This window comes from Cavia porcellus, unplaced genomic scaffold, assembly GCF_034190915.1.
Source record: "Cavia porcellus strain 051 isolate PalLab524CR breed Dunkin Hartley unplaced genomic scaffold, mCavPor4.1 scaffold_3, whole genome shotgun sequence".
NCBI classification, from domain to species: domain Eukaryota; kingdom Metazoa; phylum Chordata; class Mammalia; order Rodentia; family Caviidae; genus Cavia; species Cavia porcellus.
Window position 1 is genome coordinate 81,410,859 of NW_026947486.1, and position 71,942 is coordinate 81,482,800.

The following is a 71,942-nucleotide window of genomic DNA, read 5'->3' on the forward strand; positions in this document are numbered from 1 at the left end:
AGATGCAGTTTGCTTTCTCAAAGCCTCTGATGGGGGAATTGGTCTGGTGGTTTGCACTTCACTTTGCCTTGCTCTGTAGCTCTTCCCCGTTTAATGACCTACCTGTGTAATGGCTGCTCTGACCTCTGCCTGCCTTTTGTCCACGTTTTTACTTCTTCTGCATAGAGCCTCAATGTCTGTTCTGTGCAGAACACCTTGTTCATATGGTGGTGTAGTTTTTGTTGAGTGTACTGTACAGTGTGATGCTGTAGTTTTATGATCTATTATAGGCTGCAGTACTGAATCTAGGATACAGAGATCAAAGCAAAGTAATCGAATTGAAGTATCCTTAGAGCACTTCGTTGTCTGAATATTGGAACACACATCCTATACCCAGCTCCTGATTTGGAAACCAATTCCGTGAACATCCTGGTCACAGGAACAGAACTCAGTCCTTAAAGCAGGAGTGTCTGTGTGTGGATCTTGGTTTCCGTGACTGCACTCCTCAACTTTGGAGCCCATGAGCTTTCTGGTGCCCAGCTCTGAAGGTCCCATGAGAAATAGGCAGCCAGGATGGAATTACCCCTCCCGTGACCTTGATGAGTTTTGTAGGAATGTTGCTTGATATCAATCCCAGGACATCATGCATTCTGGGCAAGTCCTGTACCATTGAACTACACCCCACTCCTAGTCTTCTCCATTGTGAATAGCAGTGTTCAAAATTTCTTTTGTGCATTATAACCCAATGACTGATCTAGTATTACATAATTTGAGGGAACAACATCCAGATTCAGATGCCATTGACACCTTCCCCTTAACCCAAACATGAAGGATAGTACTTACTTCAGGGAATAATACTTTTACCGCAAGCTTCACTGAGATTCTTCCAGTGTTCCCTTCCATGAAGCCGGAGAAGTAGAGTTCTCCCCAGGAAAGAGAATCCTCCCTCACCAGCATCTTTTTCTTAGCAAACTCACACTGATTTTTCTTTGTGGATTGCACGGATGACTGTTATTGTTTATCCAGTGAGATAAATTTTCATTTATCTTGTAGTACTAGATCAGTGATGGCTGGGAATTTGGTTTGTCATTTCATGTTGCTTTACCAGGCCAAAGCCTTTTTCTTTTGGGAGACATGTGGCTTAAATCAAGATACCACTGTCATCTTTCTGCTGTCTAGCGGAGGTTGAGTAACAGACAGTATTCTGTCTTCTTCTTCTTCTTCTTCTTCTTCTTCTTCTTCTTCTTCTTCTTCTTCTTCTTCTTCTTCTTCTTTTTCTTCTTCTTCTTCTTCTTCTTCTTCTTCTTCTTCTTCTTCTTCTTCTTCTGCTTCTGCTTCTGCTTCTGCTTCTTCTGCTTCTTCTTTTATTCTTCTTCTTCTACTACTATTTCATCTTTTGGAGACAGTTGTTTTTTGGAAACAGTGTCTTGCTGTGTATTACATGTTGGCCTTGAATTCAGTATGTCGAGTTGACTGGCCTGGTACACACAGAAATCCTCCTGCCTCAGGCTCCCATGTGCTGGGATGGTGGCTTATGTTATCACGCCCAGCCTTGTTTCTTTTGACAGATCAGGGAATGTATGTCTAGAGCAGTATGGTGGCTTGGCAGGGAAAATAGAGAATTCATTCAGAAGAAGCCAGTCTCTGAGCGACAGTGTCCTCCCCTGGGCCTTAGATCACTTGCCCTTGGCTGAGTGTACTAGCCGTGTTCAGCTCCTCAGCCCTTTCTCCTCACTCCCCCGCCCCCCATACCACACAGGGCTCTGCTGGAAGGGGCTGCAGTCTCTGACCGCACCCTCAAGCCCCACTTTTGTGTCCCATCATCTCTAGGAAAACAATCAGCCTCCCTAGAAAGCACACAGTATGCAGGGAGCACCACGGCATCACAAGTGTCCAGGACACTGCGAGCCCTCAGAGGGTTCAGCAGGGCCCCCAATTGATCTTTGTTTCTCGGACATTTGGCAGATCCCCTAAAGAATAAGTAGAAGCTTGTGCGAGCCTCAAGAACGAAGGGGCAGAATCTGGGGAGCTGAGGCCATGGGAGGTGAGTTCCAGCACACTGGTCCTGGCCTGGGAAGAGTTTAAGATCATCACTCCCAGCAGTTACGTCCCTACCCAGCTTCCAGACAGAGGGGACTAGGATTAGTAGGTCTCCCAGGCCTAACTGGTCCACCCCCAGTGACCTTCTTTCAACCTGGGGAGCTGAGGTCACACTAGGTGAGTTCCAGCGTACTGCAATGGGCCCAGGGAGAGTTTAAGAACATGGTTCCCAGTGGTTAATTGCCTGTCCAGCTTCTAGATACACTGAACTAGGATCGGGGTTTTTTCCAGGCTGACTAGACCATGCCCAGCGACCTTCATTCAATCAGAGGAGGTGAGGGCGGGCGAGGTAAGTTCCAGTGAGTCAGCACTATTCCCGGGAGAGCTTTGGACCACCACCCACAGTGGTTAGGTCCCACCCAGCTTCCTGGAACACCAGAGGTGGCACGGGAGTTCCTGCGGTCACACGCTGACTGAACGATGCCCAGCAACCTCCATTGAGTCCCAAGAGCCTAGGCCATAGGAGGTGATTTCTAACATGGCCAGGTGAAGCTTTGGAACATTACTTGAAACACGGTAATATAGGAAAAAGACAAGATAAAATACCAAAATCTAATCTCAAACCTGTAACCCATCCCAAGAAAGCCTAGCAGCCATGTACATAGAAGAAAATGTAAGCTACACACCTGAAATACCTGAAATAATAGCAGCTGAAATAAAGAAGCAACTCCAGGAAGCTCTAAAGGAATTGAAGTTAGAAATAATCTCCCAGGTAAAAGAAGAAATGATAAAAATAATGAAAGAAATGCTGAACATATCTAAAGAAGACACATTAAAAAATTAAAGGAATAATGCAAAAAGAATCCCTGGATGAACAATATAAGAAACAAACAATACATGAAGCAAATCCAAAGAGATATACACGAAATCAAAAATTACATTGAAAGTTGCAAAACAACCTCAACAAAAGTGAAGACAGAATTTCAGACTTTAAAGACAAGATTGTAGCTAGTGAACAGAAAAGGAAAGATCTTTTGAAAAATAACAAGGAGTGGCAGAGCAAAGATGGCGGATAGATAACAGCTGGCTACAGAGGCTCCCTGAGATAGTCAATTAGAATTCAACATAATGCAGCATGGGAAGTCCCAATGAGAGGGAGATGAATTCTCTCATCCCAAGAAGAAACTAAGGTGAGAAAAATCAATCAAACATATAGTCCTGGCTTGCTTCACCACTGTGCAGCCCTAAGCACCTCCGGGCCACTGGCGGACAGGCCATCCCTGTGCCACCACGTTCTAGGTGTTGCCTCTGACTCTGTCACACAGCAGGCCCACTGGAGGCTGGAGGAGCAGAGTGACTTGGCACCCAGAAGCTGACACCACGACTGCCACCATCACTGCCACCTCTGCTGCCTCCCTGGATCCAGGCTGTGTCCCAGAGGGTGCAAAAAGGAAGGCACATTGCAGTGTTGTGGACTAGGGACCGGACTTGCTGGGACACATCACCGCCTTTGCCCTTGCCACTCACACAAGGACTCTAGCCCATGGCACCTGTGCTGAGTGGCCCCCCGCCACCAGAGTGCCTCTGAGGTCCCAGGGCAGGTGAGTGCATCTTTGTCACTGCCAGGGCCATGTGACTGGAGCCCCACGGAGCCACCACCTTGAACAGAGCCCAGAGAATCTGCTTCTGAAAACACCTCTTCAGACAATAATCAAAAATACACAACCAGAACTTTCCGATTTCCTGCCATACTCGACCAGCTTCAGGGAATTGGGCCTGCCTGCCTGCACCCTGAACTCTGGACTGGGTGGCCTGATTTGAGTGTCCCTGTACCACCCTGAGCCCTTAGGAGGGAGTTTAAGACACCTCAGATAACAGCAAATTGGGGAGGGCAGCAAAATGCCGAGTCAGCATGCTTCAGAAAGACCCTAAGCAATATGGAGAGGGCCAGAAACCCCCAGGACACACCTGTCTGAGAGAAACCAGAAACACTGCAAGAGAGAGAAATACGAAAAATACCTCCAGCTACTGACCTTGGGAAAATAAGTCCAGGAGAGGTAAATACAGAAGAGAACCAGAGCAATATTAGATACAGCACCAGCAGACATAAAGAAATACCTTCATGACCTCATAGACGAATTTAAAACTGTACTTCTGATCCAAGTGAGGCAAGATATAAAAAGATTAATTAAAGAAATGCTAAGCCCCTCCCAAGAGAGCACAGATGGAAGAATGGAGGAACTCAGAAAAGGAAGAGAAACCTTTGATGAAGAATAGAAATGAAATCTAGAATACATGAAACAGATCCAAAGAGATTACCAGGAAACTAAAAACTCCATTGAAAGCTGGCAAAATGCCTTGACAGAAACTAAAATTAGCCTTTTGAAACTTGAAGAGAGATTTATGGTGTGTGATCATGAAAGAAAAGATCTCTTAAAAATAACAAGGAACCAGGAAGAAACAATTCAAAGGCTAGATGACGACAAGAGAATTTATAACTTAAGAATAAAAAACGTGATCGAAGAAGCAGGAGTAACTACAAAAGAACTACAAAGACTATTCACAGATATAATTAAGGAAAACTTCCCAAGCATAGGAAAAAGAAATGATATCCAGATAAATGAGACATATAAAACTCCAGTCACCTACAACCAAAACAGATCTACACCCAGACATATAATAATCAGGATTCCAGAAATCCACCACAAGAACATAATATTAAAAGGAGCCAGAGAAAAGAAGCAGATTATCTACAATGGAAAAATTATCAAAATAATGACAGATTTATCAACACAAATTCTCAAATTGAGAAGACCCTGGGGGGAAATAGTCCAAGTCCTGAAAGAAAATAACCTCCAACCAAGAGTGATGTATCCAGAAAACTCTCAAAATTAATGGAGAAACAAGATATTTCCAAGACAAGGAGGAACTGTGGGAGTTCATGGCCACGAACCCAGTACAAAAAATACTGATATTTCCAAGACAAGGAGGAACTGTGGAAGTTCATGGCCACGAACCCAGTACAAAAAATACTGAAGGACATACCAGAGAGAGAGAGAGAGGAAAAAATACCAGGATTCCAGCAACAGCGACATAGAGGTCTCAATGAACAGGGAAGACAGTGGAATGAAGGAGTAAAGTGGAAAAATAATGACAGAATAATAAAATAGCAGAAATGAGGCAGAGATGGTAAGCTATAATCTTTAATATAGATAGCCCTGATGCACTAACAAAAAAAGAAACACAGGCAGAGTAGATTAGGAGGCAGGATCCATCGAGATGCTCTGAATAGGAGATACACTCAACCTGAAAGAGGGTTAATAAACTGAGAGTCAAAGATGAGAAAACTATGCTACATGTGACAGGAAACCAGAGAGAAATAGGGACAACTCATCCAGCAGCCACAGATAGATTATAAAACTATGTCAGTTTTGGGCAGTGTAGAACTACACAGCTGGAAAGAAGGAAAACCTTTGTGGTTTTAGTAAGTAAAGGAGTACAGCTCAAGATCAAGCTCAGGGGTAAAAAGGTGTAGCAACACTCAGGTAGATAACAGGTTGGCCCCCTACACTAAAAACTAAAAGAGCTAGTGGGACCCAAAATATACAAAGCACCCTGAGAAAGGGAAAAGGGAGGAATTGTCTAAAAAAGGAAGGCAGAGGACATTGTTAATAGTGTGTCAGGATTTAAAAGTCACAGTAGTCTTATCACTCTGTTTGGTTTGATTATATTTTGTTCTGGTCTGTCTACTCATATGAGATTTGAGGGCACAGACAGCTAACCCAAAAATAGCAGGTTATACCACAGTAACTATCCTTAATTACCTATTAACTTACACTGAAACTCTGTATTACTTACATTGTCTTACTATGACTGATCTTATTTGAAGCTGGTTTGTTAGACTGCTGTCTAGCCTTGACTGATTTTATTCGAATTTGGTATGCTTGATAGGATCAAGTCTCAGAGTAGAAGCAACTACTCTGAAGATAACAAGATATAAAAGATATCCATTCCGGTTTTGATTATTAACCTCTTTTGAGTCCTACAATGTCTTCAAAGTAGTGTTTTAATTAAAATAGTTATGTAATGTTATGTTCAATTATATTATGCCTGATGATGTAGACAATTCTATTGAAAATAACAAGAGAAAGCATAGCAACTACTGTAGATCACCTAATATTGTGGTCCTATACGTCTTTTTCATTTCAGGTTTTTCTAGGAATTTATTTTGTTTTCTTGTTTTGATCTGTTTTCCCCCATAATACAGAAAGGATAGGTATACATGTAGAGAGTCACACATGGGAAGAATTTCTAAACTTTATGGGAACAGATTATATAATACACAATGTAATGAACAGATACTCTGAAGAAGAGACACTAAGAAACCCAATGCTAATTCTGTAGCATTATGATATAAAATCTAGCAATACTATCATTCACTGACCAGAGTGATATTGGTCTAGTCTCATATGTTCAGTTTCAGCATATGTAAACATAAAGACAGCTACTATGAAGAGACTGAGAAACATTATGGTAGTCATTATTGACTTCCCCAAAATCGGGTTTTGAAGACCTAAAAAGCCTTCACCATCCTGTAATGATTTGATCAGTTCTATAATGTTCAGTACATATTCAATGTGTGTGAAGAAGGGGGCAACTATTTGGAAGAAAACTAGAGAAAATAAGATACAGTGAAGATCTCTGGGGGACTGGCTTTGAAATCTATGTTTCTTTAAATTGTTTCCTTATAAACTATTTTTTGTGTTTAATTTTACCCTCTTTAAGAAAAACAAGTGTGTAGGAATGATAAACATATTACTAAGTTCTTGTTGGATTGTTAAGCAGAACTGTTTGCAGTGTCATTATTTGAATATCACTTTGTATGCTTTAATTTTGTAACTCGAGCAACTATTTCTAAGATGACCATATGTAACTTATTGACTGGTGATTTCTTACTGTTAATCTTTCTGAAATTCTGTACTATTTCTACCATTTTTCTGTTTTTTTTCTCTTTAAATAAAAAAATAACAAGGAATCAGGAAACAACAATTCAACAGCTGTAAGAAAAACAACATAAGATTGATAGGGATAAAAGAAAAAGAAGCAGACAACACAAATGATATCAAGAGACTATTTACAGAAGTAAAACTGAAAATTTCCCAAACATGAGAATGGGAACTGACATACAGATAAGTGAAGCATATAGAACTCCAAATAGCCATAACCAAATAAAACTACACCCAGACATATAATAATCACCATCCCAGAAATCCAACATAAGAATAGAATATTAAAAGCTGTTAGAGAGAAAAGACAGATCACCTATACAGGAAAACCTACCAGAATCACAGCAGACTTCTCGACACAAATAATGAAGTCAAGAAGAGCATGGAACAAAGTATTTCAGATCCTAAAGGAAAATGACTTCCAACCTAGACTGATGTACCCTGAAAAACTGTCCTTCAAAATGGATGGAGAAATGAGATACTTCCATGACAAAGAACAGCTGAAGAGCTTCATGATCACCAAACCAACCCTGCAAATACTGAAAGACATTCTTGATACACATAGGAAAAAACCACTAAGAAAGGCAGACAACTAAATGGAATGGAAAGGTAAAGGTTCAACAGCAGAAAGATAACATGTCAACAATAAAACAGTATATAGCCCTTATAACCACTGATATAAATGGCCTCAATTCACCAATTAAAAGAAACAGACTGGCAGAATGAATCAAGAAACAATATCCAACCATATGCTGTCTACAAGAAACATATTTAACCCAAAAGGAAACTCACAGACTGCAAGTCAAAGAATGGAAAACAATACTTCATGTAACAGGAACCCAAAAAAGCAGGGGTAGCTATTCTGTTAGCAGACAATGTGAACTTCAAATCAAGAATGATCTGAAGAGATAAGAAGGTCACTACATACTAGTTAGGGGAAAACTTCAAGAGGAAGAGGTAACAATCTTAAATATATATGCAACAAACTCCAGAGCACCCAGCTATAAAAAGCAAGTATTAACAGAAATGAAAAACCAAATTAGCAGTAACAAAATTATAACAGGAGACCTTAACACCATCGACACCAAAGGACAGACCAACCAGACAGAAAATCAGCAAAGAAATAACAGAAATGAATCACACTTGTGAATAAATGGATTTGATAGATGTATACAGTGTTCCATCCAACAACATCAGAATATACATTCTTCTCAGAAGTACATGGGACATTCTCTAAAATAGGTCACATAGTAGCCCACAGAACATATTTAAATAAATGCAAAAGAATTGAAATTATCTCATGCATGTTATTGGATCATAGCACCATGAAACTAGAAATTGATGATAAAAGAAACTGCAAAAAACCCACAAATGCATGGAAATCATGTACTACACTCAAGCCATCAGTGGGTTAAAAAGGAAATTAAAGATGAAATTAAACAGTACCTACAAGCAAATGAAAATACAAATACAACGTACTGGAATCTGTGGGATGCAATGCAACCTGTCCTCAGATAAAAAGTTATTGCATTGAGTGCCCACATCAAGAAAACAGGACAAACACAAATAAACAACCTGATGCTACACCTCAAACATCTAGAAAAAGAAGAGCATGTCAAGACCAAAGGCAAAAGAAGGGAGGAAATTATAAAAAATCAGAGCAGAAATCAATGCAATAGAGACTAAGAAATCAATCCAAAGAATCAATGAATCAAAGAGTTGATCTTTGAAAGAATAAATAAAATTGATAAGCCTCTAGCCAACCTTATTTTAAAAAGGAAAGAAAAAAGTCAAATCCATACAATAAGAAATGAAAAAGGTGAAATCACTACAGACTCTGTGGAAATACAGAAGATCATCAACATCTATTTCAAAAACCTCTAATCTCATAGGTTCAGTAACAGAAGAAATGGACAGATTCCGAGAAACATATGAACTACCAAAGCTGAGTCAAAATATGTAAAACTGCTGAATAACCCAATTACTATTAATGAAATTGAAAATGTAATTAAGTCCCTACCTACAAATAAGAGCCCAGGCCCATATGGATTCACTGCAGTATTCTACAAGAAATACAAAGAAGACTTAATGCTAACACTCTTCAAACTCTTCAATGAAATCAAAAGGGAAGCAATTCTTCCTAAATAATTCCTGGAGGCAAATATTACTCCAGTACCAAAACCTGAAAAAGACCCAACTAAAAATGAGAACTACAGGCCAATCTCCCTAATGAACATAGATGCAAAAATCCTTAATAAAATATTGGCAAACAGGATGCAGGAAATCATGAAGAAGATTATACACCACAACCAAGTGGGATTCATCCCAGGCATGCAGGGATGTTTGAGCATATATAAGTTAATAAATATAATCCACCATATCAGTAGAGCCAAAAGTAAAAATCACATGATCATTTCTATAGATGCAGAAAAAGCTTTTGATAAGGTCCAGCACTCATTCATAAGAACCTTACAGAAAATTGGAATAGATAGTCTTAACCTAAAGGCCATCTATGACAAACCAACAGCCAGCATCATATTAAATGGCCAAAAATTGGCCATGTTAGAACTTAGGACCTTGGGAAACCAAGCAAGCAGCTCGCTTCCCTGGTAAGTGGCTGCGGTGTGGCAGACTGCGGCCCTTCCAGGGGGAGAACAACCCGTAACTCCTTAGATTCACTCCATGTTGGAACTTAGGAGACTGGGAAACCAAGCAACCAGTCTGCCTCCCTGCTAAGCAATAGTGAACCTACTGGTACACAGCCTAGAGTCAAACATCCCACTTCCCCTACCCCCTTCCTCTGTCCCCCCGTCGGGAAATGGAAACCAGAAATCTGAGCATCTCCTGGGAGGTTGACCATAGCAAATAAGGGGCACTTCCTTCTACCATCTCTTTGAAGGCAAATATTTTTATTACTGTTTTGCTTTATTCTGATTAATGGTACTGCTCTATTTAATATATTGTTTTGCTAAGTTCTATAATGTTCTGTATTTCATTTTATTTTGATATACATGATTGAAAGAACAACTATTGTAAATATAACGAAATATACTGTGATACCTATTACTGTTAAAAAATTTTAAAATGGCCAAAAGTTGAAAGCCTTTACCTTAAAATCAGGCACAAGACAAGGATGTCCCTTATCACCACTCCTATTCAACATAGTACTGGAAATACTAGCCAGAGCAATTAGACAACAGAGAGAAATAGGAGTAAAGATAGGAAAAGTGGAAGTTAAATTATCATTGTTTGCAGATGACATGAAGACCCCAAAACTCCATTGAAAGACTCCTAGATATAATAAATAAATTCAGCAATGTAGCTGGATGCAAAGTCAATACTCAAAATTCAATTGCATTCCTACACTGTAACAACAAAATCACTGAGAGAAAAATAAGAGAAAACACACCCTTTACACTAGTGGGCAAAAAATGAAATACTTAGGAATTAATCTCACAAAAGTAGTAAAAGATCTATACAGGGAAAATTATAATACCCTGAAAAATGAAATTGAAGATGATCTCAGAAAATGGAAAGACATCCCTTGCTCATGGATAGGAAGAATAAATATTGTGAAAAAGGCCATTCACCCAGAACTGTTATACAGCTTCAATGCAATCCCAATGAAAATACCATCAAAATACCTCATAGATCTAGAGAAATCACTCTTAAAATCTATCTGGAACCAGAAGAGACCTAGAATAACAAAGGCAATTCTAAGTAGCAAAGTCAAGGCAGGAGGCATCAGAAACCCTGACTTGAAGTTATACTACAAAGCAACTGTAGTAAAATCAATATGGTACTGGAATAAAAACAGAGCTGAAGATCAGTGGAATAGATTAGAAGATACAACCACAACTACCAACACACTCAACCACCTTATCTTTGATAAAGGGGCCAAACATGTTCACGGGAAGAATGACAGTCTCTTTAATAAATGGTGCTGGAAAAACTGCCTCTCCATAGGCTAAAAACTAAAACTAGACCCATGCCTATCACCATGTACTAAACTAAAATCTAAATGGATCAAAGATTTGAATATTAAAACAAAACACTAAATCTGTTGGAAGACAAGTTAGGTAAAAATCTTGAAGACATAGGGGTAGGTAGAGAATTCATGAACAGGAATCAAGCCACACAGGAAATACTTTCCAGAATCAATAACTTGGATCACGTCTTATTAAAGAGTTTCTGCCTGTCAAAAGGAGTCTTTAGCATACTGAAATGAAAGCAAACAAACTGGGAAAAAATCTTAGTGAACTGTCCCTCAAACAAAGGACTTCTGTCTAAAACATATAAAGAATTTTTAAAATATCAGACCACCAAAATTCAAAGGCCCAATCCAAAAATAGGCATCTGAGATGAATACACAGTTCTTAGATGAAAAAACACATGATAGGCAGATAAATACATGAAAAAATGCTCACCATCATTAGTCATTAGAGAAATGTACATTAAAACCACACTGAGATTCCATCTCACTCCGGAAAGAATGACCGGGATCAAGAAAACTACTAACAACAAATTCTGGAGAGGCTGTGGGGGAAAAGGAACTCTTCTGCACTGTTATTGGGAGTGTAGACTGGTGCAACCACTGTGGAGGTCAGTCTGGAGCTGACCCAGCTATTCCACATCTAGGCATATTCCCAGAACTGAAAGTATCATGCCACAGTGATATATGTGCACCCATCTTTATAGCAGCACAATTTGTAATAGCCAGAGCTTGGAAACAACCTAAGTGTCCATCAACAGATGAATGGATGAATAAGTTGTGGTATTTTTATGCAATGGAGTACTACTGAGCTATAAAAAAGGATCATATTGAGATATTTATAAATAAATGGATGCAGCTTGAGACCATACTCATAAGTTAAATAAATCGAACTCACATGTATAAACACCAAATAGTCTCACTAGTGTAAGAAATGGTAAGAGTACATAAAAGCTCTTGGTAATCATGATTCCCCATTACACTGCTTTGAAGCCTTGTAATGTTTTAATTCATTAGTTGGAATGGCTTTATTCTGTTTTGTTTGGATTTTATTATGTATGCTAGTATTTTTGTGCCTGGATATTTCACTTCACGAATCCTCACAGTGCATCCCTGCTGCCACATGCACCAGAAGTGCCTTCCTTTTCAAAGCTGAGCAGTATTCCCTTGCGTGGACACACCCTTGTTTCTCATTCATCTGTGGAGAGGTTGTTTTTGTGAATACTGCTGTTGTGAACTTCCTTGACAAATAGCTGGTAAATGCAGAGTTCAGTGTTTTGGAAGTATCCTCCAAAAAACAATTGGTGGATCATAGGATGCCGTGTTTCTGCTTTGAGGTCCCAACAGAGAGTTATCAAGAGAGTTTGCAGAAGCTGACCTTCCTTCTCACAGGGACCAAGGCTCCAGTTTCTCCCTGAGCTCAGAACTCTTGGCATTTCCCAGGCTTTCCTAGTGGTCCAGATGATGGGGTGATGGTCATCCCTGTGGTTGGGGTGCACGTTAGAGACTAGTCATTTGGAGCCTGTTTCCTCCAGATTCCTGCTCCTCTCTCTAGCTTCTTTGGTGAAATGTCTCACTGAGTGCTTGCTGATTTCCAAAACTTGCAGTTGTGTTTCGCTTATTGACTTGAAAGCGGTGTTTCTGTGTCTCTATCAGGCCTCTTTTAGAAATACTTATTTTTCCCATAAAGTTGATCCTTTTTCAGGGTCTTGACTTTGTCCATTGACTCACAGAAATGTTTAACTTTGACATGATCCACTTTATTTTTGCTGTATTCCCTGAAGTAGTGTCTGTGTTTGTAAATAAAATTTCTGTGGACTCTGGATCAATAGCACGAGAGTGTCATTCTATAGGCTTCCTATATTTAAAAATTCCACTATTTTTTCAAGTTAGATGATTGCATTTCTTTTCATTTGTCAAAATAATGCCCTAAATTACCTCTGAATTCTCAGTGCCACCATATAATTGGTGAGGAGGTGAACACATTTGTAAAGAGTGATCTTTGATTTTGGGATGGAGAAAGTATACTTGGGTCACAGTGAAGTGTGTTGTGAAACTTTAAAAGCAGTGCAGAGTGTATATATGATGTTTCATTCATGCAGAATGCTGAATATTTAATCCTCCGCACGGACTACAGTATATTTCTGATTTTCTCTCCACAGACTGGAGCTTGCAAGAGAGCTGAGCCTGCCTGAATCCAGAGCGAAGGTCAGTAAATCCCAGAAAAGCCATTAGGCAGGGAAGTCGGTCTCCATCCTGCTTCAGGACATGGCTTTTCCTGGTGTTGTGAATCTGGTGTCTTTGTTTTCCTTTCTTACCATGACAAGCAAGCTTTGTTTCCTAAGAGCATTCACAGGTACAAAACCAAATAGTAAACATAGACATATAGTTTTTTTTTTCAGTACCACAGGGAATAAGGTTTCATAAAGGAAGACAAAAAAACAATATAACAAGCTGCTTCGCCTATTCTAGGTACAAAATTTACTTTTATATATGTGTATATAATACAGAGAGCTATAATTACATAAATCCATAATTCAGAGACTAGCACACTTTATATATATTCACTAAGATAAGTTCACCAGTTTGTAAAGCTGTATCCTCCTAAGGTATATTTCTGTGCACACTCATCTTTGGAGTTAGTGTGACTTTGAATGTATTCAAAAGTGTACATCAAGATGCAAGGTTCGAAAGGGTTTACTTCTCAGTGTGTCCAATCTCTGCAGCATGAAGTTCCCAAGAACCTGGCACATGGTCTCCGCTTTCCTGTGGACAGTGATAGAAACTGGTAGGAAGCCAGGCTCCAGAAACTGACCTGAGGTCAGCTCACCTGCGATAGTGCGCAGTGTATGCCGCTGTTAAGTTGCAGATGTCACCAGTGGACACTTTTGGTCCTCTCCACATCAGCTCTGCTGCTGTGGGCTTCTGGATAGAATGTGTTGATGTCAGTAAGCCCATGTGAGGCTGGGAGAGAAGGCCCTTTGTATCATTAGAGTTTTCATTGTGGGAGCTTCCATAACAGTTAAGTTCTTGGGAATTCTCAAAAACTGGGCATCCACGAGGGAATCTAGAGCCCAGAGTTATGTGACACAGATCTTGGTCTCCCTGCAGAGGAATGGGTAGCACAGGTTTAGAAGGGAGCAGTTGTGTGATTCATTCCACTGGTCACTGCATGGTGGGGGCCCTCTTCCTGGAGAGCTCTTCCCCTTTTGTTTCTTGGGAAGGAGGCCGGGCTGTGGGTGCCCAGGTGGAGCAACAAGAGCAGAGCTGCTGCTGTGCAAATAAAATGGCCGAGGCGTGTGAGGTTCCATGAGGGGCCTTCATTGTGACAGTGACTATTCTGTGCACTAACCCAGTCCCTCTTGTCCCCTGAGTGCAGAATTGGTTCAAGAATCGGAGGGCCAAGCATAGGAAACTTCAGAGTGAAGCCATGCTCAGCGATGCTCCACCTGCTGTCCAGCACCAAGGGGACGTCCAGGACCAGCACCAGGGCTTGCCTGCTCCCCTTCTGTGAGGCCACAGTGCACATGATTTTGTTCTTGGCACTGAGTCTGGGCCGTGTGTTGGTGCCTGAGCCAATTTGAGGTTTTGTTCTCAGCACTTATGTTGTAAATAAAGTATTGAAATTTCAGTAGGTTTCTTTTTCTGGCAACTCTGGGGATAGCAGAATATAAATGTCAGTTGACCTGGGAATGTCATTTCAAATTGATGATGAAGTCGCTTGTCATGAAAGCACTCACTTGTGTCACCATCAAGAGGCCTAGGATAGCAGTATTCTAAGTGCCATAAGTATTTAATGACTTGTATTTTTTGTCTTTTTGAGACAGGGTCTCACTGTGCAGTTCCGGCTGGTCTCGAACTCGCAAAGATCCTCCTGCCTCAGCCTCATGAGTGCTGGGATTACAGGCGTGAGCCACCACGCCTGGCTATGACTCGTATTTTACATTTAATTCCCTGTCGCTGAATCCTGACCATAGCTTCCTCAGCAGTGTGCTGTCATTTAGGGCCCTCCATGTGTGCAAACAGGCCGGGGCAGGTCCCTGGTGAGAAGACACCATGTACAGGCAGGGCTGGGTCTCACCCAGGCTGGAGTTCAATGGCAACCCCGAACTCTGAGAGCAGCTCCCCAAGGGCATGTCTGGGGTTACTGGGAAGGAGGCAGATGCATGGCCATGTCCTGTATACACTCCCAGCCCTACTTGGTGTCCTCTATGTTGGGGATCACTTGGGGTACCAGGGATGGCTGTGGAGCACAGGTCCTGATGCTTGTGGAGAACCACAGAACTCAATCCTTCAGAAGCCAGAGAGGCCACTGCACTTTTGTTTCCCATCCCTGGGCCAGGGGCCCAATCCTCCCAGCTTCCCCAGCTGAGAAGCTGAGTTTCTGTCCTTCCCTTGCCCTGGCTCAGTTGTAACACTCCTGTGAGGTCAGCAGGGGGCACTAAACAATCCCTGAGCAGAGAGGGACGTACCACTCACCTCTGTGTTCACTCTCCTTTCCATTCTTCTTTCACTCAGAACTCAGGAGTGGCAGCTGTTCAACTCACATGACCTTGGAAGGCATTTAGATTTTTTTCTGAAGCCCTTGACATTTAGGGATGGTTTCCTTTACAGAACTGATCATTTTATTTCTAAAGTAGGATGAAGAGAAATTCATTAGTGAACTTCATAAATTCATTAGTTCGTAGTATCCACAGGGATGATATAGTTCTATGCAGATACTTAGAGTAAGATACTGAGAAGTTTTCAGGATGCTAAGATACTCACAGGCAGCATGGAGTGAGTGGTGGGTGCAGTCTCCCAGCATTCCCAGAAGAGATGTGCTGTCAGTGTGAGTTCTCAGCCCCTCCCCTTCACTTCCTAATCAGCTTACAGGGCCACCCAGTTCCTTCCTCACATGCCTCTGGGAGGCATCCAGTGCATTGAGCTAGCTCAGCGGCTAGCTGCATGCTTCTTGTGCACACGTCCAATAACAGTACTTGTTTTTCCATCTCTGGCCCCTTTGCTGGCCCCACCCCTTCTGTTTTTGCTACACTGTGATCCGAAGCATTGAGGCGAGGTGGTAACCAGACAGCCTTTAGCAGACATCACGAGAGCTCGTGCAGACTGAACCCTCCAGGTGGGGTGCAACATTCCTGTAACCAATTGCAACCTCAGGGTCAGCCAGTCCCTTCCTCATATGCCTCTGGGATGCATCCAGTGCAATGAGCTAGCTCAACAGCTAGCTGCATGCTTCTTGTGCACATGTCCAATAACAGTACTTTTGTTCCATCTCTGGGCCCCATTGCTGGCCACACCCTTCAGATTTTGCTACACTATGATGCGAAGCATTGAGGCGGGGTGGTAACTAGACAGCCTTGGGCAGACATCACGAGAGCTCGTGCAGACTGAACCCTCCAGGTGGGGGGGCAACATTCCTGTAACCAATTGCAACCTCAGGCTCCACCCCTTTGCCGTGACGCTGTTGCCAAGAGACTCCGCCTTTAAACGCGGTTGCGGAGTAGGAGGCCTCGTGACTCTCTGGGAATGGCGGCCATGGAAGAGGAGTACCAAGACGGTGTTACCCGCTCCCTCAGCCCAGAGTACTTGAAAATGGAAGTCGAAGTGGATCCTGCACCAGAGGTTCCCGCAGCAGCCGAGGGGGCTGCCTGCAGTGCAGGAGCTGCCGACTTTGCAGCGGATGACCCCCTCAAGGGCCAGCTGGATGACGACGATGAAGATGGCCACATTCTGACCCAAAAGGTCCACATGAGCCAGGGAAGTGACACCAAACACGACACGGATCAGGGTGAAGCTGAGCCCGAGCAACTGCAGCTGGCTGCGCAGCGTCCTGCGGATGCTGGGGCTCGAAAGAGGGGCCGACCAAGGCGGCGACGAAGGCAGTTTAGCTTCACAGACGGGCAGGTGCAGGAGCTGGAAACTGTTTTCCAAGACACGCAGTACCCAGATGGCCTCAGGAGGTGAGCTTCTGTCTTGGGGGTGCACCCAGGCTTTAGGGGGAATGGGCTCTGTTCCAGCTGACTTTCTCTGTCTCTCCTGCTGCCCTCTTTCTGCTCTTGAGCTGAGAGCACCTGGGCTCTTCTCCTGCCTGTGTTTGAGCTTTAGTGGGATGTCGCCTTGTGAACCAAGTTCAGACCCTTCTTATAGTATTGTTGTGATTCCAGGTTGGAAACTGGTTGGTGGAGACTCCACTTTGTTTTGTTTGCATTTTGTGGTATGAGAAGCACACACTAGGACTTTGCTGTGAGAACCACTGTGAAGCATAGACATCAGCAGTGCTGGGTATTTTCATGTCATGGTTTAGTTGTCAGCAGGGTCAGCTATGCTCACATTGCTGTGAAATAGATCTGCAGAACATTGGTCACCTTACAAAAGCAAACTATCCCCCTGAAACGCCTCCCATTGCCCCCACCCCCTCAGTTCCTAACAATCATGATTGTAGATTTTTGGACTGTAAGTTTGAGTTCTCAGAAACTGGATCTAAGTGCAACCACAGCCTGTTAGTGCTTTTGTGCCTGCTTGTTTCAGTTCATGTAACCCCACTGTGTAGTCTCGTTTCAGCATGTGATGGCCATTCCTTTTAAATGGCAAGAAATATTCCCCTGCATATAAACCACCTTGTTGCTCATTTCTTTGGATTGAAGTTGATTTTGTGAATAGTTGATTTTGTGAACTTGTCTGACAAAGAACTGTGAACATCCAGATTTCAGTGTTTTGGAGACATGCTCAGAATTGGAATCATTGAATCATAGAATTGTGTAGTTCTGCATTTAGATCTCATCACACCATTTTCCAGAGATGCTGTGGGAGCTGATATATCTTTTCACAATGGCTGAGGGTTCCAGTTTCTCCCTGAACTCAGCACACTTAGGTTTTCCCAGCCTTTGTTAGTGGTTCACATGATGGGGTGTGGACATCCCTGTGGTTGGGATACACATTATGGGCTAGTCATTTGGAGAGTGATTTCTCCTGCTTCCTTGTCCTTCCTCTAGCCTATTGTGGAGAAATGGCTCACTGAGCCCTTGCTAATGCCCAATCCTGGTTAGTGTGTTTTAGTTATTGACTTTGGGGGATGTTTCTACATCTCTGTATGAAGTGTGTTTTGCAAATATTTTCTCCCTCTTGTGGATTTCTTTTCAATGTCTTGATCTGCTAACTCACAGAAATGGTTATCGTCCACACAGTCAATTTTTTTGTAACTTCCTCCTTGTCCTCTTCCACCTCCTCCTCCTCCTGCTTCTTCTTCTTTTTGTCACTTTTAAGACAGGGTCTTGCCATGTAGTTCACGGTGATCTTGGCCTCACTTTGTAACCCAGGCTGATCTTGAACTTGCAAATATCCTCATGCCTCAGCATCCCAAGTGCTGGAGTTACAGGCATGCACCACCAGGCTTGGCTTTGCGTTTCTTGACTGCATGGCTTCTATTGTAAATCAAATTTCTTCACCGACTGAGTTGGTAGAATAGATACTTTTGTGCTATAGGCTTGCTCCTCACAAGGAGAGAGGAACTAGGATGTGGGAGGGAGAAAGGCAGGAAGAGGAAGAAAACAATACAAGACAGTTCTACGAGGAGTTTGTATTAGTTCACAGAATGAAAGTGTTGTGCCAGTGTCATTTGGAGAATTATTTTTGCCAATGTGTTTTACTCTGTGAAACTAATTTGAAGATAATAATACCCAATTTTTTAACTATTGTTAGTCTATAAGTTTTTTGAACTTTTGTTATAATTTTCCATAACATAAAAATATCTACTCTTTTTTATCATAGATTTTTGCTTTCAGTTTTATTTTCTCAATATAATGCATTAAAATATCCCTAACTTGGTAGCGTTAAGTATTATGACTGGAGAAAGCATTGCTGATGAAAGGCTTTTCCTCGGGGAAAGAGAAAAATGTTCTTGGGGCCCTGGGAGGGTGATTACAGTGTGCAGCCCACCACACAGTGCCTGTGTGATATTCCAGTCATGCAGAACACTGCCTGCCTCATCCAGATCACTGAACGTGGAACATTTGTGGTTTTGTCTCCACAGAATGGAGCTTGCAAGCATCCTGCGTGTGCCTGAATCCAGAGTGAAGGTCAGTAAGTCCAAAAACAGCCCATTGGCAGGGCAGCCAGTCTCCATCGTGTTTCAGGACATGGCTTTTCCTGGCTGCTGTGAAGCTGGTGTCATTTCTTGTTGTATCTTACTGTGCAAGCAAGATTTTGACTTAGGAGGACCTCCTAGAGAGAAAATCAAATGAGTAGACGTGGGCTTGTAGTTCCAGAATTCCCATTACCAGAGGGAACATGCTTTTGTAAAGCAAAAACAAAATACCAACATGCCTCTCTTATCCTGTGTGAAGAGTGAATATATCTGGGCACAGAAAACAGAGTGGTGTAATCAGGCATATCCTTAATACACGGACAAATGTGAAGATACTCCTTATTTAATGGCCTACCTGTTTAATGACTGGATTTAGGCCTGGGGCACCGCACTTGGTGTTATGTCCTGTCAGGTTCTGGTATAGTTTCCTACATTTTCCTTACAGTGTTTCAGTGTTTTCCTCTTGTGAAGTACACCTTTTATATAGTAGACAGTAATATTTGCTGATCGTCCTGTGCGGCATTGTGTTTAGATGTTCTGTTATCCCTTACTGCATGTAAAATTATGAACAGAAAAACAAAGGCCTCAGGTCGCATATTCCTTTGCTCTGAATATTGCAGTGTACATACAATATCAAATTTCCCACTTACAAGTTATTCATTTCACAACCTAATCAAATGCATATATCTTACATGGTAAATGAGGAATGTCTGTATGCCTGAATTCACTAAGCAATATTGTCCTCACTCAGGACTAGTGTGCTTTAATGTGCATTTCTGCATGCAGTCGTGTTGGGGCTCAGTATGACCTTGAAAGTATCCAAATAGGCCCAGAGGGAGGCAAGGTTAACGGAGGGTTCCGTTGTAGTCAACTATTTGAAACTGAATCCTAACAACATAGGTAAGCATGAGTGTGGTAAGAACCATTTGATGGTTTCGTCTTTATGCCCTTTGATTTTCTTTTTGGTGCTGGACGTAGAATCCAGGACGTCACATGTCAGTGCCTAGGGCTCTACCACTGAGCTCTTTCTCTAAAGCTAGCATTGATTAATGCTGGGAAGAGAGACTGAACGCACACAGAAAATGATCTCTAGGCAAGTATCAGAAGTCTAGTTGAGCTGAAGGTGTTAAAGGAAGGTAGTGTGAAAGCTTAGTTGCCTGGTTTCCTTTTCTTTGTAAGTTCTGATAAGGTAAAAGAGAGGAGAAAGTCACAATTTACCCTTCTCTGCCTACAGCGCAATTTCCATGTGAAAACCTTCGTCAAATAGAGGATGACTGAGTAGTGGCTAGGACTGTAGGTTTAGAAATCATGTCAAGAATGCCATAAGGAAAAACAGTGCTATGGTACAAAGTTTGGATAACTGAAGAAAGATGACATGGATAGAGAAGAATTCAAGCAGTCAAAAGATGCCTTAAAATTCACAGTTAAATTCGAAAGTGAAACTCGTTTGAAAATAATTTTAACATGAAGTGGATTGGATTTTCTTTTATGGTGCAATGATTCAGGGAATGGGTTTTGTAGAACAATAGGTGGCAGGGTCCTCATTTCAGGGTTGATTGAAACCAGACATAATTTCAAGGAGCTCGCTCTCCTTGAGACAGTGCTGAGCAGAATAGGTGAAGGTCCTGGGGCACAGGAAACCTATGTGAGACAGAAGAGCCCAGGAGATACAGATAAACAAGAGGGTGTGTGTGAGAAAGTAAGGATGAGCTCATCAGCAGCGCTGTTGCAGTGTGGATGACAGAGATCAATCAGGAAATGGGCTGAGCATGTGTTGAGGAGGCTCCAGGAAACCAGCCCAACACAGTGGGACACTAAGTGCTGACATCCCAATGCACAGGCTGGTACACACAGGCTGTCTCAGCTGGAAGATGCAGGGAGCGGGTGGGGAGCATTTTCTCAGGCTCCCCAGCAAATCCCACAGAGGATCCCGGTGGGAGGGGCTTTCTCCCCACCCTGGCTGTGGGCCTCTCTGACTGGAGTCCTGAGGGAACAGGGGCTGCAGCAAACTACCGAAGGAGGGGAATGTGCTCAGTGTGTGACATTTCTGCCACCTGAAGTTCCCAACAACCTCACGCATGGTCCCCCTCTCCTGTGCGTGGTGATACACTGGTAGGAAGTGAGGCTCTTGAAGACCTGATGTCAGCTCACCCGTGACACTGCACTGTGCATGCTGCTGTGTAGATGCAGAAGCCACCAGGGGACACTTTACCTGCCGTGCACACCAGCCCTACTGCCCTGAGCTTCTTGAGAGGTGTATCCTTGTGGGGAAGCAGGTGTGAGGCAGGGAAAGAAGGCCGTTTGTGTCATTAACATGTGCAGTACGGCAGCTTCACAAATGTTTAAGTCTTTGTGAATTGTGCAGAACCGGGAGTTCAAGAGGGCCACAGAGCACAGTGACATATGGCACAGTTGTTGGTCTGGCTGCAGAGGACTGTGTAGCAGAGGTTTAGAGAGGAGCAGTTCTGTGGCCCCTTCTGCTCCTCGTCACTGCTGGGGACTCCTTTTCCTGGAAGCCCTTTCACTTTTGTGTCTTGGGACCGGGGCCGGGCCGTGCTTGCCCAGGTGGGGCAGTGGGACTGTGGGTGCCAGGCAGGCTGATCCAGGACTTGGAAGGGCTGATGAAATGTTGTGAGCTGACTTTGTCTTAGGGGTGTGGCAGACTGCAGAGAGAAAACAGAATGCTGGTTACGATGACAATTTTCTTCCTTCAAAAACTTGGATGCCAAGCACTTGAGAGTTTTAGTTCACTTGGAATGATGGGTTGTCAACTCGCCCTATTGGACAGGTACAAGTCAAAGCACTGTCCAGGCTCCCTGTCCCACTGACTGCCTTTAGCCGTCAAAGGGCTACATGGGATGGAGGGTCCTGACATTTCCTTGAGTGAAGCCTCTTTCAAAAAGGCCCACATATTCCATCCTGCGGTACTTTCATTCTCACTAAGGTGGGATTGTCAAACCGGGAGCTGTCTCCCTGCTTAGGACTTTACCTACAGATCTCAGGGTTACATGCTAAAGCCCCCACACGTGGTTGAGCTCCTCCTTCCGAGCAGGAGCCAGCTGGCCAGTGTCAGGTCAGCAGTCAAGTTGCTAAGTTGCTTTATCTCTTAGGAGCCCTGGAGTTCTACCCATCACTGGAGCCACTTTTCATTGGGGGCTGTGTCCCACAGCTGGAAGAAACCATTCAGGAAAAGTGAGCTGGGGAGAACAGGGCAGACGTTCTACCCTGTTCCTGAGCAGGGCATGGAGGTGGTGCTCACTAAGTATGTGAAGAAGAGGTGTGATTATGTTTCTACAGTTATTTTTATTGTCCAGAGCTTCAGATGGAGCTCAAGGCCCTGTGTAGACTGGGCCTGTGGTCCCCCTCTGATGTCCACCCTCAGTCCTCTGTGTCACTAGCATAGGAAGGTATGTGATGTGTTTGTATCTTTATGACACTGATTCCTGTGTACTAACCCTGTCAGTTGTCCCCTCTGCCCTCAGGTTTGGTTTAACAATCGGAGAGCCAAATACCGGAAAGCTGTGAGGGAAGCTCTGCTCGGGAGCTCACCCCCTGATTCTCAGGACCACGCTGTCACTGAGGAAGAGTAAGAGCTGCTCTAGGATGCTGTCCTGTTTGAAGAAGCAGATTGTGCTTGGAGTTCTTTTGTTGTTGTTCACAAATCTGTTTCTCTATTCCATAATGCTGTTCATAACACTGGTGTTTGCAATAAAGTTGTGAATTCTTAGCATTTGTGTTTTCCTGTTCTTTATGGGGTTTATTACAGCTGGATAAAATGTGCAGAGCTAAGGTCATTCCAACAGAATGATGATGAGGTCTCCTGTGATGAAATGTCTTCTTGAGTTAACCTCAAGAGGCCTTGGAAATCAGTCTTCTACTTGCTGTGGTGAGTTATGAATGACCAATATTTATTACTTATTTCTCTGTTCCTGGAAAATGCACCATTGCTTCCTCAAGAGTGTGGTGTCATTTGGGAACCTCCCCTGTGTGCAAGAGAGGCCGGCCTGGTCCCTGGTGAGAGGACACCATGTGCACGGCAGACTGGGTCTCATCCACACTAAGGAGTTCAGTGGCAACACAGGTCTGTGACAGTAGCTCTCCAAGAGAGGAGGCCTGGGTGAGTGGCAAGGTGGCAGAAGCACAGCATCTGCTTTGCACCCAAGACTGCTCAGTGTCCTCCTGTCTGGGGAGCACCTAGGGTCCCAGGGGCAGTTGTGGAGCAGAAGTCCTGCTGGTTCTTAGCAAAGTCAGGACTCAATCCTATAGAGGCCAGAGAGGCTGCTGAACCTTTCTGTCCCATCCCCAGCCCTGTGGCCAAATCATCAACCTGGCTTAGATGCTGAGAACCTCTCCTCATCTTGTCCTTGGTCTTTGTGAGCCCTGTTGCGGATCTCCACTTCCTGGTGCCTTCAAGTTGATAGCAGGTCATTTCACCAGAGCCACTGAAAGCCAGAATAAGATTGCAGCTCCATGAGCACAGGTCTGGGGAAAGCAGCCTTTGGAATCAACTGTTGGCTGCAGGAGTTCTCATCCTCTGATTTGGACTACAAGTGTAGAAACAAAATCAGCAGAGGTGTAGGCACAGAACACTGAGTACCACTGTGCTAAAGCATTAAGGTGTTCTGAGATGAACATTTGCTTTGAGTTAATCTTTAGCAGTGTGAGTGTCCTGCAAGGAGTTTTACATTAAAGGTCAAGAAGTGAAAAGCGCAGTCCTAAGGGACAGTGAGTGCAGGGCCACACACAAGGTAAAGTGGGGACTGCAGTTGCCCTCTGCGAGTGGCTGTGTGTTCTGTGAGGCCTTTCCTTTTTGTTCTCAAAGGCCTGTTGGTCCTAAGTCAATCAACAGTCTCTGAATGATTCTCTGGCTTTCAGTTTCTCAGGTACCCCTGTGGGTGACTAACTTGATCCGTGATCCAGTCTCCCAGTGAGCTAAGATTTAAGACAGGTGGGCACTCGATGGTTCTTTTGGGCTGGATGCCTTCCCCCCATGGGGTTAGAGCCTCTCCCAAGATGCCTGGTTCACTGGCCCGGCGGTGGGAGCAGTGCAGAGTACCAGGGAAGATGCAGTTTGCTTTCTCAAAGCCTCTGATGGGGGAATTGGTCTGGTGGTTTGTCCTTCACTTTGCCTTGCTCTGTGGCTCTTCCCCGTGTAATGACCTCCCTGTGCAATGGCTGCTCTGACTTCCGAGTGCCTTTTTTCCACGTTTGTACATCTTCTGCATAGAACCTCAGTGTCTCTTCTGTGAAGCACACCTTGTTTATACGGGGATGTAGTTTTTGCTGAGTGTACCGTACAGTGTGGTACCATAGTTTTATGTTCTATTATATGCTGCAGCACCACACCTAGGTTCCAGACCTCAAAGTCATCGAGTTGGATTTTCTTTTGAGCTTTTCCCTGTACTGAATATTGGAACACACATCCTGAACTCAGCTCCTCATTTGGAAACCAATTCCGTGAACATACTGGTGACTGGAACAGAACTCAGTCCTTAAATCAGGAGTGTCTGTGTGTGGGTCTTGGTTCCCGTGACTGCACCCCTCAGCTTTGGAGCCCAGGAGCTTTCTGGTGACCGGCTCTGAAGGTCCCATGAGAACCAGGCAGCCATGATGAAATTACCCCTCTTATGACCTTGATGTGTTTTGCAGGGATGTTGGTTGAGATCAAACTCAGGGCATCATACATTCTGGGCAAGCCCTCTACCATTGAACTACCCCCCCCCATTCCTAGTCTTCTCCATTGTGAATAGCAGGGTTTAAACTTTCTTTTGTGCCTTGTAACCCCGTACTTGATCTAGTATTACATAATTTGAGGGGACACCATCCAGAATCAGATGCCACTGACACCTTCTCCTTACTCCTCATCTTAAGGATAGTACTTACTTCAGGGAAGAATTACCTTTATTTCAGTGTTCACTGAAATTCTTCCCATGTTCCCTTCCATGTAGCCAGAGCAGTAGGGTTCTCCCCAGGAAAGGGAATCTTTCCCTATCCAGTAACTTTTTCTTAGCACTCTCACCCTCAATTTCCTTTGTGTAATTCACACAAGATCATTATTATTTGGCCAGTGAGATAAACGTTCATGGATCTTGCAGCGATTTCTGGGAAAGAGGTTCATCATTTCATCCTGCTTTTGCAAGCAGAAACCTTTTTCTTTTGGGAGACTCCTGGCTTACATGAAGATGACACTGTCATCATTCTGCACTCTAGGGCGTTTTGAATAACAGCCAGTATGCTGTCATTTTGTTTTCTTTTGGGGGGACTGGCTTTTGCTATGTAGTAGCTGGGCCTTTATTTCACTATGTGGACTTGGCTGACCTGTGACACACAGAGATCCTCCTGCCTCAGCATCCTGAGTGCTGCGATGGCACACTTATGCTATTTTTCCAGGCTTCTCTTGTTTTGGATAGGTGAGGGTATGTAAGTCTCAAACAGTGTGGTGGCTTGGGACGGAAAACAGAGGATCCCTTCAGAAAAATTCAATCTCTTAGTGACCGTGCCTTCCCCTGGGCCTTGGACCACCTGCCTTAGGCTGTATGCACCAGCCGTGTTCATCTCCTCAGGCCTTTCTCCCCACCCCCGTCCATCCCACACAGGGCTCAGCTGGAAGGGGCTGCAGTCTCTGACCTCTCACTCAAGCCCACAGTTGGGTCACATCATCTGTAAGAAAACAACCAACCTCCCTGGAAAGCACTCAGTGTTCCCATGTGTGTGCTTCCAGGTCTAGAGGGGTTCAGCCATTTTCACCGTGTTCCTAAAGCCCAAGTGTTTTCTCTACCAGGTCTTCTGTCCCCCATATCCTTGCAAACCCAATCTTCTGGCCATAGATAAAACACGAGCAAAAGACAACTCTGTCTTTGTTCTGCATTAACCCTTTAGGAAGCAGGCTCGTTGTCCCATCGACATTCACTTACAATTTGGAATCTTATATTTTTCTTAATCAGTGTCACACTCCTGTGTGTTTGTTTGCGTTTTTATGACAGGGTCTTGCTATGCAGTTGACGGTGGTCTCAATCTTACTTTGTAGCCTAGGCTGCTCTGGAACTTGCAGAGATCCACCGGTCTCAGCCACCTCAGTGTTCCACACTCAATCTTGTTAGAGTGTGTGTGTGTGTGTGTGTGTGTGTGTGTGTGTATTTGCCTTTTTGAGACAGGGTCTGCTATGCAGTTGAGGCTGGTCTCAATCTTACTTTGCAAGCCAGGCTGGTCCAAAACTTGCACTGATCCTCCTGACTCAGCCTCCCGAGTGTGCCACAGACATTCTTGCCCATCATTCCAGAACTATGGGCAAGGTTAGAGCTCCGGAGTAGAGCTGTGAGTTCAATGGTCTATATTTTATTTTCAGTAGTACCTCAATGACTTCTGTCTACTGAAATACAAAATTTAAAGAGGAGACTTCCTGTGTTTCCCAAACTGACATGCCAATATTTTACACTGTATGACTGAAAGAGTTCCCACTTGAAAGCATACTGCGGTCTCCCTCAAACAAGAGTTTCACAGGGTTTCACAAACAAGGGACACAAAGTAGTCATGAAGTTGCATTCAGGCCCTGGCAGCATGACTGGTCCACCTGAACCCACACCAATCATAGCTTCCAAACGAAGCCAGAGCCTCTAGGAGAAGGACAGAATGGAAATTAAGTTTTCTCATACTCCAAATCCAAGAATCTTATCTTTATATACTTTTGATTCTTCTCTTCCCCCTCTTTTCATTCTTGTCAGTGTCAAACATGCGCAACACGGTTGCTTATAACACAAGGCACAGAGCCACAAGTAATTTCAACAAGCGTCCAAAACAGAATATTTTTATATGGGAAGTGCAAGAGAAGCCCCAGGGGAAATGAAACCTTGCATCAGAACTGGCCCAGGGATGCTGCAGGGCTGTGGGGAGCTGGGAGGTGAGAGGACAAGTGGGTAGTATTTCTGGGAGGCAGCCAGGGGAGCAGGAGTGGTTTTGGACAGATGAACTTTAAAAAAATCAAAAGAGGCAGGCACCCCAGGAGGCCAGTGGTGTTGCAGGGATGAGGTAGGGGGAAGCAGAAGCAGAAGGGAGGGCAGGCCTGCAGGGAGAGCATCTCTATGTGGTGGCAGTGTGTGGAGCCTGGATGTGCACCTCCTGTGCTCTGGTGCTGCCTGCTCCTATGGTGCTGTGTCCTGTGTGTGAGTTGAGACGGGGTTCCCTAGATAGTTCAGGCTGTCACTGAGCTCACTTTGTATTCCTGATTGGCCTCACAGTTACAGGGACTCCCCTGCCTGAGCCTTCTGGGTACTGGGATTATAGGCGTGGGCCACCATGCCTGGCACCTTAGCTGGTCTTCTGCAAGGGGAAACCTGCCTGCTGCTCATCTTCTCCCGGCTGGCAGCTGCACATCGATTTCCCCTGTCTCTGCCGTGTGGCTGCCAGGATGCTTTTTGTGTGGAGATCCTGAAGGCCATTCCTTCCTCACGAAAGTGTCACGCTGGGCTCTCCACAGAAAGCACACAAAGCATGAGGGTCACAGGTGGACCATGGAAACTGCATGGCCCCATCCAAAGGGGAGAGAGGAGAGAACCAGGACAGACTGTCTGAGGAGGAGTGTGCAGAAGGGAGGCCCTCATCCTGCAGATTGGGCTTCCTGGTTAAGCACCCTTGGCCAGCCAGGGAAGGGATAGAAATGCACAGACCAGAGCAAGGAGGGGCACAGGCCTTCGTCTTGATTCCCACCCACGGTGACTGGGAGTTCCTGGAGTTGAAGGACTCCTTGGGAAGAAATTCAGCCAAGACAGCGGTGCTCAGACAGCCACAGAGGACAGTTGCTCCAGCACAGAGCCTGGGTGTCAGCACTGCCAGGTCTCCAGCAACCAATGGCAAGTGGAGGTTTTTAAGGGTGACCTAGAAGGGCTTTTGCAGGGGCCCAAGCTCAGAGATGGGACTGTCCAGCATGTGTTCCTTGTGGTCTGAGATGCTGCACCTTTGTGCTCAAGACCTCCTGAAGGATGAGTAAAGATGTGACCACCTCGACCTGCTAAAGCCTCTGTGTAGAGCAGAACACACAATCCAAGACCATGGCATCAAGTATAAAATGTACTTTAGTTACTCTGCAGGTAACAGTGGGATTGTTGAACCTAAGCTTTGAAATTAGCAAATCTCAGAGGCAATTATTAAGGTACAAGCAGAGGAATAAAGGTAATTTTTAAAATGATTTTGTACAGGGCACTTAACCCAGAACCTTGCTCCTGCTAGGCAGGTGCTTCTGCTGAGGAGGGATATCCCTGGCATTAGTTGTTGCTTTTTTTCTGTCATTGTTGTTTTGTGTTGAGACAGGCTCTCTCTACCTAGTTGAAAGTGAACCGGAGCTCATTAGAAGCCCAGCTCTCCTCAGACTCATGGTGGTTCTCCTGCCTGAGCCTGTCTGGTTGGGATTAGAGTCATAGGCCTCCAGGCCTGGATGATGAACTTTAAATGGTTTCTTGAACCATTTTTTGCATCAATTCTGGATTTTATTATATACACTAAGTTAAGTTAACTTCTTTGTAGAGCTGTGTCCTGTAGCCTGCACTTCTGTGTGAACTCATGTTGTGGTTTCAAGGAGTTTTTAAATTTTTCTAAATTCTGCATGAAGATGTGAGATTATAAAGCAGTTATTTCTCAGTGTGTGCAATCTCTGCAGCATGAAGTTCCCAAGATCTGGCACGTGGTCTCCCCTCTCCTATGCCAGGTGCTGGGACTGGTAGGAAGTGAGCCTCCAGAAACAGACCTGATGTCAGCTCACCTGCTGCAGTAAGCTATGTATGTTTCTGTTTAGATACAGATGTCTCCATCGACCATTGTTAGTCCTCTGCACATCAGCCCTCTTGCTGTTGGCTTCTGGGTACAGTGTGTTGATGTCAGTAAGCCCATGTGAGGCTGAGAGGGAAGGCCCTTTGTCTCATTACAGTTGCAGTGTGGGAGCTTCACAAATGCTTATGGCCTCTGAAATTGTCCAGAACTGGGCCTCTGGGAGGAATTTCGGAGTACAGAGACATGTGGCACAGACCTTGGTCTCCCTGCAGGGGAATGGGTAGCAGAGGTTTAGAGGGGAGCAGTTGTGTGACTCCTTGCACTGGTCACTGCATGGTGGGGGCCCTCTTCCTGGAGAGCACTTCCCCTTTTGTGTCTTGGGAAGGAGGCCGGGCTGTGGGTGCCCGGGTGGAGCAAGAGCAGAGCTGCTGCTGTGCAAATAAAATGGCAGAGGCGTGTGAGGTTCCATGAGGGGCCTTCATTGTGACAGCGACTCTTCTGTGCACTAACCCAGGGCCTCTTGTCCCCTGAATGCAGAATTGGTTCAAGAATCGGAGGGCCAAGCATAGGAAACTTCAGCTGGAAGCAGTGCTCAGGGAAGCCCAGCCTGCTGTCCAGCACCAGGGGAACATCCAGGACCCGCAGCAGTGCTCACCTGTTCCCCTTCTCTGAGGCCACAGTGAACATGGATTTTGTTCTTGGCACTAAGTCTGGGCCGTGTGTTGCTGCCTATGTCAAGTTGAGGTTTAGTAATCAGCACTTATATTACCAATAAACAATGCTTTTTCAGTAGGTTTCTTTTTCTGGCAACTCTAGGGAGAGTGGAATAGAATATAAACCTCAGTTGACCTGGGAATGTCACTTCATCAGAGTGATGATGAGGTCTCTTATCATGAAGACACTCCCTTGAGTCACCATCAAGAGGCCTTGTAAATCAGCATTTTAAGTGCCATAGTGTCTTACTTACATTTTACTTGTTGTTGAGACAAAATACCTGAAGCCCATTCTTGAGAAAGGAAGGTGTGTTTATTTCTTACAGTTTTTGGAGATTTTAGTCCATACTCATTTGGCTCCAAGGCAGGCTGGCATGGCAGGGACACAGTTCATAGCAGCTGCAAACAGTAAGGTGAAAATCCGCAAAAGAGCAAGACACACCTTCTCCCTGCCATTACATTACATCCTGGCTCCACCCCCAGATGGGTGTAAAACTGACACCATCAATCCAAGCACTAGACAATGAACCATCATAAATGCACAATGCAAACTCATGAGGCCTGGGGGCCACTGACATAAATCATGACACATGGAAAGTCTTTAATGATCTGTATTATACTTAATTCTTTGTCCCCTTTGGCCCTATGACTTTCTCATCAGGGTGCTGTCATTTGAGGATCCCCACTGGGTGCAAGGGAGCCCAGGAAGGACCCTGGTTAGAAGAAACTGTGCACCACAGGCTGGGCCTCACCCAGGCTGAGCATTCTGTGGTAACCCTGGATCTGAGAGCAGCACCCCAAATGCATCTCCTGGGTCAGTCAGTGGGAAGGAGGCAGAGGCACAGCCATGTCCTGTGCTCCTAGTCCTGATTGGTGTCCTCCTAGCTGAGGAGCACATGGGGTGCCGGGGGCACCTGTGGAGCAGAGGTCCTGCTGCTTCTAGAGAACCACAGGACTCAATCCCACAAAAGACAGAGAGGCCATTGTGTCGGTCTGTCCTATTGACAAGCAAAGGGCTCAATCCTCACAGCTTCCCCAGCTGAGAAGCTGAGTCTGTCCTTCCCTTGCCCTGGCTCACTTACAATACTCATGTGAAGTCAGCAGGGGGCTCTAAACAATACCTGAGCAGAGAGGGACAGCCCACTCACCTCTGTGTTCACTCTCCTTTTCATTCTTCCTTCCCTCAGAGCTCAGAAGTGGCAGCTGTTCAAGTCCTGTGAACTTGGAAAGCATGTAGATTTTTGTCTGCAGTCCTTGATGATTAGGGATGATTCAGTTTGCAAAACTAATTCTTTATTTCTAAAGCCGGATCAAGAGAATTTTCTTCACAGACTTCATAAATTCATTAGTTCACACTATCCACAGGGATGATACTGCTGTATCTACTTATTTATGTATTTATTTTGTGTGTCTGAGGCTTGATTTCCCTGCGTAGTTCAAGCTGGCCTTGAACTTTCTTTGTAGCCCAAACAGCCTCAATGTCACAGTGACTTACCTGCCTCAGTCTCCCCTACACTGGGTATACAGCATGCTCCATGTCATATCCAGGCCAGCTTTGACTACATAGTGAGTTCAAGGCCTGCCTAAACTACCTAGTGAGGCCCTATCTCAAGAAAAAACAAAACAACCAAACAAAACAAAAAACACAGAGTGAAAAATTATACAAGAAAATACCAGCATTGAAAGTAGGGCATTTGTATAGTTAAATAGAAAACTTTTGCAGGAAAATATTGTATAGCTTCACACTAATCCAATTGAAAATTTAGATAAAAGTCAGAAATCCTCTAGAAAGTAGCAAATTGATACTAAGAAAAAATGAAAGCCTTTCCATAGTTACGTGTATTAATAAAGTAGCTTTATATTTTACCATGCCTTTTGTGTTAAGAGTCAGTCTGGTGAGATTGATGAGCATTCAAGAGCATAATCTGCTGATGAAGTCTGAATCTAATGGAATGAAACTGGAATGGATCGCACTGCATATGCTTTGATAATACCAAAAGGATTAGATTGAACTGCGGATTTCAGGGGGAAAGTTTCTTTACTAAAGAGGTTAGACCTCTATGAAATTCCTTTTTACTTTTCTAGGATGCCCTGGCTTCTCAGCCTTTTGCTTTACATGGTGAGACATGATGTGTCTTAAGGCTCTCGAGCTGCCTGTTTATCACCAAGAGGAGAAGCAAACTTCCCAGAAAGCAAGTCCAAACCAGCCGGTGTCTGGGCCTGACCTGTTGTTAGGAGGCTTCTCTCTTAGACACGTTGGATGTCTGACTCGTGGTCATGGACTTGGGATGGTGACTAGGTAATAAGAATGAAGCATAAAGTTATCGAAACCCACAGGTAAGATGGAGAACAAAATAAGAATGAGGCTCACAGTGAGGAAAACCTGGGCAGGGTGATGACGTTCTGTGACTTTAGAATTGCTTGCGGTTACATTCTGCTGCTACAGCGGTTGGCAAATTGCCTAAAATTCTCAGGTAGAGGTTTCATATTGGCAGCAGCATTTTGTATCCAGTTCCTGGATCTATTTTGAATGATCACACTTTTTAGTAAAACATGTTTGAAGGGATTCCTCAGGTTTAAAGAATGAAAGGTTTCAAGCTGAGTGTGGTGGCACATGCCAGTCACCCCAGCACTCAGGAGGCTGAGGCAGGAGAATCACTGTGAGTTTGAAGACATCTTGAGTTACATATTGAGTTCAAGGCCAGTCTGAACTGCATAGTGAGACCCTGTCTCATAAGACAAACAAACAAGCAACAACAACAAAAATACCAAACAATCGCAGCAAAAACTAAATGAAAAACAGAAGATTTCATCTAAGTACCTGATTTCCTGAGCATTCTTGGCAATCTGGAAAATCAGCCATGCTGTGGACTCCACCTTCATGCCCAGCAGCTGAGCTGGAGCCGAGGATGGGCAGTTCCCTCTGGGGCAGAGAAATGCGTTCTCAGTTTGCCATAGCCTGTGCTCTGCTAATTTTCCTCATTTGTGTTACCTGTATGACCATCCAGGTTTTCAACCATTCACCTTTTTGGACAAAAGAAAAGCAGGCTATGGAAACCATGCAGTGTACACAAAAGGCACGAGAATAGTAAGGCAAAGTCTCACAGGGCCGTCACTCGTATCAGTGATTATCATTTGTATCACATTTGCATTCTTCAGTAGATATATCAGGTCTCCAATGCCACTACGTTTAACATGGGATTATCTCGAGGCAAATCAAGAGATCACATCATTTCATCTGTGAACGGTTCAGTGTGTATGTTTAAATGATAAACTTTTTATATACGAAGCCACAGCGTCACTTTCACAGCTACAACCCCAGTCTTCATCATTATCAAATAACCGCAGTAATTACGTTTAAAAGTTGTGTCATCGTTATTAACTGCGTCTAATCTCCTTTCTCTGCCTCTGGCCAGAAAGGAAAAGCACTAAGCATAGCTCTGGGACAGCCTAGAGGTGGGGATGGAAGCGTCCAAACTCTAGAAAACAAGGCATGATGTGATTTCTTTATGTTTACACACCATATTGTTTGCTTTAATTCTTTTCTGATCTTTTTCTTGACTTTTTGAGACAGGGTCTCACTGTGCAATTTAGGCTGCCCTTCAGCTCACTTTGTAGCCCAGGCTGGTCTCAAACTTGCAGCAATCTTCCTGCCTCAGCCTCCCGAGTGCTGGAATTAGAGGATCGCACCACCACGCCCTGCTACTTTTCTAGTTTTTTGAAACGTGTGTGGTAATCTCTCACCACTAAGCTTATTCTGCATACATGAACTGAGTATTACTGTCATGACTGCGTAGGTGAGACACAAAGACAGGGTGGATTGGATGTCTTGTTCAAGGTCACTAAGACAATAACAGAGCTGCAGCAAGAACTTGGATGCTCTGAGTCCGATTCAGGTCCCTGCCTATTACGCCACATAGCAAGGGTGGGCACCGAGTTCTAATATGATGATAGGAGACAGTGCGGGACCACAGTAGCGAACAGTTTCTGTGCGCTTACACTGCCTCAGGCTGTGGTGGGAGGCGGTTTCCAAATATTATATCATTTATTCTTCTCATTAACTCCATGGCATAATCTTTTACTTTATAGAGGACAATAAAGCTACAGAGGTTAGGTAGGTGACCCTGTGACGAAAGCTGGGAAGCACCAGGACAGGCACCCGAGGCCTGGTTTGCTCAAACTGTACCATCCCGGTCAGTTCCACCGCATTCAGCTCCACAAAGTGGGGCTCCTGATTCACACTGGCTCAGCTTCCAGTCCTGGGTTTTTATTAGCTTTGAGAATGTGGGCAAGGATTTCATTTTTCACAGGGATACTAGTACTTTACTAGTAGGGTTTGTCTGAATAGCAAATACAATAATCTAAGAAAGTGATCTGCGGGGCATTGTGGCTCATGCCTGCAATCCCAGCACTAGGGAGGCTGAGGCAGGAGGATCACTGTGAGTTCGAGACCAGCCTGGGCTACAAAGTGAGCTCAAGGCCAACCTGAACTACATAGTGAGACCCTGCCTCAAAAAGTCAAAAAATATTGAATTGCTTTCCATAAAATAAAGGATATGATAGATATAAGCTCCCAATTAAAAATGGAGGTAACTGTTATAACCCCGTACTAATTCCACTAATGTGCCTCAGGAAAAGAAAATTATAATCAGTTCCCTGCCTGCCACCTTGAATTTAGTCCTGTCATAAGCTACCTCAACAATATGGCAATATGTAATTTAAGATCACTTTCTGGATTTTGTTTTTGTTTTTGTCTTTTGGAGATAGAGTTTCCCTATGCAGTTCAGGTTGGTCTTGGACTCACTTTGTAGCCCAAGCTGTCTTCGAATTTGTAGCAATCCCCCTGCCTCAGCCTCCTGAGTGCTAGAATTACAGTCATGAGCAGCCATGCCTGGCCTTCTTTAAATGGTTTTTAAGTGAAATTGTATTCCCACTCTAGTTCTATTGGCTTTAATTGTTTAAGGTGAGGCAGAAGGATCACAAATTCAAGCCCATTACTCTGAGCCCAATCTGGACAACATAGTAACTTGAGACCTGGTTTCAAAATACAAACAGATTTGGAATGTAGCTCAGTACAAAGACCTCAGTTTTACTCCCAGGTACTCATAAAGTGCTAGAGTTTTGCTTTAAAATTTCTGAATCCAGTCTTCCAACAGCCAGACAACTTCTCAGGCTTCTATACTAACAACATACTTATGAATATAAAAGCTAATGCCAAAGTATTAAAGGCAATTTTTCCTGGTATACAAGGGAAAATATAGGTCAAAAAGTTTTTTTGATAGTGTAAAAGCTTTACACTATTCTCACCATCACAGAGAGGAAAGAAGGAAATATAATTTCAGTCTTCACTGTTTTTTTTTCATTTCTTTGTCCTTTTTCTGTTCTTTAACAATTTATTTAACTGAAGTAGACTTTCATTTATATAACTGAAATTTTATTTTGATACATTTTTCCCCATGGTGATTTACAGGGTCTTCAAGACAATATAAATATTTCATAACCACTTGGCCATTTGGGCATGCACCTACACAATACTTCAGCAATATTTTTCAGCAAGAAAAACGCTTAAAAGTGGGGGTTCAGGTGGACCAATCATGCTGCAAGTGCCTGAATGCCACTTCTTCAATTGTTTGTGCCCCGTATTTATGAAATCGTGTGAAATACGTCTTTGTGGGAGACAGCAGCATGATTTTAACTGGGGTGTGTTTCAGTTGTACAGTGTAATATATTGGCACGTCAGTTTGGGGAACACAGAAAGTCTCCTCTTTAAGATTTGTATTTCAGTAGACAGAAGTTATTGAGGTACTACTGAAATAAAATATAGACCGTTGGCCTCACAGCTCTGCTCCGGAGCTCTGATCTTGCCCATAGTTCAGGAATGATGCACAAGAATGAGTGTGGCACTCCAGGGAGGCTGAGGAGGAGGCTCAGTGCAAATTTTGGATGAGCATGGGATACAAAGTAAGATTGAGACTATCGTCAACTGCATAGCAAGACTCGGTCATAAAAACACAAACAAACACACAGGAGTGTGACATTGATTAAGTAAAACATAACATTGCAAAAGTGTAAGTGAATATCGATGGGGCATGAGCCTGCTTCCTAAAGGGTTAAGGCGGAACAAAGACAGAGCTGTCTTTTGCTCCTGGCATTAACTATGGTCAGAAGACTGAGGTTGCAAGGATATGGGGGACATGAGACCTAGTAGAGAAAACACACTTGGGCTTTAGGAACAGGGTGAAAATGGCTGAACCCCTCCAGACCTGGAAGCACAGACATGGAACACTGAGTGCTTTCCAGGGAGGCTGGTTGTTTTCCTACAGATGATGTGACCCAACTGTGGGGCTTGAGTGCGAGGGCAGAGACTGCAGCCCCTTCCAGCTGAGCCCTGTGTGGGATGGACAGCGGTGGAGAGAAAGGGCTGAGGAGCTGAACATGGCTGGTGCATACAGCCCAGGACAGATGATCCAAGGCCCAGGGGAAGACACAGTCACTAAGAGATAGAATTTTTCTGAAGGAGTACTCTGTTTTCCCTGCCAGGCCACAACACTGCTTTAGACTTACATACCCTCTGTTATCAAATGAACAGAGGCCTTGCAAAATAATGTAAGACTGCCATCCTGGCACTCAGGAGGCTGAGGCAGGAGGATCTCGGTGAGTCACAGGCCAGCCAACTCTACATAATGAACTGAAGGTCAACATGTCCTACTTAGCAAAACCCAGTTCCCCCAAAAAGAAAACAAAATGACAGCATACTGGCTGTTATTCAACACACCCTGGAGTGCACAAAGCTGATAGTGGTATCTTCATGTAAGACTTCTTCTGAGTCTCTCAAAAGAAAAAGATTTTATGCTTTGAAAATCAGGATGAAGTGATGAACCTCCATCCCAGGAATTGCTGCAACATCCATGAACGTTTATCTCACTGGCCAAATAATAACGATCTTGTATGAATTACACAAAGGAAATTGAGGGTGAGTGTGCTAAGAAAAAGTTGCTGGATAGGGAAAGATTCTCTTTCCTGGGGAGAACCCTACTGCTCTGGCTCTATGGAAGGGAACACTGGAAGAATCTCAGTAAACCCTGAAATAAATGTCATTGTTCCCTAAATTAAGTACTATCCTTAAGATGAGGAGTAAGGAGAAGGCATCAGTGGCATCTGATTCTGGATTATGTCCCCTCAAATTACGTAACACTAGATCAAGTACGGGGCTATAAGACACAAAAGACATTTTAAACACTGCTATTCACAATGGAGAAGACTAGGAATGGGGTGTAGTTCAAGGTAGAGGACTTGCCCAGAATGCATGATGTCCTGGGTCTGACCTCGACCAATGTCCTTGCAAAACTCATCAAGGTCACAGGAGGGGTAATTGCATCGTGGCTGCCTGGTTCTCATGGGACCTTCAGAGCCAGGCACCAGAAAGCTCCTGGGCTCCAAAGGTGAGGGGTGCAGTCACAGGGACCATGATCGACACACAGACACTCCTGTTTTAAGGATTGAGTTCTGTTTCTGTGACCACGGTGTACATGGATTTGGTTTTCAAATGAGCTGAGTACAGGACATGTGTTCCAATATTCAGAGCAAGGAAATGTGCAAAGGAAACTCCAACTCGATGACTTTGCTTTGACCTCTGGATCCTAAATTCGGTACTGCAGCATATAATAGAACATAAAACTACGGTACCGCACTGTACGGTGCACTCAGCAAAAACTACACCACCGTATGAACAAGGTGTGCTGCACAGAAGAGACACTGAGGCTCTATGCAGAAGATGTACAACCGTGGACAAAAGGCACTCGGAGGTCAGAGCAGCCATTACACAGGTAGGCTGTTAAACGGGGAAGAGCCACAGAGCAAGGCAAAGTGAAGTGCAAACCACCAGACCAATTCCCCCATCAGAGGCTTTGAGAAAGCAAACTGCATCTTCCCTGGTACTCTGCACTGTTCCCACCACAAGGCCAGTGAACGCGCCATCTTGGGAGAGGATCTAACCCCATGGGGGAAGGCATCCAGCCCAAAAGAACCATCGAGTGCCCACCTGTCTTAAATCTTAGCTCACTGGGAGACTGGATCATGGGCCAAGATAGTTACACACAGGGGCACTTGAGAAACTGAAAGCCAGAGAATCATTCAGAGATTGTTGATTGACTTAGGACCAACAGGCCTTTGAGAACAAAAAGGAAAGGCTGCACAGAACACAGCCACTCACAGAGGGCAACTGCAGTCACCACTGTACCTTGTGTGTGGCCCTGCACTCACTGTCCCTTAGAACTGAACTTTCCACACTTTGTGACCTTTAACATAAACTCCCTTCAGGACACTCACACTGCCAAAGATTACCTGAAAGGAAAGGTTCATCTCAGAACACCTTAATGCTTTAGCACAGTGGTACTCACCTCTGCCTACACCTCTGCTGATTTTGTCTCTACACTTGTAGTTTTACCGAAACCAGAGGATGAGAACCCCTGCAGCCAACAGTTGATTCCAAAGCCTGCTTTCCCAGGACCTGTGCTCATGGACCTGCATTATCACTCTGGCTCTCAGCGGCTCTGGTGAAATGACCTGCTTTCAATTTGAAGGCACCAGGAAGTGGAGATCCACAACTGGGCTCACAAAGAACAAGATAAGGAGAGGGACTTACCATCAATGCCAGGGTAAAGATTTGGCCACTGGCCTGGTGATGGGACTGAAATTCGCAGCAGCCTCTCTGGCCTCCGTGGGACAGAGTCCTGACTTTTCAAAAAACAGCAGGACTTCTGCTCCACAGCTGCCCCTGGTACCCTGGGTGCTCCCCAGCCAGGAGGACACCGAGCAGGGCTGGGAGCAAAGCAGATGGCTGTGCAAGCTTCTTTCTGCTCTAGAAGTTCATGGACTTTTCAAGGATTTCAAGGGCAATGATTGTATTTTATTAAAATAAGGTGGATTACTTCCGCATCGCTCAACACAATAGCTATCATCTGCAATAGTGCGGATGATATTCACTAACACATTCATGAAGTCACTTAAGGAAATTCTCTTCAACCTGCTTTAGATTTAAAAGATCAGTTCTCAAACTGAATAATTCCTAAAGTCAAGAAATGCAAGAGAAAAAGCTAAGTGCTTTTCAAGGTTACGGGAATAGGCCAGCAGTCACTCCTGAGCTCTGAGAGAAGGAAGAATGAAAAGGAGAGTGAACACAGACATGAGTGGAGAGTCCCTCTCTGCTCAGATATGCTTTAGCGCCCCCTGCTGACCGCACAGGAGTGCTCTTGGTGAGCCAGGGCCAGAGAAAGATGGGGACTCGGCTACTCAACTTGGGAAGTGCTGAGGATTGGGCCCCTGGGCTGGGAATGGGACAGAAAGGTACAGCAGCCTCTCTGGTCTTCGTAAGGTTGAGTTCATGGTTCTCTAGAAGCAGCAGGACCTCAGCTCCACAGCCACCCTTAGCATCCTATGTGCTCCCCAATCAGGGGGACACCAAGCAGGATTGGGAGCATAAGACATGGATGCGTGTCATCTTTCCACTGAAACAGGAGTTAGCTCTTGAGGAGCTTGTCTCAGAGTCTAGTGCTGACGCTGAACACCTTAGGGTAGGTGAGGCCCAGCACTTTGTGCACCTGGAGTTCAAACTCTCACCAGGGACCTTCCCAGCCTCTCCTGCACACAGTGGAAGGGAGAAAATGACAGCAGCTGGGGAAACTGTTGGCGGTCTTTAGAAAATATGGTTCATGCATAATTCACCATGGCACTTAGAAGACGAATTTCCCAGGTCTTTTTTTTTTTTTTATTGGTACCGGGGATTGAACTCACGACTGCCTGCTTTTCAAGGCAGGTTCTTATGCCGCTGAGCTAAATCCCCAGCCCCAAGTCTCTTGATCGTGATTCAAGATGACATTTCATCACAGGAGACCTCATCATCATTCTGTTGAAATGACATTTGCTCAGCACATTTTATCCAGCTGTAACAAACCCTGTAAAGAACAGGAAAACACAAATATTAAGAATTCACAACTTTACTGCAAATATACCTGCTATGGAGGGAACTACAGAACAGACAAAATTTTTGACAACAAAAAACTCCAAGTACAATTCCCTTCTTCAAAAAGGACAGCATCCTAGAGCATCTCTTCCTCCTCGTCAGTGACAGTGGGGTCCTGGGAATCAGGTGGTGCGCCCCTGAGCAGAGCTTCCCTCACAGCTTTCCTGTATTTGGCTCTCCGATTGTTAAACCAAACCTGAGGGCAGAGGGCAAAACTGATAGGGTTAGTACACAGGAATCGTTATCATAAAGGAAAAAACACACCACATACCTTCCTATGCCACTGACACTTAGATTGCAGGAGGCAAGCTCCTTCCTTCAGGCTGGAAAATCTTAGAGGCTGGAGAGTTGACATCAGAGGGCCACCTCAGGCTCAGTCTTCACAGGGCCTTGAGTTTCTGTGAAGCTCAGGAAAATGAAAGTAACAGTAGAAACATAATCATATTTGTTCTTGCACATCCATAGTCAGCAATAACTATGATCCCTGCTCAGGAACAGACCCAGATGGTGTCCCTGTCCTCCCCAGCTCACTACTTGTGAATGCTTTCCTCTGCCTGTGGGATGCAGCCCCAGGTGAAAAGTTGCTCCAGGACATGTTGTGAGCTCCAGGGCTCCTAAGCAGGTGAGGCAACATAGCATCCTGACTGCTGACCTGATGCTGGTCAGCTGATTCCTGTGCTTCCTCACCAGGGGGCGCTCCACCAAGTGTGGGGACGTTGACATGGCTCCCAGTGATCTCTAGATAAAGTCTTAGGCAGAGGGAGAGCTCCCAGTTCCACCTTCAGTGAGAAGTAAACTGTAGAATTCCAGTAGAATGGAATATGTGGGCCTCTTTGAGAGCGGCTGCATTAAAGGAAAGATGAGGGCCCTTTATTCTCTGTAGCCCCTTGACAGCTAAAGGCAGTCACTGGGATAGTGAGCCTGGAGACCACTTTAAACCACCTGCTGTGTAGGACAAGTTGAAAACCCATCATTCCAAGTGAACTAAAACTCCGAAATCCTTACATTCCAAGGCATTAGGGTCAAGACCACCACCATGGGCACCTATGTCCTTTTTGCTCTCTCCAACCTGCCACCTCCCTACAGCAAAGTCAGCTCACTGCATTTCATCAACTCTTCCAGGCCCTGGATCAACCTGCCCGGCACCCAAAGGCCCACTGCCTCAGCTGCCCAACCACAGCCTGGCCCTGGTTCCCTAGGCACAAAGGTGGAGGTGCTTCCAAGAAGAGGGGACCCCCACAGTGAGTGAGGAACAGAAGGGGCCACAGCACAGCTCCTCTCTAAACCTCTGCTACACAGTCCTCTGCAGCCAGACCAACACCTGTGTCATATTTCACCATGCTCTGGCGCCTTCTTGGACTCTCATTTCTGGACAAATCCCAGTGGTTTCGATGGTACGTTTTGTCTTACCTGACTTGGCCACACTCCTAAAAAAGGAGCCTCATGGTGCAAACAGCAGCTTGTGCCAATTATTCAAACCCCTTTTCATTTCCTCTTTCCATCTGGGGATGAGACCAAAGTCTGTGCTCCTCACTGTGGCCTGGAGGCCTTTTCTCTCCCACCCTCTGCTCAGCATACCACCACACTCTTCTTTGTGCCTCTAGCACGCCCTGCCCCAGGACCTTTGCACTTGCTGTTACACCTAAAATGCTTCTCCGGCAGACCTTCTACTAAAATGTCACTTTCCTCAAGGGAGCTGTCTGTCTCCTCCATGCTCCCTCCTCTTCCTCTTTACCCATCAAATGTCTTCCTCTAGCTAAACTTTGCCCCTCTTATTTCTCTTTGGGGCTGAGCTCCGATTCTGCTGGCTGCTTTCCTAGAAACCCCACCATGTCCTCCGCCCATTTCCCCACTGCTCTCTGTCATGCACTCTACAACAGCACTGCACATGAGCTCATCCTGATTTTCTCACCCACGCCCTACTGTTTATGCTTTATCTCCTGTGTTTTTCCATCTCACATAGGTTTCCTCTGACCCCATGACCTATGCTTATGCTGCTCAGCACTGTCACAAAGAAGGCGAGCTCCTTGAAATGATGTCCATCTCAAACCAACTTTGAAAGGAGGACCACGCCACCAATTGTTCTACAAAACCCACTCCTTCACCATTACACCCGAAAAGAAAAAGCACAGCTCTCCAGGAAAAAAATTACTCTCAAAGAAGATTCACTAATGAATTTAATTGTCAATATTAAGGCATCTTTTGAATGTTTGAAATTTTTCTCTATCCATTTTCTTCTGTTATCCAAACTTTGTACCACAGCAGTTTTACCTTATTGCACCCTTTACATTGATTTCTAAAGCCTACAGTCCTGTGCACTGCTCAAGCACATGGTGTCTATTTGGGAAATGGTTCCACATGAGCATTGCTCTGTATGCAGAGAAATTTAAATGGTGAGTTTCCACTCTCTGCTTCCCTTACCAAAAGGTACCAAGAAAAGAAAACCAAAACTTTCATGCTAGCTAGCTGCAACACTTGCACCTCAACTAGACATCTATTTTTTTTTACTCAGAGAATACTTTCTGTGTGTGTTTAGTCTCTCTTCTCAATATTAATCAATGCTAGCTTTAGAGAAAGAACTCGGTGATAGAGCCCTAGGCACTGACAGGTGATGTCCTGGGTTCTACTCCCAACACCAAAAAGAAAATCAATGGAGATAAAGAGGCAGCCATCCAAAGATTCTTAACCCACACTGCTTACCTATATTCTTAGGCTCAGTTTCAAATAGCTTCCTATAACTGAATCCATATTTAACCTTGCTTCTTTACAGAACTCAGTGTTTTCCTCTTGTGCAATCCACCTTCTACATAGCAGACTAATGTTTGCTGACTGTCCTGTGAGGTAATGTTTAGATGTTCTGTTATGCATTACTGCATGTAAAAGTTATGCACATAAAAGCAAAGGCCTGAGAACAGATGTCCTTTATTCTGAATATGGTAGTATACATACTATGTAAAATTCCACACTTAGCCAGTCTCATTCTTGTGTATAAGGGTGAGGGTCCCCTGGGTCTGAAGCCTGACAGTGGCCTATTCCTGTAGTCCTAGCTCTATGGGGTCCTGAGGAGGGAAGAGTGCAAGTGGAGGGCCAAGTTCAGCAATGGAGAGCAGCGCTGTCACACAGGGAAAAAGAAAGTGTGGGGAAGTAGCTGAGTGCAAGACTCCAGGGTCATTTTTCACTTCCTGAAGGAACTGGGTAGTATCCATTGTTCAAATTTGCTTTGAGCTTTCAGCATATTAACTCTTCTCAAAGCATGTACAGAATTCTTCTGGCAGGGAAAACTACAGAGCCTTTAAGCTGTCCTGAAACCCTGTTTGCTATAAAATTGTTTTATTTTTCTATTGCAGATCCAGTGGATGTTTCCAGGGACACAGCGTGGATAAGCATGGAGAACGAGGCACAGAGAGGTGGGAACTCATCCAGGTGCACAGCAGACGCCCAGCACACACAAGCCCTGAGCCTGTGTGGAGGCCCTGCAGCCAGAAGTGCACAGGTGGGGCCCAGCACAGCCTGCTGGAGCCACTGGTGCCTCCACAGCCTGTGCACTGGCAGGATTTCTGGGTGCTCTGAGCAGAGCTCTAGGCTTGCAGTTTGGGATGGAGGGTTCCTTGCTCACAGTCTGCAGTGTTTTTGCTTTGTCAGAAAGCACTCGGGATTTCTTACACTGCATCTGGGCACTCTAAATCCTGGTGGAAACATACAGCCTATGACTTCACTTCCTTAACTCCTGGCAGTGTACAAGAATGTGAGGGTGGGATCACTTCAAGTGTCCAGCCACCTGCCTCTTCAAGGGCTTTCAGCGCTGCTTACTCACCAGTTACTGGTTACCAGTCCTGGAGAACCATTTTAAATCATATGGGCCTACTTTTTCCTACAAAGTGCAGCATAGATTGTGCCTCTAGACAGGTGCCCCATCTGAATGGATTGTGGTCAGCTGTGCTACAATGGAGTCCCTCTTCAGCAGGCCTGCCACAAGTCACCTTCTGCTCAGCCCCAACCCTACTGTGAGAGGCAATGGCTTTGTGCAATTACACCCCAGCATTTTCTGTACCGATCACCTGGATCCTGGACAAAAGAGATCCTGGAATCACAGATTCCTTACTGATGTATTAGGTAGCACAGTCCAAAATCTCCAAAGGCACACAGACTCTAGTGCTGGAACCCGGGCACAGAGCCTCAGCAGAAATGACCTGTTGAACTCTGCAATCCACTGCCTGGGAAAGAGGTGGACCATGAAGAACTCCACCATCAGGGTCAGGACAGCCATGGTGCCCCATGGACCCCAGGACCTCTTGCACCTGGGGCAGCCTTGTCTTCCTCCCTCTGCTGCTCTCAATCTGTGACTCTTGGATTCCTCTGCCAGCCAGCACAAGAAGGTCTCTAGAGTTCGGGTCTCCCTGCCTTTCCTACTTGTAGATTGGGAGCTCGGCCCCCTAAACTTAGTGATCCTATTGGGAGAAGATAAAATATCATCCAAAGTTCAGGAAGGAGCAGCAGCCCCAGCAGGCGATGCTAACGCAGTGGTCCTCGCACTGGGGAACCAGATTGTGGAGCCCAGGCTGTGCTATGCGCTCAGGTGGCCCAGGCACAGGCAGCAGCCCCACCTCACTGCCTTCATCTCCCGCTCCTGCAGCCTGGACAGAGCTTCCTGCAAGGCTGCCACACCGGAGCCCGGCTGCAGGCTGAGTGCCGCCTCCACCTCCAAGGCAGCACGGATCTCAGGGGGCAGGGGCTGCCCAGGCCTCATTCTCTCTCCTAGGGCCTCTGCCCGCCCGCCCTGACCAAAAGGCCACCTAGGGGAAGCCAGGCTGTTGGGTCTGGAGCCCTCGGGCATCAGGGTGGAGACAGGGCCCACAGGACACCCAGAAAGATGTGCTCACAGGATTTCAATGAACACAGTAGGGAATGCTTGCTCTCAGATGGGGTTTGTGACAAGAGAAAGAGGTTGGAAGCAGGTCCTGAGCAGGTGCAGGAGCACAGCACTAGGCTGCAAGTGCAGGGTCAGGTCCTGGCTTTCTGTACACTTTAGATGATTCATACAGAACAATGGGACATTACAATAGTGCCAAAGACTCTGTTCCTGAAGTATGCTTGGTTGTAAGTCCCCTGGTTAGTGAAATGTGGAAAGAAAACCTTTGAAAATGAGAGCCAGAAATTGGCTATCACAGAGTAATATTCAGGGAAATCAACTGACATTGGACATGCATTTGAAAAGCAAGAATGGAGTTGGACAAAGTGATGCATGCCTGAAACCCCAGAACTAAGGAGGCTGAGGCAGGAGAGTCACTGCCAGGTGCAGGCCAGCCTGGGCTACATAGCAGGTTCAAAGCCAGCCTGAACTACATCGTAAGACCCTCTCTCAAAGAACCAAAAAGGAGGCAATAATAACATTAATAGTGCTAAAGATGCTGTTCCTGAGACGTACTTGGTTGTAAAAGCCACTGTGAATGAAGTGTGGAAGGAAAACCTTTAAGAAAGGAAGCCAGAATCTAGGTATTGCAGAATGATATTCAGGGAAACCAGCTAATATTGTTCAGGCATTTGAAAAGCAAGAATGGAGCTGGGTGCCCTGACATACACCTGTAGCCCCAGCACTCAGGAGGCTGAGGCAGGAGGATCGCTGCCAGGTGCAGGCCAGCCTGGGCTACATCACAAGCTCAAAGCCATCCTCAACTACATAGTAAGACCTTGTCTCAAAAAACCAAACAGGGGACAATAATACTAATAACAATTAAAGGGGAGGCTTGCACATGGCACGACTGACTGGGATGGACACTAATATGAAGGTCACAGTGTCTGAAAAGGTCCTGGGGCTGGGTCACTAAACCTACCTTAGAAATCAAACAGCTTTCTCCTAAGTATTCTGAAGTTGGGCTGCTTGTCTTTCCCTTTCTCTGTCTAACAAAGGAGTCTGGATTTTGCAACCTTTATAAATGAAAACGGGGATGAGGGAACAACCCTCATAAACAGAGGGTTCCTGACAGTAAAGAGCAAAAGCTGAGAAAATACTTTCACTCCTCCCTGCATACAGCACATACATAAATGTGCAGTATATAATCTATCTGCAAATGGCCCAGGCCACATCACAGGAATAATCAAGGCACTGTCTACATATCTGTGTGCGTGAGCAGCGGCACATACACATTCCTGCACACCCATGTGAGGGACACTTGTAGGGAATCAGTCTGAAAGGCGAGAATGGAGGCATTACCTGGCCGTGCACAGGACGAGCACACTCAGCAGCACTGCTAAAGTGCCAGGGCTGTGCCCCCAGTCCCTCCATTCGTCCTGCTCACCGTCTGGGCTTCCCTCTGCCCGGCCTCCCTCCTCCTCCCTTTTCCACCTGGCTCTTCCTTCTCCCTGTCTGCCTTCTGGTCTCTGACTTCCCGGCAGGGAGCACCAAGGCGTCACAAGTGTCCAGGACGCCGCGAGCCCTCAGAGGGTTCAGCGGGGCCCCAGATTGATCTTTGTCTCTGGGACACTTGGCAGCTCTCCTCAAGGATAAGTAGAAGATTGGCAAGTCTCAAGGAGGACAGGGACAGGGGGAGAAGAACAGAAACCTTAGAGAAGGGGAACAGGGACATTTTCTTCTTGGTACCATTCAGATATACCAGTGATCTTATTCATCACAGGGAATGTGCTCCTCTATAGATTTTGACTCCTTTTTCCCAATCCCCTGCTCTGCCTTCAACCCCTTCCCCTCCACCATTCACAAAACTTTGTTGCCATTTTATCCTGTTTTATTATTTTTTCCTTTCCCTTCCCTCCTTCCACCCTTCCACATTTTATTTCCTCATCTCTGTATGGAGCTAACATCCCATGAGAACAGCCAGTGATTTCCTTATCTTTAGGAGCCCTTTGCATCTCCAACCTTTTTCCTTCTCCTAAGAACAAATGTAAATGAATGTAGCCCTTTCCTTGTGGTACTGTTTACCCAGCTCAGGGCCTCATCCTGCTCACCAGTGCTCTACTGTTCAGCTGTGTTCCAGCAGCTTCTTCCATTGTTTTTATCATGGTGCAGTGGCACTAGATTCCCCAGGCTGGCCCTGAGCCTGCAATCCCCCTGCCTCAGCCTCCCATGTAGCCAGGATGGCAGGAGTGAGCCACCTCTCTGGCATTCCTCAGGTCTAGCTCTTAAGAGTGTGCACTGTATCCAAGTCTTATTACACTGCCTTCTGGCATCTATCACCCCTTTCTGCTTCAGAGCCCAGTGGACAGAGATGTCCACTGCATGTTTCCCCTGTGCCACCACAAATTTCCTCCTCATGAATTTTAGGAGTGAGCTTCTTTCTGCTCTAGAAGTTCATAGATTGCTCAAGGATTTCCAGGACAATGATTGTATTTTAGTAAAATAACCTGAGTTACTTTCACATAGCTCAACAAAATATCTATCACCTGCAATAGTGTGGATGATATTCACTAATACATTCATGAAATCACTTAAGGAAATTCCCTTCATCCTGCTTTAGACATAAAAGATCAGTTTTCAAACTGAATAATCCTTAAAGTTGAGAACTGCAAGAGAGAAATCTAAATGCTTTCCAGGGTCACAGGACTCGAACAGCTGCCACTGCTGAGCTCTGCAGGAAGGAAGAATGAAAAGGAGAGTGAACACAGAGATGAGGGGGAAGTCCCTCTCTGCTCAGGTATGCTTTAGCGCCCCCTGCTGACCTCACAGGAGTGTTACAGCTGAGCAGGGCAAGGGAAGGACAGAGACTCAGCTTCTCCCAGGCCATTGTATTTGCTCAGCCCCAGCTCTGCTCTTGTTGCATCATCTGAACATGCACAGCCGAGCCCTGGTTCCCAAGGAACAAAGGTGGAAGTGCTTTTCAGGAAGTCGTACCCCTCCATGCAGTGACAGAAAGAATTGTAGAACTACTCCTGTGCAAACCTCTGCTATCTATTCCTCTGCAGGCCAACCAAGATGTGTATCATATATCTCTGTACTCTGCATACTTTCTCAGACTCCCAGTTCTGGACGATTCCCAAGGACTTAACAATTTGTGAAGCTCACACAGTGCAAACTGTGATGACACAAGGGACCTTCTCTCTCCCAGACTCTAGGGTGGTAAATACACCTCTCAAGAAGCCTGATGGCAGCCCAGTTGCTTTCCATATCAAGCAAAGTGTCCAGTGGTGACATCTGCATTACACAAAGCATGCACAGTGCATTGTGTCATATGAGATGACATCAGGTCTGTTCCTGCAGCCTCACTACCAACCGGTCCTATTGCCTGCTGAGTAGAGGGGGGATCACACACGATGTTTATGGGAACTTTATACTGCAGAGATTGGACACACTGGGAACTTTCCCCTCCTTCACTTGTGTGCTGCGGCTCCTGTACCGTCAGGACTCCAGTGAGTGAGGTCTGCAGCCAGGGTGGGCAGAAAGCCCCTCCACACCTGGGATTCCAGCTGAGACAGCCTGTTTAGACCAGGCCTGCGCATTAGGGATGCCTGTGCTCGGTGTCCCGCTGTGCTGGGCTGCTTTCCTGGAGCCCCCTCAACACATGCTCAGCCCATTTCCCCACTCCTCTCTGTCATGCACTCTGCAACAGCGCTGCTGATGAGCTTATCCTGATTTTCTCGCCCACGCCCTGCAGTTTATGATGTATCTCCTGGGCTCTTCCATCTCATATAGGTTTCCTCTGACCATATGACCTAATGTTTAGTTGCTCAGTACTGTTAGAAGTTGTATGAGGTACTTGAAATTAAGTATGTTTCAGACCTACTATACATTGACTGCTACACCTAAACAAAAACCACCTCCACAAGATAGTGCTGTGGAGAAAGAAAACTACACTTTTCTAAGCCAAGAAAAAATACTATACTCACAGTCGACTCCCTTATGAATTCAATTATGAGCATCTCTTTTTTCTTACCCTTTCCATCTTTCTGAGGTTAACCAATAGCAAGTCTATAACTGTTTTTGTATGTTTTATTCCTTGAATCCATTTCCCAAACCTGCAGTCATACTCCCTATTGCAACAAGATTCTGAGTATTTGGGGCAATTGTTTTGTGGGAACCCCTGCAATTGGCCATCATCTTATGTTAATAAGACAACAGACAACTTAATGTTAAGTTTCTATTTAATAGTTAAGTTTCCCTCTCTCCTCACCTAGCCTATAACATGTCTCTGTGGTTCGGCCCTTACAGTGATTATGCTAATTAGCCTGCCTTATGGGCCGGAGTGCAGGAGACTCAAATTACCATGTAATCTCCATTCTCGCTAGAACTTCCCACTGTTGCTAAGTTCCCTGTTAACGTGTCAGAAACCAGCCCCTTCCTGAACATCCTATATATTTGTTACTCTTTCTTTGAATAAATGAGACTTGATCAGAGAACTGTCTTGTCTCTATTCTTCACGTCTCTTGTCTCTTCTCATCCCCACTCCCCCTCTAGGGTCTCTGCGGACTTACCCGTGGGTCGGGACACCTTGAATCCATTTCCAAAACCTGCAGTCATACTCCCTATTGCAACAAGATTATGAATATTTGGGGCAATTGTTTGACATGGATTTTGTGCTGCACGTAGCAAAATGTAAATCACCTTCATTCTCTCCTTTACCTTACTAAATCTTGTAAGGAACGCAAGGCGAGACGACTCTAACATTTTGAGCTAACTTCCTTCATCACTCTCAGCTGATCAGACATCCATGACTTGCTCTGAAGACTGTTTTCTTTGGGAGTCTACTCTCAATTCCCAATATGAGTGTATTTGGGAATGGTGGTGCAGCTCAGTGGTAGAGACCTGGATTTTACATGAGAGGCACTGGGCACCCAGTGCCAAAAAGAAAAAAAAACACACTTGAAGATAAAATTAAGGAAGGAAATATCTGTCAAATTCATGTTTACCAGAATTCTCAGGCTTGCTTCCAATAATATCCTACCAGTGAATCTCTTTTTAGACTTACCTCATCCTGAACCCTTCTGAATACTTTAAAGACCACACTAAGCCTCCACATGCATGCAAACAGACGTTCACCTTACAGGTTACAACTCCACAAATTGGTGATCTTAACTTAGTTGATGTATATCAAAAATGCTGGCCCATGTATTATGGATTTCAAGAATTACAGCTCTCCATAACACATATATATCAAAGGACATACACATATACATCAAATTAATTGTCCTGCATCATTCAACTTTTAGCAAGTTTACAGTAGACATAGACTTTATTAGTCTGTCTGGCTATATAAACCAAAGTTGGACCTATTCCATTGCATCCAGACTTACTGTAAAAAAATAATTCAAGAAACCACTTAAAGTTGATCAGGCAGGCCTGGTGGCCTATGACTCCAATCTCAACTAGACAGGCTCAGGTAGGAGGATTACCATGAATCTGAGGAGAGCTTGGGCTTCTAATAAGTGCAGGTTTATTTTGAGCAATGTAAAGAGACCCTGTCTCAACACAAAACAACAATGACAGAAGAAAAGCAACAACTAATGCCAGGGATATAGTTCCACAGCAGAAGCGCCTGCCTAGCAGGAGGAAGGTCCTGAGTTCAGTGCCCTGGACAAAATCATTTAAACAATTACCTTTATTCCTCTGCTTGTACCTTAATTATTGCCTCTGAGATTTGATAATTTCAAGGGTCATAGAGCCAATAATCTCACTGTTACTGCAGAGTATTTGGGGTATATTTTATACTTGATGCCATGTTCTTGGATTCTGTCCTTTGCTCTGCACACAGGCTTTAGCAGGTCAAGGTGGTCACATTGTGTCTCATCATGCAGGAGGTCTTGAGCACAGGTGTGCAGCATCTCAAGTCTCAGGCTGGACAGCTCCAACTCTGAGCTTGGCCCCCTGCAAAAGCCCTTTAAGATCACCTTTGAAAAATTGCACTTCCCATGGTTCCTAGAGGCCTGGCAGTGTGGACAGCTGGGCTCTGTTTTGGAGCATGTGATCTCTGGCTGTCTGAGAACTACTGCCCTGGCTGAATTTTTTCCGAGGGAGCCCTTGGACTACAGGAGCCCAAGTAACTGTGGGTGAGAAGCAGGAGTCCAGGATGTGCCCCTCCTTGCTCTGGCTCTGTGCATCTCCATCCCTTCCATGACAGGCCAAGGGCACTCAACCAGGAAGGCCAATCTTCAGGGCAAGAGCCTCCCTTCTGCACTCTCCTCATAAGAAAGTCTGTCATGCTTCTCTCCTCTCTTCTGATGTGGCCATGCAGGTGCTAGGGGACCACCTGGGACCCTCGTGCTTTGTGTTCTTTGTGTAGTGTGCCTAGGGTGACACCATTGTCAGGAGCTCATGGCCTAGAGGGGCTCCACACACTGAGCATCCTGGAAGCCACAAGGCAGAGATAGTGGAAGTCAATGTGCAGCTGCCAAGGCAGGGAGAAGATGAGCAGCAGGCAGGTCTCTCCTTGCAGAAGACCCACTAAAGTGCCAGGCAAGATGGAGGCTCAGGCAGGGGAGTCACTATTGCTTTGACGTCAACCTGACTACACAGTGAGTTCAGTAACAGCCTGACCTACTTCGGGGACACCATCTCAATACACACTGAGGACAGAGCACCATAGGAGCCGGCATCACCAGAGCAGTAGATGTGCACAGCCAGGCTCCACACACTGCCACCACATAGAGATGCCCTCCTTGCAGGCCTTCCCTACCTGCTGCTTTTGATTACCCCCCTACACCACCCAAGGCCACCCCAGGCAGAGGGTATCTGCCTCTTTCACTGGGTTTGTAAAGTTCATCTGTCCAAAACCACTCCTGCTCCCCTGGCTGCCTCCCTGAAATACTACCCACTCGTCCTCTCACCACCCAGCTCCCCACAGCCCTGCAGCAAATGCTGCATTTCTTTCACTCTGCATCCTCTTTCCACTTCCACTTTCAAAATATCCTGTCTTTTGGCCCCTTGTAATTAAGTGTATCTTCTTGCCTTGTGTTATAAACAACCGTTTTGTGCATATTTGATACTGATAAGAATGAAAAGAGGGAGAAAAGAGGAATCAAAAGTAGCCAAAGAGAAGATTCTTGGGCTTGGAGTATGAGAAAACTTAATTTCCATTCTGTCCTTCTCCTAGCTCTGGCTTTGTTTGGAAGCTGTGATTCGTAGGGGTCCAGGGGAACCAATCATGCTGCCAGGGCCTGAATGCAACTTCATGGCTACTTTGCGTCCCTTGTTTGTGAAACCCTGTGAAACTCTAGTTTGAAGGAGATAGCACTATGCTTTCAAGTGGGGACTTTTTCAGTGATACAGCGGAAAACATTGGCAGGTCAGTTTGGGGAACACAGAAAGGCTCCTCTTTAAGATTTGTATTTCAGTAGACAGAAGTCACTGAGGTACTACTGAAAATAAAATATAGACCATTGGCCTCACAGCCCTACTCCGGAGCTCTGACCTTGCCCATAGTTCTGGAACGATGGGCAAGAATGAGTGTGGCACGCCAGGGAGGCTGAGGCAGGAGGATCAGTGCAAGTTTGAGACCAGTCTGGATTACAAATTAAGATTGAGACCAGCTTCAACTGCATAGCAAGACCCTGTCTCAGAAAGGCAAACACACACACACACACACACACACACACACACACACACACACAAAGAATGATTGTGACACTGATTAAGAAAAACATAAGATACCAAATTGTTTTCTTTAAATTTTATTTAAAGAGAAAAAAAACAGAAAAAATGATAGAGTAATACAGAATTTCAAAAATAAACAGGAAGAACTCACCAGTTGCTAGATTACATACTGTCATCTTGGAAACAGTTGTTTAAGTTACAGGATTAAAGCATACAAAGTGGACATTCAAGCAGTGAGACTGCAAAGGTTCTGTTCAATGATCCAGCAAAAACTTAGTAATATGGTTATGTATCTTACACACTTAAAAATCTATGCAGTTATATCCTTTAGAGAACTTTCTTTTCCTCTCCTTTTTGCAATAATACACATTTTGTGTTTTATTACTCCTACAGTTCTTATTACTTTTTTGAAGAGAATAAAACCAAATGTGACAAAACAAAATAGAGTCATTCAAAACAAAGGGATGGGCATAGTACATGACATAAAAAAATACAAGGTGATCAACTATGGTTACCATAATGCCTCTTGCTATCTTCAAAATAATTGCCCATATCATGAGATATAATAAAGTTGAACAAAAGAGTACAGAACAAAACCAATAAAATGAAACATTATATACATTACAGAACTTTAAAGAAGATAAAATTCAAACCAGAATGGGTATCATAGTGAATCTTATTGTCTTCAAAGTTGTTGCCTATACTCTCAGACTTGATACTATCAAACAAAACAGACTAGAATAAAGTCAGTCAAGACAAGACAGTGAAAGCAATACAAGGCTTCAAATCAATTTAATTGGAAATCAAAAGTGTTTACCATACTAGCTTTGGAATGACTGTCCATGCTATAAAATCTAATACAAGAAGACATAGTGGAACAAAATAAAACCAAACTAAACAGAATGATGAAAACAATATGGGATTCAAATCATAATAATAGATTAACAATGGTCACTGCCTTCCCTTTTTAGACAATTTCTCCCCTTTCACTTCACAGAGTGCATTATACATTTTGTATCTCACTAACTGCTTTAGTTTTTACATTAGGGAGGCAGCCCACTATTCATCTAAGTAATTCTGAACCCTTTTATGCCTGAACATGGCATCAAGGTGTATCCATTTACCTATAAGAGCCTCAAGGTTTTCTTTCTTTGTAGCTGAGTAGTTTTCCATTGTGTAAAAGTATTAAGGCTTTCAAGCCAATTTGCAGCTGATGGATGAGCTATCCCAACTTTTATCTGGTTCCCTGTCACACAGAGCATTGTTTTCTCATCTTTGACTTTCAGTCTATAAATCCTCTTTCAGGTTAATTGTATTTTTTATACAGAGAATATTTATAGTCCTTATCTCCTGATCCACTCTGCCCGTGTTTCTTTTTATTGGTGAATAGAGGGCACTGATATTAGTGATTATAGCCTACCTTCTCTGCCTCATCTCTGACACGCTATTTTTCTGCCATTGTTTGTCTACTTTCCCCCTTTATTCCACTGTCTGCCCCATTCAGTGAGCCCCCTCTGGCAATGTTCCTGAAACCATGGTTTTTTTCTCTCTCTAGAATATCCTTCAGCATTTTTGGTAGAGTTGGATTGGTGGTCATGAACTCCCCCAGTTCCTCTTTGTCATGGAAGTATTTTGTTCTCCATTAACTTTGAGAGATAGTTTTTCAGGATACATCAGTCTGGGTTGGAGGTTATTTTCTTTCAAGACTTAGAATACTTCACTCCAAGCTCCTCTTGACTTGATGGTTAGTGTCCAGAAGTCTGCCGTGATTCTGATGGGTCTTCCTTTATAGGTGATGTTTCTTTCCTCTGACAGCTTTTAATAATCTGTTCTTGTGTTGAATTTCTGGCATCTTGACTATTATATGTCTAGGTATAGATATATTTTCGTTATAGCTGGCTGGACTTCTGTATGTCACATATATCTGAATATCACTTCCTTTTCCTATGATGGAAAGTTCTCTTTATTTCTGTAAATAGCTTTTGTATTTCATTTGTTTTTATCCCTGCTTCTTCACTCACATTTTTTATTCTTACATTATAGATCTTCTTATCATCTTCTAGGCTTTGGATTGTTACTTCCTGGTTCCTTGTTATTTTTAAGAGATCTTTCCTTTCACAACCACAAGGTGAAAACTTGTCTTCAAGGTTTGATAATCCAACTTTAGTTTCTTTCAAGCAGTCTTGCCAGCTTTCATTGGAGTTTTTTAATTTCCTGGTAATCACTTTGAATGTGCTGCATGTGTTCTAAATTTTTTCATATTCTTCATTGAAGGTTTCCTTCCATTTTCTATGCTCCTCTATTCTTTCATCTGTGTCTTCTTTAGAGGTGCTTAGCAATTCTTTTATTATGTTTCTCATATCTTCTTTTACCTATAATAGTATTAGTTTTAAGTAGTACTGTTTTAAGTTCTTTTATAGCTCATGGATTCTTTATTTCAGTTGCTGTTGCTTCAAAAACCGCAGGTGTGCAACTCCCAGTCTCCTCTGTGTTTACATCTCCTGGAGTTGTACTGCTTGGTTTGGGGGCCAGACACTGCCTTTTGCTTCTTCCTCTTGTCATGTTCCTGGTTTCTTCTGGACAAGTGGGTAGTGGGGTCTCCCACACTTCCTGTCTTGGTTATAATTACTCTGAAGTGTGTTGGCTAGGAGTTTCTGCTGTTTGCTGCTTTCCCCAGTCTGCTGGTGGCTACTGGAATGTAAACAGAGGCAGAGCAGGCTGGCCTCTTCCTTCTGAGCTCGTTAATCACAGGGAGTGTTTACCACCTTAGTGTGTGCCAGGCAGGTGGGGTTTGTTAGGGATGGCTTTAGAGAAACTCAGCAGTGCCTACTGAACCACACAGAGGGGAGGGACTCAGTCCAAGCAATTTCTACCAGTCTGCTCTGAGCTAGGAGTGGCTGGATGAAGACAGCTGCAGTTCCATCTCCAGGCTTATCCTGCCCAATTCCAAAATGGTGCCTGGCCAATCTCCCACTCCTGTGGGAGAACTGAGTCCCACATACTCACCACCAGCCAGTGCAGTTCTCTAAACTACTGCTCCCCTCCACCACTGCGTCTTCCCAACAAGGCCTGGGGCCTGCTAGGCACCAGCTTCACTGTGCCCACATGTCTCCAGGTTCCAAAAGCTCTTCTGGTATAGTGATTCTGGCTCTGGTGAAAGTACCACCAGCTACCAACTTATTCTGTTTAATTTTTCCTTTTTTTTATTTACCCAGTGGGCTTCAATTCTCACTCTGATTTCTGCCTGGATTGAAGGGACCTAATTCTTTCCTTTTTATCACCTCCAGAATGTTATATTACAGCACTTGGACTGTTTCTCATAGAGAGCTATTTACTCTGCTGCGTACTGTCCCTCCATCTTCCCAGACATCTAAAGATAACAAACTGTAAATGAATGTCCATAGTATAATGAGCCTGCTTCCTAAAGGGTTAATGCAGCACAAAGACAGCGCTGGTTTTGCTCCTGGGTTTAACTGTGGGCAAAAGACTGTGTTTTCAAGGATAGTGGGGGACATGGGACCTGTGGTAGAAAATACACACTGGGACTTGTGGAACAGGGTGACAATGGCATGAACTTCTCAAGACCTGAAAGCATACACATGGGAATACTGAGTGCATTCCAAGGAGATTAGTTGAGAAGATGTGACCCAAGTGTGGGGCTTGAGAGATGCCAGAGACCTCAGCTTCTTCCAGCAGAGCCCTGTGTGGGATAGGGGGTGGAGGGGTTGCAGAGAGGGCTGAGGAGCTAAACATAGAAGGAGCACACAGCCCAGGGCAGATGACACAGGGCCCGGGGGAGAGCACGGTCACTAAGACATTGGCTTCTTCTAAATGAATTCTCTGTTTTCCCTGCCAAGCCACTATACTGCTCTAGACTTACATTCCCTCATCTATCAAACAAAGCAAGGCTGGATGTGATGATGTAACACTAGAATTTCAGAACTCAGGAAGCTGAGGCAGGAGGATCTCTGTGAGTCCCAGGCCAGGCAAGTCTACATAATGAATTCAAGGCCAACATATACTACATAGCCAGAAACTGTCTCCACAAAATAAAGACAACATCCTGACTGTTACTCAAAATCACCTCCAGTGTGGAAAGACAATACTGGTATCTTGTATTAACCCAGGTGTCTCCCAAAAGGAAAAGTTTTTCTGCTTGGGAAAGCAGCCCGAAATGACAAACCTCATTCCCAGCATTTGTTGACCTTTTACTGAAAGATTCGTGAGCGTGTATCTCACTGGCCAAATGACAAGGATCTTGTGTGCATTCCACAAAGGAAAATGAGGGTGAGTTTGCTAAGAAAAAGAAGCTGACTGAGGGAAAAATTCACTTTCCTTGGGACAAATCTACTGCTCTGGCTTCTTGGAGGGGAACATTGGCAGAATCTCAGTGAACCCTAAAGTAAAATTAATACCAAGTAATATAAGATGACGAGTAAGGAGAATGTGTCAATGGCATCTGACTCTGGATGATGTCCCCTCAAATTATGTAATAGTACATCAAGTACAGGGTTATAACACTGCTATGCACAATAGAGAAGACTAGGACTGGGAGTGTAGTTTAATGGTAGAGGACTTGCCTAGAATGCATGGTGTCCTGGGTTTGATATCAAGCAAAATCCCTGCAAAACTCATCAAGGTCACGGGAGGGGTAATTCAATCGTGGCTGCCTGGTTCTTATGGGCCCCTCAGAGCTGGGCACCAGAAAGCTCCTGGGCTCCAAAGCTGAAGAGTGCAGTCACAGGAACCAAGATCCACACACAGACACTCCTGAATCAAGGAATGAGTTCTGTTCCTGGGACCAGATGTTCATGGATTTGGTTTCCAAATGAGGAGCTAGGTATAGGATGTGTGTTCCAATATTTAGAACAAGGAAATGCTCAAAGGAAACTCCGACGCGATGACTTTGCTCTGACCTCTGTATCCTAGATGTGGTGCTGCAGCATAAAATAAAACATAAAACTACAAAATCACACTGTGCGGTACAATCAGCAAAAACTACACGACCATATGAACAAGGTGTTCTGCACAGAAGAGACATTGAGGCTTTATGCAGAAGATGTACAAACGTGGACAAAAGGCACTCGGAGGTCAGAGCAGCCATTACACAGGTAGGTCATTAAATGGGGAAGAGCCACAGAGCAAGGCAAAGTGAAGTGCAAACCACCAAACCAATTCCCCCATCAGAGGCTTTGAGAAAGCAAACTGCATCTTCCCTTGTACTTCACACTGTTTCCACTGCAGGGCCAGTGAACAGGCATCTTGGGAGAGGCTCTAACCTCATAGGGGAAGGTGTCCAGCCCAGAAAGAATCATCCAGTGCCCACCTGTCCTAACTGTTAGCTCAATGGAAGACTGGATCATGGTCACCAAGATAGTCACCCACAGGGGCACCTGAGAAACTGAAAGTCAGAGAATCATTCAGAGATTGTTGATTGACTTAGAACCAACAGGCCTTTGAGAACAAAAAGGAAAGGCCGCACAGAACACACAGCCAATCACAGAGGGCAACTGCAGTCACCACTGTACCTTGTGTGTGGCCCTGCACTCACTGTCCCTTAGGACTGCACTTTCCACACTTTGTGACATAAAACTCCTTGCAGGACACTCACACTGCCAAAGATTACCTGAAAGCAAAGGTTCATCTCAGAACAACTTAATGCTTTAGCACAGTGGTACTCACCTTTGCCTACCCTTCTGCTGATTTTGTCTCTACACTTGTAGTTTTATCCAAACCAGACAATGAGAACTCCTGCAGCCAGCAGTTGATTGAAAGGCTGCTTTCCCTGGACCTGTGTAACGGAGCTACATTCTTATTCTGGCTTTCAGTGGCTCTGGGGAAATGACCTGCTTTCAACTTGAAGGCACCAGGAAGTGGAGATCCGCAACAGGGCTCACAAACAACAAGGACAAGATGAGGAGAGGTTCTCAGCATCTCTGCCAGGGTGAAGATTTGGCCACTGGCTGGGGATGGGACAGAAAGGCACAGCAGCCTCTCTGGCCTCCCTGGGATTCAGTCCTGTGGTTCTCTAGAAGCAGCAGGACCTCTGCTGCACAGCTGCCCCTGGCATCCTATGTGCTCCCCAGCCAGGAGGACACTGAGCAAGACTGGGAGGATATGACGTGGCTGTGCCTCTGCCACCTTGTCACTCACCCAGGAGTCACCTCTTGGGGACCTGCTCTGAGAGTGCAGTGATGCCACTGAATTCCTTAGGGTGAGGGAGACCCAGCACTGTGTGCAGCCGGAGTCCTTCCACCAGGGACCTGCCCCGCCTCCCTTGCACATACTGGAGGTTGGGAAATGACAGCACACAGCTGGGGAAACCATCATCAGCCTTTTGGCAACAGACAATTTAGTGTGAAATATTGATCATGAGAAACTGACCATGACACTTAGAAGACTAATTACCAAGGTCTCTCAATGGTGACTCAAGAAGACATTTCATCACAGGAGACCTGAGCACATTTTATCCAGGTTTAACAAACCCCGTAAAGAACAGAAAAACACAAATGTTAACAATTCACAACTTTACTGCAATACAGGTGCTATGGAGAGAGCTACAGAATCGACAAACGGTGTTGGCAACAAAAACAACAGCAACAGAACAACAACACTCCAAGCAGAGTTGGCCTCTTCAAAAAAGACAGCATCCTAGAGAAGCTATTCCTCCTTCTCAATGACAATGTGGTCCTGGGAATCAGGTGGCGCATTCCTGAGCAAGACTTCCCTCTGAGCTTTCCAGTATTTGGCTCTCCGATTCTTAAACCAAACCTGAGGGTAGAGGAGAAAACTGATTGTCTTAGTAGACAGAAAATAAAAATCATTATCATCAAGGAACAAACACACCATATAACTTCCTATGGCACTGATACTTAGATTGCAGGAGGCAAGCTGTACTGTATGGTACACTCAGCAAAGCAGATTGTGTCCTGCAATCTACTTTCTTAAGACTGGAACAGCTTAGAGGACTGAGGGTGGACATCAGAGGGGGACCACAGGCCCAGGCTGCACGGGGCCTTGAGTTCCTTCTGAAGCTCAGGAAATGAAACTAACTGTAGGAACATAATCCTACTTCTTCTTTCACATCCTTAGTGAGCATTAGCTATGTTCCCTGCTCAGGGACAGCCTAGAAGGTCTCCTGGGTCCTTCCCACCTCACTCACCCTGAATGCTTTCTTCCATGGGTGGGATGCAGTCCCAGGTGAAAATTGCTCCAGGACCTGATGTGAGCTCAAGGCATCCTAATCAGATGAAGCAATGTAACATCCTGACTGCTGACCTGATGCCGCCCAGCTGACTCCTGCTCCACCTCACAAGGGAGAGCTCCACTAAGTGTGTGGGCTTTAGCATGTTACCCAGTGTCTGTAGATAAAGTCCAAAGCAGGAAAGAACTCCAGGTTGGAAAATCCCACCTTCAAGGAGAAGTAAAGTGCCGGCAGGATGGAATATGTGGGGCTCCTTGATAGTGGAACCATTCAAGGAAAGATGAGGACTCTTCATCCTCCGTAGCCAATTGACTGCTGCAGGTAGTCAGTGGGACAGGGATCATGGAAGATGCTTGACTTTTAGCCTGTCAAGTAAGGCAACTTGACCACTTTACTCTGGATGTCCTCTCAGACTCCCAGTACTGGACGATTCCCGAGGACTTAACTGTTTGTGAAGCTCCCACACTTCAAGCTATAATGACACAAGGGACCTGCTATTCCTGCCTCACACCAGGTTCCCCACTGGAATACACCTCTCAAGAAGCCCATAGCAGCAGAACTGCTTTTCAAATTATGCAAAGTGTCCACTGGTGCCATCTGCATCTAAAAAGCAGCACCTACAGCACACTGTCCCAGGTAAGCTGACATCAGGTCAGTGTCTGGAGCCTGGCTTCCTATCAGATCTATCAATCTGTACAGGAGAAGTGGGATCACGCAAAAGGTTCTTGGAAACTGCATGCTGCAGAGACTGGACTCACTGAGAATTTTTCCCTCCTTCACTTGGTTGGTGTGGCTCTTGTTCCCTCAGGACTCTAGTCAGAGAGGCCCACAGCCAGGGTGGGGAGAAAGTCCCTCCATACCTGAGATCCTCCCAGCTTGGGATTTGTAGGCAGCCCAAGAAAATTCTCCCCACGCACTACTCGCATCTCCCAGGTGAGACAGACTGTGTAGACCAGGCCTGGGCAATGGGATTTCATCGCTGGGTGTCCCGCTATGCTGGGCTGCTTTCTTGGACCCCCTCACCACACGCTCAACCCATTTCCCCACTGCTCTCTGTCATCCACTCAGCAACAGCGCTGCTCATGAGCTCATCCTGATTTTCTCACCCACACCCAGATTTTATGCTGTAGCTACTGTGTTCTTCCATCTCACATAGGTTTCCTCTGACCCCAGGACCTACCCTCATTCTGCTCAGCATTGCCTCAAGCAAGGCAAGCTCCGTGCATTTATGTCCAATTCAAATCAATCCTGAAATGAAGACCACGCCACCAATTGTTCTACAAAACCCACTCCTTCAACCATTATATCCAACAGAAATACCACCCCTCTCCATGCTAAAAATTACTTTCAAAGAAGAATCAATTATGAATTTAGTAACGAATTTTAAGGCATCTTTTGAATGCTCATATGTTTTTCTATCCATGTCATTTTTCTTCAGTTATCCAAACTTGGTACCATAGCACTGTTTTTCCTTATTGCACGCTTCACCTCAATATCTAAAGGCCCCAATCATATACCCTGCTCAATCCTACTTTGTGTATTTGGGGAGTTTCTTCACATGATAATTGTACTGTACGCAGAAAACTTTGAATTGAGAGATTCTAGGTTCAGTGCCCAGCACAAAAAAAAAAAAAATTGAAGGAATGAAGATGCAGCCATCAAATGACTCTTAACACACTCTGTTTACCTGTGTCCTTAGGCTTGGTTTCAAATAGATCCTCACAAAGGAACCCTCCTTTAATCTTGCCTCCCCCTGCACCCATTTGGATACTTTCAACGTCAGACTGAGCCCCAACAAGACTGCATGTAGAAATGCACCCTAAAGCGCACTGGGCCTTCAGTGGGGACAGTCTTGCTTAGAGAATCCAGACATACAGACATTCCTCATTTACCACCTGCGGCTTCTGCATTAGATTAGGTTGTGAAATGAATTGTTCCCTAAGTGTGGAGTTTTTCATGGTATGTACACCATCATATTTAGAAAAAAGGAAAATCTGACATGAGGCTTTTGCTTTTATGTGTGTAACATAAACATGTGTGTTACATGCAGTAACTGATAACAGAACATCTAAACACAGTACCCTCCCAAAATGATCAGCAAACATTACTCTCTACTATTCAAAAGGTGCACTGCAGAAGAACAAAACACTGAATCTCTGTAAAGAAAATTTAGGAAACGGTACCAAAGCCTGACAGGTCATTAGTCCAAGTAGGGTGCCTCAGGAATAAGTACACCCAATTATCATGTAGGCCATTAAATAAGGAGGATCTGCACATATGTTCCTGTATTAAGGCCGTGCGAGATTACACCACTCTGTTTTCGGTGCCCAAATATGTATTTCATTGCTCACACAGAATAAAGCAGGCAGCTTGATGTTTAGCAGTTTCCTTTACAAAAGCATGTTCCCTCTGGTAATGGGAAGGAACTACAAGCCCACGTCTACTCATTTGATTTTCTCTCTACTAGTTCTCTGTAGATTAAATCTGTATGTACAGTAAGTGTGGACAAGAAATAACCCCAGCTTCACAAGGTGCCAGGATAACGATGTCCTGAAGCAGGATGGAGAGTGACTATCCTGCCAGTTGGCTTTCCTTGGATTTACTCACCTTCTCTCTGGATTCAGGCACACACAGGACACTTGCAAACTCAATTCTGTGGAGACAAAAGCACAAAGGTTCCACTTCACTGATCTGGATGAGGCAAGCAGTGTTCTGCATGACTGGAATATCACATGGGCCTCAAAGCAGAAACACAGAATACTATGATTCAGTGATTCCATTTCTGAGGATGCCTCCAAAGCTTTGAAATCTGGATGTTGACAGCTATTTGTCAGGCAAGCTCACAACAGTACTATTCACAAAAGCACCTTCTCCCCAGATGAATGAGAAAAAGTACGTATATATGCAAGGGACTATTAGTTGGCATTTAGAAAGGAACTTCTGACACATCCTGAAGCATGGCTGCACAGTTGGGATAAACGAACTAAAATAATCAGGCACAAAAAACTTAACCGGCTACTGCTGCACCTAGACCCTGTTTCTGGAAAAGTCAATCTCACAGACCAAAACCTACAATCCTCATTGTAAGGAACTGAGGAGAAGAGGTAAACGGGAGGCATTTCCGGTGGATAGTTTGATTTTCTAAGGTGAGGAATGTTCTGGAGATCTGTTTCACAGCAACGTGCACACATCTGACACTGCTGACAACTAAACCATGACATGAAAATACCCAGCACTGCTGACTTCTGTGCTTCACAGTGGTTCTCACAGCACAGTGCTAGTGTGTGCTTCTCATACCACAAAACACAAACAAAAGGAAGTGTAGTGACCGCCAACCAGTTCCCTGCCTGGATTCACATCCGTAATGCAAGACAATTCTGAGCTCGGCCCACACAAGGCGCCATCACACCGCGACACAAGCCAAGCAGGAGAAGAGCCCAGGTGCTCTCAGCTCAAGAGCAGAAAGAGGGCAGCAGGAGAGAGGGAAAGTCACCTGGGAAGCAGCCCATTCCCCCTAAAGCCTGGGTGCTCCCCAAGACAGCTGCTCACCTCCTGAGGACATCTGCGAACCGCTTGTGGTGGAAAGCGGTTTCCAGTTCCTGCGCCTGCCCGTCTCTAAACGGTCGCCGTCTCAGTTGGCGCCCGACTCGATCCCCGGCATCCACAGCATCCTGCGCGGCCAGCTGCAGCTCTTTGGGCTCCTCATCACTGTGATACATGTCAGGGTCGCTGTCACCTCCCTGGCTCACAGGAACCTCTCGGGTCAGGCTGTGGCCATCCTCATCGTCGTCGTCATCTTCATACAGGTGGCACTCGAGGGGCTCCTCCGACACAAATCCCGTAGGTTCTTCACTGAAGTGGCCACCCTCGGCTGCTGCGGAGACATGTGCTGCAGGATCCATGCTGACGTCCTGTTTCCAGAACTCCGGGCTGAGGGAGCGGGCACCACCCTCACGGCGCTTCTCTTCCGTGGCAGCCATTTTCCAAAGTTCCGGAAGCTTCCTCCACCGCAAAAGTGGTTCAACCGCAGTGGATCTTGGGAAAAGCTTTGAGGCGAAGGGGAGGAGCCTGAGGCTGCAATTGGTTACAGGGATGTTGCACTCCATTTAGTGGGCTGCAGCCCTCATGAGCTCTGCTGAGGTTGGGTAATGGCTGACTGGTTACAGCCACACCTCGATGCCTGGGGTAACAGAGTAGTAAAACGTTAAGGCATGTGGCCAGAAAATGGGCCGAGGGATGAAAACCAAGTATGCACAGTGGACATGGGCAGAAGCCCCTGAACTAGCTTAGTGGCCTGGACGGATACCAGAGACAAGTGAGGACGGCACTGGGTGGCCATTCAGGCTCATTAGGAAGTGGAGGGGAAAGGACTAAAACTCACACTGACCCCAGATCTCTTCTGGGAATGCTTGGAGGCTGCCCGTGCCACACCCTTCATACTGTCTGTATCTTACCATCCTGAAATCTTCTCAGTATCTTGTCATAAGTACCTCCATCTCGAAATGTCCCACACACCTGTGTCTTGAGTATGATACTTGCATGGGTGCTAGATGATTGGAATGCTCCAAAACTGAAAACACCAGATGTGCTGACCCTGAGCCAGCTTGACAGAGAACAACACCAGTCACAACCTGGCTTGAGGGCACACATACACAAGAGAAAGGCTAGAGAATCCCAAGCTTTTCCAGGTCCATTCGCCGTCCAGGCAGCACCACAAATGCTGCAGACTGTATCTAGAAATGACACTGGGCTCATTGAAATTAGCTCCTGAGGCTGTGAAGGTTTAACACACTTGAAGCACCGTACTGTATCCCTGGAAATTTGCCATCTGTTCCTACGAATAATGCCAGTAGCAGAACAGCCTGGGAAGGCAGGGATATTGGCCAGAGGGCTCTGTCGTAGGAAATACTGAGTTCCTTCAAAGGAGCACTGCCAGCACAGACATGGTCAGGGTGCTGACACTAAGCGCAGACTCTGTTAGTTTGGGAGTATCCCTGGTAGCTGGTGATATCAGTAGAGGGAACAGGGACCGCAAAGTCTGGGGAACCTGACAGCCAATTGTGTGATTATCTTGTGGAGCAGCAGGGCCCATGCAGAGGAGGGCTTCGGTAATTGTGATATCACCAGGGTAGCAATGTGGGCTGAATGAGCAAGGACATTCCTGACCTCCTGGCCATAAAGCTGGAGACACACAGCTCTCATCCGGAGTCCTAGGCAGGCTGTGTTCCAGCAATACATCAGTCATCAGCAGGAGTTCCTCAGCCTGCCTTGTGGACTCGTCCAGATGATGCAGCCACACACAGGGTGCTGGACCTGCTGGGCTAAAGCACTGTCTTGGTGTGAACTCTTTGAATGTTTTGTGACCTTGAAAAGAGTGAAAAAAAACCACATGATGCATCTGCTGATCTCCAGGTGTGCTCTGTTAAAGTAGTCCCTTAACTCTACTGGGTAGTTTGTAATGCTACACTGCTGTACCCTCTGGGCCACAGCAAGGCTTGCAAGTTGCCTTGTGAGACCCCTTAAGAGGCTGAGGATTCCCAGTTCCCCCTGGCAAAACTGAAAGCTTTCTTTTAGATTTTATTATTAATTTTGAGATATGACTTCACTCTGTAATCCAGGAGGAACTTGAGGTCTCTACACAGCACAGGAAAGACCCAACTTTCCATCCTTCCGCTTCAGCCTCGCAACCACTCAAATTACAAGCATGAGACACATCCAAAAACATGTTCTTACACCTTTGCAACTAGTGTTACAGTTACGAACACCCAAAAACCCACAATTTAACATTTTCTCTTCACTTTCTTGACTGTGAATTTTTCTAGGTGCCATATATGAACATCATCCAAAATTTTTAAAATTGCAATCTTTAGTAAAAATGGGTTCATACCTTCATAGGCAGAGCTCACAGAAGGGAGAAATTACACTTGCTATATCTCAGATTCCCAGTGGTGATACAGATTCTCTCCTTCACCCAACACTAAAAGACCTCTGAGCTCTTTTGCATTTGGACCTGGATGTGTGGATTCATTCTATGCTTCTGCATGCTCCCATTTTAGCAAAACTGCAGCTCAGTCTATTTAGCCACTCACACCCCTGATCCCTCTGTGTATCATCGGCTCAGGGTGCCTGTCCTTTCCCATCTCCAGGACATACCTGATCATGCTGCTCCATCTTGGCCAAGAATCCTATGGACTTGGGTTATCCAGAGTCCTCCATTACCCTGGTTATTTCTCTGAATAGTTTTCCATGCCCTGAGTTGCATAGCAGTATTGAATTGTGAAAGTCCTCTCATACATACTGCACATGGGAACTCAGGCTCTGCCTCCCTGCATGACCCCATTGCTCTGCTCCCTGAAACCATTGTACCCTCTCCATGTGGTTGCACAGGCTCTGGAAGCCCAGGGAATCTGGGCCAAATGGGAGGATGGGCTGTGTGCCTGTTGTGCCTCAGTGTACCACTCACCATGTGTTCATGTCCTCTGTGTAACCTGGTGGCTCCCTTTGAAGAAAGTCATCCTTGCCATCTCTAACCAGTGGGAATTATATATGTATATATATATTTAGAGAACAGTAGATTGAACATACATGTTCACAGTCAGCTATGTCCCCAGCCCACTTTCAATTTTTAAATTTGAGAAAGCATGTGACAAGATCACTAAATTGTCCAGGGTGGTCTCAAATTGCAATCCTGCTTCAGGCTCTCACAGTATGGGTATTTCCAATTCCATGAAAATTTTTCTCTGGACTGGTTTTGGAAACTGACAATTGAGCAAAATCAGATTAATCAGGAGACTGCAGGTTCTCTCACACAGGACCCCCGGCGCACACAGGTAAATCCTCCTCTTCCCTTCTGACCCTCAGATTTGGGATCTTCCAATGCAACAGAGGCCTGAAGCATTGCTCCAGACACATTTAGAGGCAGACTGGACCTCAGCACTAAGATTTCCAGCACAGTCTCTGAAGCTGGGCTGGAGTCCCAGGCCTCCTTTGAAAGGCAGCTCCTAGGCACAAAGGCCTCTTCCTGGCCCTCTGTCTGGACACTCCAAGGTTTCCATTGGTATTGTGAGCCCATTCTTTTCTCTATGAGCCTCACCTCCAAGGGAAACTTCTCAGCTGACTCTACCGCCTTCTTGGTCCGCTCCTGACTGTGCTCTGACACCTCTGTGTGCCTCCTTCTTTGGGGCAGGATTTTCCCAATGATAACTTGGATATTCATCGTTGACCTCTCTGGCCATCACAAAGTCCCCCTGAACTGGCCACTCTAGGATCTCTCCCTTCTCACTAGCTGTGCCTCTCCTTCCTCCTCCGACCATCTTCAACCCCGTCTTCACTTGCTTTGTGTCCTTTAATGTGGGCCATGCACGGCCTCCCTCCTCCACCCCTTCCTCTCTGCCTGCCAGATTTTCCCTCCCACTTCAGCCCTCTGCTGTCTACACTCGCTTTCCCTTTAGGCTCTCTGGCCCACTGGGGCTCTGGGGGAACTGAGGGTCCCTGCAGAGATATATGGGTTTGGATTGCTGACTCATGAAATATGTTCTAGAGTGAAAGCAAAACCCTGAAGCACAAATGGGAGCAGGCTGATTGGAAACAGCTGGACAATTCTGCCACTGAGATGGGCTCTGGAGACATTGCACCAGCCACACCATGGTGCCTCAGTCTACCCCTACAGTGAAGTCCACCCCTTCTGTAAGATTCCATAGGAGAAGGAAAGGAGAAGGCCTCTCCAAAATGCTAAGAATAAAATACAGATAGATGGATAGATAGATGGATAGATAGAGAGACAGGCAGAGAGATAGAGAGACAGACAGATGCATGATAGAACTAATGACCTCCAGGAATGGTGAATATTTGACCTTTTAAAAACTTGTTTTTTCTCTAAAAGAGACACCTAACAAACAAAGGCTAAGCCTGCTTGAAGAGAAGGGATGACTTTGAGCATTTTATAAATGTGTCTTTCTGTCTCAAGTTGTAGAACTTATCAGATTGGTTCACATCTTGTTGATTCAATATATGCAGAATTTCATTCAAGTAAGAACATGCTTACTTGTCTGTCCTCTTCCACATCAGTCACCGCATCTATCACCACGTGGCACGTGTGCTGCCCACAAAGTCAACATGGTGTTTGAATTCATTCAAGTCATCCAAGCTGCCACAAATGCACAACTGCAAACACCAAAAATGACTGTCAGAAATGCTTCAGAAAGCAGCAAGAATGATGATGTGACTGCGTTCAACGCCAGCAGGGGCACACTGAGAGGGATTAATGGCACCTGGGCATTGTGTTAATAGATTTTTAAATCCACATACATACTGAATACTCACATATGGATATCAAACATGGATGTGTGTATTACTGATTCTTGGCTAAAGTTTTTGAATCAAAGACAGTGTGTTTCTCCATATCTAGGTATAAATGGAGATGACATGGAGCAGGTCTGTATGCCCCGTAAAGGAGAGACTGAGGCAGGAAGATCATTGGGACTTTGAGGCCATTGGGCTACAAAGTCATTTTATAATATTCAGGGAATTCAAATCATGCTGCACAGTCATTTGCAAAGCAAGAATGGAGCTGGCACTGTGATGTATACCTGTAACACCAGCACTTAAGAGGCTGAGTCAAGAGGACTACTGCCAGGTTCATGCCAGCCTGGGCTATCTGAGGACATCACAGCCCCCTTGTACTACATAGCAAGACCTTGTCTCAAAAAACCAAAAAGAACACAATAATAATAATAATAAAGGGGAGGCTTGTAACTGGCATAACTCACTGGGTTTAACAATAGTATAATGTTCACTTGGTCTGAAAAGGTCATTGGCAGGGCTGTTGCCCTGAATGTGCTTCCGAAATTGGACAGCCTGTAGGCCTATGACTAATCCCAAATAGAGATGCTCAGTTAGTAGGGTCACCATGAGTCCAAGAAGAGCTTAGGCTTCTAATGAGCTCAGGTTCACTTTGAACTATGAAGAGACAGCCTGTCTCAACACAAAACAACAATGACAGAAAAAAAGCAACAACTGATGCCAGGGATATAGCTCCTTAGCAGAAGTGCCTGCCTAGCAGAAGCAAGGTCCTGAGTTAAGTGCCCTGTACAAAATCATTTAAAAAATTACCTTTATTCCCACTGTTCCCTGCAGAGTAACTAAATTACTTTTTATACTTGATACCATGGTCTTGGATTCTGTCCTTTGCTCTGAACACAGGCTTTAACAAGTCGAGGTGGTCAGATCTTGTCTCCTACTTCAGGAGGTTTTGAAGACAAGGGTGCAGCATCTCAGGCCATAAGGAACACATGCTGGACAGTCCCAACTCTGAGCTAGGTCCCCTGCAAAAGCCCTTCTAGGTCACCCTTGAAAATTTCCACTTCCCATGGTTGCTGGAGGTCAGGCAGTGCTGACACCCGAGCTCTGTGGTGGAGTAACTGTCCTCTGTGTCTGTCTGAGGACAACTTTCCTGGCTGAGTTTCTTCCCAAGGAGCTCTTCTACTATAGGAGCCCCCAGTCTTTGCGGGGGGAAGCAGCAGGATGGCCTGTGCCCCTCCTTGCTTTGGTCTGTGCAGTTCCATCCCTTCCATGGCAGGTCAAGGGCACTCATCCAGGAAGCCCAGTCATCAGGGCAAGGGCCTCCCTTCTGTGCACTCATCTTAAGAAAGTCTGTCTTGTTTTTCTCCTCTCTCCTCTTTTGATGGGAACACACATGTGCCGGGGTTCACCTGGGACCATCGTCCTTTGTGTCCTTTGTTTGTTGAGCCGAGGGTGACACCTTTGTCAGGAGGGCATGGCCTTCAGAGGCTCCTCACACTGAGCATACCAGCAGACACAAGGCATAGATAGGGGAAGTCAATGCACAGCTGCCAAGCCAGGGACAAGATGAGCACCCGGGAGGTCTCCCCTTGCAGAAGATCTTCTACAGAGCCAGGCATGAATGTCAATACCTATAGTCCCAGCACTTGGGGGGCTCAGGCAGGGCAGTCCCTGTGACTTTGAGGGCAATGAGGAATACACAGGGAGTTCAGTGGCAGCCAGAACTACCTAGGGGACCCTTTCTCAACACACACACAGGACACAGCACCATAGAAGCAGGCAGCACCAGAGCAGGAGAGCTGCACAGCCACGTTCTACTCACCGCCACCACATAGAGATGCTCTCCCTGCAGACCTGCCCACCCTTATGGTTCTGCTTCCCTCCCTACCTGCCCCCTGCACTGCCCCTGACCTCCTGGGGTGCCTGCCTCTTTCAATGAGTTTGAAAAGTTTATCTGTCCAAAACCATTCCTGCTCCCCTGAATGCTTCCCTGAAATACTACCCACCTGCCCTCGCCCTCTCACCAATCAGCTTCCCACAGCCCTGCAGCATCCCTGGGCCAGCTCTGATGCTGGACTTCTTTTCCCCTGGGTCTTCTCTTCCACTTCCCGTATCAAAACATCCTGTCTTTGGAACCGTGTTGAAATTAACTGTGTCTCTCTGCCTTGTGTTATAAGCAACCGTGTTGTGCATGTTTGACACTGACAAGTGTGGCATAGTTCGAACAGAGGAATCAAAAGTAGCTGAAGAGAAGATTCTTGGGTTTGGACTCTGAGGAAACAATTTCCATCGTGTCCTTCTCTTGGAGGCTCTGGCTTTGTTTGGAAGCTGTGATTCATTGGGGTTCAGGGGACCAATCATGCTGCCAGGACCTGAATGGCACTTCTTCAGTCGCCTGAGTCCCTTGTGTTTGATACTTTGTGAAACCCTTGTATGTGAGAGACAGCAGTATGTTTTAAAGTGGGTTCTTTTGCAGACTTACTGTGTAAACTATTGCCATGTCAATTCGGGGACCCAGGAAGCTCCTCTTTTAAGATTAACATTTCATCTGATAGAAGTCATTGAGGTACTAGCGAAGATAAAATATAGAGCATTGGACTCACAGCTCTACTCTGTAGCTCGGACCTCACCCATCGTTCTGGAAAGATTGACAAGAATGAGAGGAACCCTCAGGGGGCTGAGGCAGGGAGATCTCTGCAAGTTGGAGAGCAGCCTAGGCTACAAAGTAACCTTGAGACTACCCTCAACTGCATAGCGACACCCTGTCTTAAAAATACAAGCACACACACACACAGGAGTGTGACACTGATTAACAAAAGCATAAGATACCAAATTGTTAGTGTATGCCGATGGTATAACGAGCCTGCTTCCTAAAAGGTTCATAGAGCCCAAAGACAGCGCTGACTTTTGCTCCTGGGTTTAACTTGGCCAGAAGACTGGGTCTGCACAGATATTTGGGTACATGGGGCCTGGGGTAGCTAACACACACTCAGGCTTAAGGAACAGGGTGAAAATGGCATGAACCTCTCCAGAGCTGAAGCACAGACATGGGAATACTGAGTACTTTCCTGGAAGGTTGGTTGTTTTCCTCGAGATAATCTGACCATATGTGGCGCGTGAGTGAGAATCCAGAAGCTTCCGGCCTTTCCAGCTGAGCCCTTTGTGGGATGCATGGTAGAAGGGGTGCAGAAAGGGCTGAGGAGCCGAACACAGACAGAGAACACAGCCCAGGTCAGATGATCCAGGGCGCAGGGAAGGGCTCAGCCACTAAGAGACTGGCTTTTTCTGAGTGAATTCTCTGTGTTCCCTGCTAAGCCACCTTACTGCTCTAGACTTGCAATCCCTTATCCATCAAATGATGCGAAGCTGGGCATGATGACATTCCAGCACTCGGGATGCTGAAGCAGGAGGATTTCTGTGAGTCCCAGGACAGCCAAGTCGACATAATGAATTCAAGTCCAACATGAACTCATAGCTAGACAGTGTCTCCAAAAAAAAAGACAGCATCCTGACCATTACTCAAAATTCCCCGTAGTGAGGAAAGTTGATAGTGCTATATATTTTGCATTAACCCAGGTGTCTCCCCCGCAAAAAAGGTTTTCTGCTTGCAAAAGCAGAATGAAGCGATGAACCTCATTCCCATCCATTGCTGAAGTTTTACTGTAAGACTCAGGAATATTTATCACACTGGCCAAATAATAACCATCTTGGTGTGTATTGCACAGAGGAAAATCAGGGTTTGTTTGCTAAGGAAAAGCGGGTTGCTGAGGGACGGATTCTCTTTCCCTGGGAGAACTCTACTGCTCTGGCTTCAAGGAAGGTAATATTGGAAGAATCTCAGTGAATCCTGAAGTAAAAGTAATTCTTTCCTGAAGAAAGTATTATCCTTATGGTGAGTAGTAAGGAGAATGTGTCAGTGGCATCTGATTCTGGATGGTGTCCCCTCAAATTATGTAATACTAGGTCAGCTACAGGGTTACAAGGCACAAAAGACATTTTAAGCACTGCTATTCACAATGGAGAAGACTAGGAATGGGGTGCCGTTCAAGGTAGAGGACTTGCCCAGAATGCATGATTTCCTGGGTTTGACCTCGAGCATCATTCCTGCAAAACTCATCAAGGTCACAGGAGGGGTAATAACATGGTGGCTGCCTGGTTCTCATGGGACCTTCAGAGCCGGGCACCAGAAAGCTACTGCGCTCCAAAGTTGAGGAGTGCAGTCATGGGAACCAAGATCCACACATTCTGGCTTTAAGGACTGAGTTCTGTTCCTGTGACCAGGATGTTCACGGAATTGGTTTCCAAATGAG

At 45.3% G+C, this 71,942-nt stretch overlaps 2 protein-coding genes across 2 annotated transcripts; one reads left to right on the forward strand and one right to left on the reverse strand.

Annotated features, from left to right (window-relative positions):
• The first annotated feature begins 16,542 nt into the window (after positions 1–16,542).
• Positions 16,543–22,689, forward strand: LOC101787212 (homeobox protein Rhox13-like). The gene is made up of 3 exons (XM_004999197.2): positions 16,543–16,976; positions 19,046–19,091; positions 22,582–22,689. Exons 1-3 carry the CDS (start codon positions 16,543–16,545, stop codon positions 22,687–22,689), a joined length of 588 nt encoding a protein of 195 aa, XP_004999254.1.
• Positions 22,690–58,674: 35,985 nt separating this feature from the next.
• Positions 58,675–63,317, reverse strand: LOC134475366 (rhox homeobox family member 1-like). Its single transcript, XM_063245638.1, has 3 exons — positions 62,881–63,317; positions 61,939–61,984; positions 58,675–58,898 (listed from the first exon to the last, which is right to left on the reverse strand). Exons 1-3 carry the CDS (start codon positions 63,309–63,311, stop codon positions 58,788–58,790), a joined length of 588 nt encoding a protein of 195 aa, XP_063101708.1. The 5' UTR covers positions 63,312–63,317; the 3' UTR covers positions 58,675–58,787.
• Between the last annotated feature and the right edge of the window lie 8,625 nt (positions 63,318–71,942).

Coding starts and splice junctions, on each gene's coding strand:
- LOC101787212 (XM_004999197.2), top strand. CDS start 16,543: ATGGCGGCCATGGAAGAGGAGTACCAAGACGGTGTTACCCGCTCCCTC. Junction 16,977..19,045: donor TACCCAGATGGCCTCAGGAG/GTGAGCTTCTGT, acceptor TTGTCTCCACAG/AATGGAGCTTGCAAGCATCC. Junction 19,092..22,581: donor TGCCTGAATCCAGAGTGAAG/GTCAGTAAGTCC, acceptor CTCTGCCCTCAG/GTTTGGTTTAACAATCGGAG.
- LOC134475366 (XM_063245638.1), bottom strand. CDS start 63,311: ATGGCTGCCACGGAAGAGAAGCGCCGTGAGGGTGGTGCCCGCTCCCTC. Junction 61,985..62,880: donor TTCGCAGATGTCCTCAGGAG/GTGAGCAGCTGT, acceptor TTGTCTCCACAG/AATTGAGTTTGCAAGTGTCC. Junction 58,899..61,938: donor TGCCTGAATCCAGAGAGAAG/GTGAGTAAATCC, acceptor CTCTACCCTCAG/GTTTGGTTTAAGAATCGGAG.